The 69,605-nt window shown below is 47.3% G+C and overlaps 5 protein-coding genes, 1 long non-coding RNA gene and 1 pseudogene across 9 annotated transcripts in view; 3 read left to right on the top strand and 4 right to left on the bottom strand.

The window, feature by feature from the left end:
• LOC100822273 (protein WVD2-like 1) overlaps positions 1 to 3,606 on the top strand; it is a 5,127-nt gene extending 1,521 nt beyond the window's left edge. Inside the window, exons 2-8 of one of the 2 annotated variants that reach the window (XM_010239284.3) lie at positions 333 to 595; positions 733 to 1,034; positions 1,294 to 1,382; positions 1,464 to 1,545; positions 1,636 to 1,707; positions 2,603 to 2,713; positions 2,841 to 3,606. In XM_010239284.3, coding sequence (XP_010237586.1) covers positions 340 to 595; positions 733 to 1,034; positions 1,294 to 1,382; positions 1,464 to 1,545; positions 1,636 to 1,707; positions 2,603 to 2,713; positions 2,841 to 3,119 — 1,191 coding nt within the window. In that variant the 5' untranslated portion in view covers positions 333 to 339 and the 3' untranslated portion in view covers positions 3,120 to 3,606. The remainder of the gene's footprint in view (positions 1 to 332; positions 596 to 732; positions 1,035 to 1,293; positions 1,383 to 1,463; positions 1,546 to 1,635; positions 1,708 to 2,602; positions 2,714 to 2,840) is intronic. The other variant, XM_003577354.4, reaches the window with a different exon arrangement.
• Positions 3,607 to 21,074: 17,468 nt separating this feature from the next.
• Positions 21,075 to 27,067, top strand: LOC100827192 (GTPase HflX). 2 transcript variants are annotated; one of them, XM_024463623.1, is made up of 13 exons: positions 21,075 to 21,555; positions 21,802 to 21,944; positions 22,975 to 23,118; positions 23,363 to 23,477; positions 23,884 to 24,021; positions 24,617 to 24,712; positions 24,798 to 24,911; positions 25,214 to 25,282; positions 25,401 to 25,471; positions 25,565 to 25,658; positions 25,865 to 25,990; positions 26,072 to 26,161; positions 26,733 to 27,067. In XM_024463623.1, exons 1-13 carry the CDS (start codon positions 21,145 to 21,147, stop codon positions 26,829 to 26,831), a joined length of 1,710 nt encoding a protein of 569 aa, XP_024319391.1. In that variant the 5' UTR covers positions 21,075 to 21,144; the 3' UTR covers positions 26,832 to 27,067. The 2 variants fall into 2 exon arrangements, with proteins under 2 accessions (XP_024319391.1, XP_003575913.2); XM_003575865.3 differs by having other exon boundaries at positions 21,076 to 21,555; positions 23,002 to 23,118.
• A 12,227-nt stretch (positions 27,068 to 39,294) lies between these two features.
• On the bottom strand, positions 39,295 to 42,908 carry LOC100821965 (CDK5RAP1-like protein). The gene is made up of 3 exons (XM_003577353.4): positions 42,639 to 42,908; positions 41,073 to 42,127; positions 39,295 to 40,193 (listed from the first exon to the last, which is right to left on the bottom strand). The coding sequence occupies exons 1-3, from the start codon at positions 42,869 to 42,871 to the stop codon at positions 39,691 to 39,693; spliced, it is 1,791 nt and encodes a 596-aa protein (XP_003577401.1). The 5' UTR covers positions 42,872 to 42,908; the 3' UTR covers positions 39,295 to 39,690.
• Positions 42,909 to 43,394: 486 nt separating this feature from the next.
• LOC100821647 lies at positions 43,395 to 46,263 on the bottom strand. Its single transcript, XM_003577352.4, has 2 exons — positions 45,704 to 46,263; positions 43,395 to 43,831 (listed from the first exon to the last, which is right to left on the bottom strand). The coding sequence occupies exons 1-2, from the start codon at positions 46,157 to 46,159 to the stop codon at positions 43,664 to 43,666; spliced, it is 624 nt and encodes a 207-aa protein (XP_003577400.1). The 5' UTR covers positions 46,160 to 46,263; the 3' UTR covers positions 43,395 to 43,663.
• A 4,110-nt stretch (positions 46,264 to 50,373) lies between these two features.
• Positions 50,374 to 56,388, bottom strand: LOC100826892 (FK506-binding protein 5). 2 transcript variants are annotated; one of them, XM_014902149.2, is made up of 5 exons: positions 56,064 to 56,388; positions 55,742 to 55,906; positions 55,147 to 55,200; positions 53,998 to 54,356; positions 50,374 to 50,734 (listed from the first exon to the last, which is right to left on the bottom strand). In XM_014902149.2, the coding sequence occupies exons 1-4, from the start codon at positions 56,172 to 56,174 to the stop codon at positions 54,015 to 54,017; spliced, it is 672 nt and encodes a 223-aa protein (XP_014757635.1). In that variant the 5' UTR covers positions 56,175 to 56,388; the 3' UTR covers positions 50,374 to 50,734; positions 53,998 to 54,014. The 2 variants fall into 2 exon arrangements, with proteins under 2 accessions (XP_014757635.1, XP_014757636.1); XM_014902150.2 differs by having other exon boundaries at positions 55,147 to 55,188; positions 56,064 to 56,386.
• Positions 56,389 to 57,283: 895 nt separating this feature from the next.
• Positions 57,284 to 60,463, bottom strand: LOC100826579 (annotated as a pseudogene).
• Positions 60,464 to 69,056: 8,593 nt separating this feature from the next.
• LOC112272528 overlaps positions 69,057 to 69,605 on the top strand; it is a 2,831-nt gene continuing 2,282 nt past the window's right edge. Inside the window, exon 1 of the long non-coding RNA XR_002966516.1 lies at positions 69,057 to 69,605. This exon is cut by the window's right edge and continues 912 nt beyond it. This is a non-coding gene — a long non-coding RNA (uncharacterized LOC112272528).

The raw sequence follows: 69,605 nt of genomic DNA, 5'->3' as shown, positions 1-69,605 counted from the left end.
GGATCTGCAATTAGAATAATAGCTTTGATCGCTGTCAGTTATCTTATCAGATAGGTTGTCAAACTCCATACATCAATTTTTTCCAACCTTGCATGTCATTTTCCTGGAAGGTAGTAAGGAACTTTAGTGTCCACAGGAAGAATAGAAGCTTTGTTGCCTTGTCAATTTCAGTCATCTGAAAGAGTGGAAACTCTTATTTTCTTTTTTGGTTGCCCTTTTGCCTTATTCCTTGTTGTTTGACGAGAAAGGTCGAGTTGTCTTAGCTTAGAGGATTGTTATTTTGAGTTATCGATAAAAGTAAGTACTTACTGAAGATACTTTCTCTTGTGAAGCAGTACTATGGGTATTGAGGTTGTACTCCAATCCTCCAAAGAAGAGCTGGATTCTGCCGTTAACTCTCCATCTAGTGATAACATGGGAATGTCTGATGATAAGTGTGACCATCCAGAACTTTCTGGCACTGTCAATGCCGAAAATTCCTCCGGCGTGCAATCTGAGAATGGTATCTCAGAACAATTAGAATCTGCTTATGTCAATGGAGATACTGAACATGATGGTTCCCCAGACACCTGCCATGCTGAGCGGACTGATGAAGGTAAGCTTGTGCTGGTTTATGGTTCCATTTAACTCGATGAATCTTATGGTCTTGATCAACTTAATGTAGCAATTTGACTGCTTCCTCTGGTACTAAATTTTTGGAGCAGTCTAATGATAATGGTTTTATAAATTCAGAGCCTGCTTCAGATGAAGCCTCTCCTGTTAATGTTGAGAAAGAAGATGTGACACCACAATATGTTGAAAGTAGTTCTGATGAACAGGAGAATAAAAAAACATCGATGGAAGGAACAGCGGTAAGTGATAGTACATCAGTCACATCTACAGAAGATGTTTTAGAACCAAAGAAAGGTGCTCAGTCCGAGCCAGGAGATATTAGTGGGTACCCTCCTGATCTGTCCAATGCCAAGGCTTCCGGTAATGGAAATGTGTACCAAAATGCGAAGTGCGTATTGACAACCTCGAAAAAGAAGATCAAGGTTTCCATTTCTTTAGCCTGTTGTTTTACATGCATCTTTAGTTCTGTTCTCACTATCTTTACGACACCAATTGTAGGCCTTTTACCATGATTTTTACATGCATAGTTTTATCCATTCCATCCTTTTTAAATGTGCAATGAGAACATTCTAGCATTTAAGTTATGGACATCATGTTTGCATTGTTATCTACTCCTTCCTTTGTAGCCAAATTGTGTGTGGTCATGCATATAATCTTGTACTTTCTGTATATTTATTCCAGAGAAGCGCGTCTGCGACTACAAGGAAACCACTGCAAGCTACTAACAGAAATACTCTGGACGACTGGAATGCTTCTACTCTCACTAACTCGTATGCTTCACAACTTGAGCACATGACCTTATACGGTATATCAGCTCAACAATGCTTAGTTTGATAAGCTTTGTCATGTAGGAAATCGCCAAATGGAAAGACTACTACTGTCCCATCAGGCCCAGTCTTCAGATGTACCGAACGTGCCGAGAAGCGCAGAGAAGTACGTATATATTGTTTTATAACATAAAAAAACAGAACATATTGCAGGGAGTGGAAAGGTTCTCATCCTTTTCTTCATGTTTCATTCCAGTTTTATTCAAAGTTGGAGGAGAAAAATCAAGCTATGGAGGAACAGAAAGTTCAGTTGGAAGCTAGGTTGAAGGTAATTTGTCTTGTTTCAAGCATTTTCCATGAAGATGCATCCTCTTTTTTGTCTACGTATTCCTTTCAGTTTCAGATAGTTAACCTGACTTTTGCGCCTGTTTAGGCATAACTGATGATGTACTGTCGGTAGTATGATCATGGTTCAGTTATGCATTTGTAGCTGCGTCAGTGAGTGAAGTGCTACAAAAAGTTTGTTTTATAAAATTGTGTTCTGAACTTGTTTCTTTATACATTTAGCTGTTCTGTTTATACATTTACTATGATGCATAGATGGAACTGCTTTGTATGACTCTGTCTCCAACATGCTTCCACCTCAAAGAAATAAATTGCTATCCATGAACTCCTCATTTTGTACTCCCTCCATTCCATAATTCTTGTCGAAATCTTACATGTATCTAGACGCTTTTTAGAAACAGATACATCCAGTTTTGGGCAAATTTGAGACAAGAATTATGAAACGGAGGGAGTATAAATAAAGAAAAGCCACACTAATTCCATTTCTAAATAGATGATGTTTTAGAAAATGTGCAGTCAAAGTTCTCTATCTTTGGTCAGTGATTAATACAAAACTAGTTAGATGGTAGAAATTTGTCATGAACCTAATTTCACAATGTAGCTTTTCTAATCATCTATTTGTTGCCTTATAAAAAATGTTCTACTTAGATATTCATAGTTTCATACGGAAAGTACAGTCAAAGTTGCATACTGGACACTGTGGAAAGTGAAAAAACCCTATCAATTTGGAACAGAGGGATTAGTTAGTCTCACATCTGTACATTGATAACGCATTAACGCTTAGCGAGTAAACATCATAAAATGTTGTTCTGTTGGAATACATGATAATCAAAATGCAAGTAAATCCTGACTGGTTTTCTTACATTTTAAATGTGCAGAGAGAACAAGAGGAGGCTCTCAGGCTACTCAGGAAAAGCCTGACATTCAAAGCTACACCCATGCCAAGCTTCTACCATGAGGGACCTTCTCCCAAGGCTGAATTTAAGAAGGTAAACACTACAGTAAATCAATTTTCTCTGTAATTTCCTAGCCCATGAGCCTCAGTCAGAAAAGAAAACCTTTGTTATTAATGATGCAAGTCTAATTCCTCTGTGTTAATGTACTTCTTGCTTGAAGCTGCCCACAACCCGTCCCAAGTCACCGAAGCTGGGGAGGAAGAAGGCCTCCATGGACACATCCCACTCATCGGAGGAGAGCGAGAGTGTGAGGCCCTGCTGCCGTGCGAGCCGTGACAGCCTCGACAACCACTGCAAATGCAGCAGCAACAGCAAGCCGCAACAGCAGCGGCAGCCTGCAGCAAATGCTAGGCATGCTGCTGCCGCGTCCAAGAAGCAGGCCAAGAACCATGCCCACAAGCTATCCAACGAGAGCTCCATGAACATTGCAGTGTGCTAAACTGCTGCAGCAGCTGGTGCTTCTGCTTCTTCTTCTTCCTCCAGCTGTTCTTGCTTCACTGCTAGATTCTTTTGGCTCCATGGATCATGGTGAAATCTGAGTTCAGAAGGAGAAGAAGAAATGGAGGTGCTATTTTTTCCCCTTAAGTTATGAGAGTTACTTCTGCTTCGATCACGGCTTGTGGTGGTTTTGGTGTAGATAATAAGTTATGGTGATGAAGGTGGTGATGCACAAGGGGTGTGCATGTGCCACGAGTGAAGTCAGTTGGTCAGACACAAGTCTTGCTATTTATGCTAATCTTTCTCTCCCACTTTTTTTATTTGTTGTGAGATGTGAGGGTGGGCTGTGCTCTGTCTCTGTACAAATGCTGTTTGTTCCTTAATTTATGGGGTTGTGGTATTTGTTAATGTAAGTTATTGAACACACATGCAAACAGATGGTTTGTTGGTATGGTTGATGAATGACATGGAACTATTTTATGTTCACCGATCTTCAGCTTGAGTCTTTTTCTGGTTGCACGAATAATCCCCTGTTGAAATGTAGTTACATGCTTCTTGTTCTTTGATGCTGGGTAAACAGACCCGTGGGTCTTGCGTATCCGAGCTGGTCGCTTTACTGGTAAAAAAACCCGAACATGGGTTCTGGTAAAGGTTGGAATGGAAAGAGGGACCAAATCCATCTCTTTTATCCAATTGAGAAGCTACATGTATATGAATTCGAGTTCAAGAAACATTTCTAAACTACTGTGCCAATTGAGAAATTTTGTGGGACACCATCCTAGTTAAACAACATCCATGGCTAAGAGTTACACCAGGTTTAAATATACTCACACTCCACAAGCCAACACAGTATATATGAGGCTTGGAACCAAAATGCATTCCCCTAAAAAATAAAGCTACTTCTGACTCTTTCAGTTTTGCATCTCCAAAAGACCATCCTTGCCCAGCTGCCCCAGCAATGCCACTTTGGTATAGTTCATTTTTCTGCAAAAAGAGACCAATATTTAGATTATGACCAACCATAAAGAACAAATGGATCAGTAGCATGGTTCCTGGCCTACCATATAGACCAGAAAAAAAATTAAGGCACATTGTATTATCCCCTATGCAAATTGGCCAGAGGACAACCGAGGAAGATCTGCTCAATTGTCTCGTCCTGCCCAAGAAATTGACACTCGTTTTCTCCCTTCCATAATCTTTTCTAAAGATGATCCTCCCATCAAAATTCTCTTTTGGGCTACGACCCAAACAAAAAATTGATTTTTCAATGTTGGTTTAAAATTCCACTAAAATGTGTGAAAAAAAACAGCATTCATCTTTAAAGCTTTACAAACGAACTAACAGACAATATGACAATTGAAATCAATGTCCATTCGACTAAAATCTCTATGGTCCTCATCCAAAATAAATTCAGAGCAATAAGTCTTAATATGTCCCCACATGTGCAAAAGTTCTCACCATAAGTTTCTTAATTTGTGAGCTCAACTAAATCCCATCCATCTCTCAAAACCTCAACCACGGTGTGACAACGCATATAAAGTATTGACAGATGCCCTAGAAAAGAACATAGTATTGTACGTGTAAATTACTTCAAGTGCAGCTACCACGTGTGCACGTAGAGAACAGAGAGAGTGAGGAGCCTCAGGTGCGGTGCAGAAGATCAAACTCATGTGCAGTCATAGGCTTCGATATGACCGTCCCCAATTCAAAATCAAAAAGAAAATTGTAAATAATGTAAGATAAAGTAAGCAGAAGTTCTTTAGTTACAAAGATAGCCCTACTAAACAAATAATGTAAAAGGACTAATTAGAAGAATTGTTCTAAGGTTTAATATTATTTGCATGCATTGAGTATCAGTAATACAGGAAACACAATTTGAACTAAAATGTGAGCACACATGCATCAACATTTGTACCATGCAATGAATTGTAACATAAAAGCAGAGAAAAACAAAGAACATCCTAAGTCCAATGCAAAGCTTCCAACACTGAATATTTTGAAGGCACTCACAGTAGATAAGCAAAAAAAAAGGAGGTATATGAACTTTTTTTAGGGGAGAGGTATATGAACTCACATAAGCATGCAGATGCAGCAACGACAGACGCTCCCCGACGCTCCCTACAGCCCTTGGAAGAAGCGGCGCACCCTCACACGGCCGCGCTCTATCTTCTCGAAGAAGTCATGCCTAACAAGGCTGAAATACACTCCAATAACCCTCGAAATGATTACCGGCCACTGGTACTTGTCCACCAATTTCCCCTTGCTGTCGCAGTGAAACAGGGGCCAAGGATTGGGCTAATGGCTCGTACCGAGCTCACGAATGATTTTAAACACAAAAGCAACCACGTGAACGAAGCTTTGCTCATACAGACCGTGCGGACTGCAGCAATTCGCCAGGACCGAACCGGAGGGCGTAACTGCAAAATGTGCGAAACTGGCAGGTGGGGCCGGCTCTAAGCGTCCTTCTCTTAGCTTAAGACCAGATAACACCGCTGGGACCCACAGAGAAGCAAATCAGACCGCGTGGGTCCCACGAAATTGCCACGTCGGATCATCCTTATCTCACGAGCCCGACCAGGACACCGGGTCATCCTTATCATCCTTATCTTGCGGGCCCGACACACACTGAAGAAGCTCGCTGCCGCCGCCGCTCACCACGGTCGTCGGCGCCGCTGCTTCCCATCTTCTCGTCGACACGCCCGATCGAACCGCGTTGGCCGCTTCCCATCCGCACGCCGGTGCAACCGAACCAGGGTCGCCGCCGCCGCTCCGCACGGTGGCCGCCGCAGCTCTCCGCTGTCGCCGCACTCGAGGTAGGCATGTCTAGCCCCTGCCAGCCGCGCATTGGCCCCTGAAATTAGGCATTTAGGATTCCAATTTCCCCCAAATTTATGATTTGGCAGGAACCCTAGGTCGGTCCGAAACCAAAATTGAGCTCGAGTGCCTTGCAGAAAGATGGGACGAAGCGGATTTACGGACGACGGTGGCGCCTCTATGATGTCCTGGCTCCTGGATCCTGCTGGGAGCAGCTCAAATGGCAGTGTGGACAAGGTGAATCGATTCAATTTGCAATAATTTATCGATTTGATTTTGTTTTGTCGTTTTGTTTATGTCCGTGAGCTCATGTAGTAGTATTGGAATTGTATGTAGCACAATTTGGGCTACTTCGACCCAGACTACCTCGTGGAGCATGAGTTTGATGATGAAGAGGAGCGAGCCCCTCTTCGGCATGGACAGAATGTGGAAGAAGAGGGCCAGAATGTTGTATTGATGAAGGAGATTCGCTTGCTGAAATCAATGGTGACAGAAGAAGAGAGGAAGAGTAAAAAGTTTTATGAAGCGATGATAAATCATGAATTTGAGTTAACTTTTCGGGACGAATTGGTAGAGGAGTTAGAAAGCAAGATTGTTGAAGGGAAAAAGGAGAATGAAGCCTTGATGCGTGAGGTGCTAGAAGGCAAGAAGAAGATGGAAGATGTGAAAGTGTTTGCCGTGGCATGCTTCAGTGTTGCAATAACTCTATGTGCTGTGTTGTTTTGCCTCTTCAAGAATATGTAGCTTATTGTAGTGAGTGATCCCTGTCACAGGGCGCTTTAACTTTGTTTGCACCTGATCTACATGGCCATATGCATGAGACTGTTTCGTTCGTTCGTTGTAGGGCGCCCTTCGTTGTATGCATGAGAGTGTAATGTTTGTTGTTTGTATGCATGAAACATTTGAAATGGCATACAGGGGAGCAAACAGGGTTAACATAGCGTAGCATTGTACCATGCATTTGGAGTTTTTTAGTCTGAGTACAAACCAAAATATACAGGGGCTACCGAATATATAGGGGTTAAGAGCTACTACACTGAACAAGTTGCTAATTAAAGATAAGACGTTCGTCGACGCTTGTACCCCGCCCCTGTCTCCATCTTCCTCCCTAGTTGCTGCCGCTATACCAGGTGATGCCCCCTCCTAGTACCACGAATACCGCCGCACCAGCAACAACTCATGCAAGATAGATCGTTGGTGATGTCGATGGGACGACCAATGTAGGCCAGACGGAAACGGCGTCCGTTGACATTAGCGTACAAGGCGATGCGCTTGTCGGTAGTGAGACAAGCGGCTCGCGAAATCGCAAAACCTGAAAAATCCACCTGCAAGTACAAATTGCCGCCTAGAGAGACGCCCGCGCGCAAGCTTGTTGGGGCACACCGAATTGCATTGTAGCTTAGCACCACAGACAGTGCCGCAGCGGCGATGGTGACAACCAAAGGGGAGCTAGGGGTTTCCACCCGGACAGGGGAACCCCCGATGTTGAGCACGTCAGCTAAGCAGTGCTTTGGCGTTGAGGTACCTAATAGGGGCTTGGTGTTGGTGGCTAGCTCGATGACGGCGTTGGCGTGCTCGATGATGGCGGCAGCTTCGTCGATGGCGGCGGCGGCGTGCTCAATGACGGCGGCCGCATGCTTGAGGACGGCGGCGGTGTGGTTGAGGTAGAACCGTCGGCCTTGCTGAGCTGCGTGGAGTTCGACTGTCGCAAGGGGCCCACGCACTAGAGTAGCCGAGTCGCGGCCACGGAGCTCTGATTCCGCCGGAATGGGGCGCGAAAGAGGCGGCGCAAGGGACGGCAATGCGAGGGTACGAACGGAGTGCGTGTTGGGCGCGACAACGAGAAGGCGGAGCCAAGGCATGGACGGGAGCGGCATGGCTTTCGGGGGCTTTCGGTCGGTGGTTGGCAAGCTCAACGGAGAAGGAAGCTAGGGTTTAGAATGGGGAATTTTGGGGGATGAGGGTGAGGTCGGAGAAGGGGGCGCAGGGGAGAAGGTGGCGGGCCCGAGAAGGAGAGGTTGACTTCTTTGTCCGAAGCTTGTTAAAAAAGACTAAGGAAAGGAAAAAAAAGGAAAAAAAATGCCCCTGGACCAGCGCGCGAATGGAGAGGCGCCTGGCCCAATTTTTAATCGCGGGCGGGGATCAAACTCAGGTCGCACGGGATAGAGAGAGGGTCCTGACCAGTGGGGTACTTGTGGTATGATGTCAAGAATAGGGACGGCTTGTTTTTATCCGTGTAGGGTGGGAAAAAGCACAACCGCCAGTTGTGTTGGGTCATCAGTGTCGGTGAACCTGGTGACCGCCACTGATAGACACGTGAAAATGTTGACTCAAATTTGATGTATTTCGGCAAAAAAGATACCAATTTGATGTTTTCAAGATATGTAAATTTTTGTGTGGTCTCCATCTTCGTTAATAGTTGTTGTCAAAAAAATTCATATTTTTTGGAGCAAACTTACTATATTTCGTACTTATTTTGCATTTTCACCAATTTTCGGCAGTAAATGAAAAAAAAAATCCATTTTTCAATACTTTTACCATCAGAAGGGAAAGTAAGACCGGTCCATTGAACTCATTTTAACCTGATAAAGTTGAAAGACATTGGTTTCCAATGAAAATTCAATGATCTATACCTTGAATAGTGTAATTTATAGTTAAGCCGAAATTAAAATAATGTTAAAAATATGATATACTTGTTAGAAAATTCTGATTTTTTGCATGTGCCAATATTTGGTGATGTATTCATCACATAAAAAAAATCAGGACAATATCTAAATGTGACCATGTACTTCATGTACAAACTACCACAAGCCCCTAAGGTGTTTCTGAAACACCTCAGAGAGATGTCGGAGAAGCGAACACTTTTTGAGATTTTGATTTCATAACTTTCTCCAAATCTTGTGAAATTTGGTGTACTAGACCCATTTGGTATGTGATGCATGTATGCAATAGCATTTTCAATTTGGAGGTGTTTTCATATTTTTTGAATTTCAAATTCATTTAAATTTGATGTGATGGGTCTAAAATGATACCAAATATTGATTTTCAAGTGTGGAAACAGCTATCTAAAGTATGTACACACGGTTACTACTCAACTCATGCAAGAAAAAGTGAAATAAACATTAGGCTTTTCAAGATATGAAAAGATTTGAATGGATTTAAATCATGGTCAACAAAAGTCAACTGTCTTGTCTTAGATGGATTTGAAATTCCAGGGGTGCTCTTAACTTTTCATGTCCATTCTGTTTATGCAATCATAAATTGATTTGGGACAGGTTAGTTTTCGAAGGTTCCTCCAAAATGACCCATTTTGGAGTGCTTAAGGCTCAAAATGTACCAAGTTTCAGGAGGTCAACGAAAGTCAACCTTCTTCGATGGATTTGAAATTTCAGGGGTGCTCCCAACTTGTCATTGACATTCCATTTGTGCAATCAGAAAGAGATTTGGAATAAAGTTGAATATGGAGAAATAGAAGTAAGCCTCAAATATCACTAAGTGCCCGAAACATCAAATAATGTCATGGTACAACTCATTACAACAAATCTTAAATAATGCCATGGTACAACTTAGTACAACAAATCTCAAATAATGTCTTGGTACAACTCAAAATCAAGCCTTCTTGTACAACGTATCAATGGTGGCGGTCCGCTTCCTTTTCTTCGAGGTGGTGCTGGCTGCCTTCCTGGAGATGGTGGATCTCTTCTTCCCCGTGGTGGTGACGGTGATTTTCTGAGCGTTTCTGATGGTCGTAGGCTTTGGGACAGAGGTGGTGACACTCATCAAAGCATGACGGGACAAGTCGAAGTCATCATCTTCACTGGCTTCAGTTTTGACAGTGGGGGCAGTTGCTTCAGTTTCGACAGTAGGGGCACGTGCTTCAGTTTTGACAGTAGGGGCAGTTTGGACGGTACCTTCAGTTTATTCAGCCGGGGCTCCCCAATCATCGACAGCTTGGAGGGGCTCTTCATCTGAAAAACTTTCATCATCCGTAGTAGAATCTTCTTCTGAAGTTCCTGCTTCTTCCCAGCTAGGATCTTCTGAAGTTGAATCTTCCAATTTGAGCTCTTCTGGATTTCTGGCATCTTTGGCTATTCTTGCCTCTTCTTCCATTCTGGCTTGTTCTTCTTCAGTCTTCTTCTTACCACGAGGCATGTCATCAACATGAGAAATATGTGGTGCTATTATGTAAAATGCAATTATGTAAAAATTGGGAAAACAATGTATAATAGCTAACCTTGGAGGTCATGGAGGGCTGTAAGCACACTTCGAGGAGCCAGCACGATAGCCCAATATTCTACATCTCCTGCACCTCTGTCGTTTTTTTGGAGGTTTCAATTTCCCATCTACTTCAGCTTCAGCTGCTTTGCTCCCCTTCTTTTGCCCTTTAGTTCCTTTCTTTCCATTTCACTCCAAAAAACTTTTGAAGCGCACATGTTTTGGCCTGCCAGGCTTTCTAGCTATATTGGGGGCAGCAAGATCGTATCCAATGTTCACTTCAGGCCATTGAGATTGGTCAGTAAGTGCCGGGATCTCTCCTGCATATGCTGCCTTGAATCGGTCAATAGAGTAATAGGGATGCAAATATTGACCCATCATCAAGTCAGGTTTCGCTGCCAGTACCACAATAGCATGCGGACAAGGTTTTCCAGTTGCTTGCCACTCAAGACAGGTGCAGTCATGTAGGTCAATTTTCACTACATGTCTCCTCTTCTTATCAGTGTCTAAAACTTCTACAGTGTAGGGGGAGGCATTGACAACATGAAGGTGCCCAAGCCCTCTGCTCTTGCATACCACCTGCTGGACAACTGATGGTAGCTTATCACCATGCAACATACTAGCAAGATTTTTTCTCTTATTCCAGAGATTCATTAAACGAATCCTCAGAGCGTCCATCAGCTCATGCACAGGAAGATCTTTGATATCTTTTATCCAGGCGTTAAAACTTTCACACAAATGGTTATTGATGTGATCAACCTTTATATCAGTGTTGTAGGCACTCCTGTACCACAACAATGAATGGTAATTCTTCAGATAAACACCAAATTTAGGGCTCGCTGCCAAGATCTTGTCCATATGATACTGGAAATTGTGTGGGTTGTAAGCTCTTGCCGCTGGCCACATCCTTTCAAATACATCTCCTTGAAATTTCTTGATCAAACTAAGCCACAGATGGCCGAAGCACTCCCTCTGCTCTGCATGTGGAAAATTTCTTCATTGCAATAAAGAACCTACCAAAGGAAATCTTGCCATCTTTTTCATAAGTATGAATCTCTACCACACTTCCAGGACTCCTCTTTTCCATCTCTGTTTTGAAGTTGAACAACATTCTAAAGGTGTTGCCCCAATCACCATAGAGTTCCTTCATAGCTCTTTGCTTCCCTTTCCAGACAGTACTGTAACTTAGTGTGCATTTGTAATCCTTCTCCAACTCAGACTTAAGCCATTTGGCAGTTGAGTTTGGTTTTGTACTCAAAATCTTCATGACCTTCTCTGCAACCCATGCTTGAGAAGTCATCCTTGTCACTCTCCTAGCAGTTGTCATCCATGTATGATCATGTGGCATCTGATTAACCCTAATCATAGTTTGATCAGGCATCCTTCTTGCTGACATGTACCAAGGACATGGCTTCTGTTCCCCATCCACCCCCTTGCATTTCACACAGTACCTGCTTTTTGATATCCAAGCAGTATATGTGCAAACTCCTTATTGACAGCATATGTCTTGAATGACATCTTCAGTTCCTTCATTGTTGGCCACATCTTGCCCACTGCGAACTCATGATGCTCTTTGTCATACACGCACTGCAGCTCCACTTCATGGTCATCATCCACCTCAGTACCGGCCTCCTTGAATAGCCTCTTGCAGGCAGCTTCGTCAGCAGCACAACTTGCAGAAGGTACATTAATTGACGGCCTAGGCGGGGATGGCGATGCTTCTGCCCCTTCTTCCTCATTCTTGTCCACTGGAATTCCATAAAGAGTGAAAAACTTAGCCTCCGAAATTGATTCAGGAGCAAAGTCTGTGGACTCCTCTAAGATAATTTTGCTCCAATCAACATTTGGATCTTCTCCCCCAGGTCTCAAATCAGCAGGCACATGTTTCGGGGCCCAATTCTCCGGATCCCTCACTAGAGAACTCCTAGCTAGGAATGTGTAACATCCCAAAAAAAATCAAACCTTTCCATGTGCATTGCACTCATGAGTATCATGCCACATTTGCATTTTTGAATCAAAAATTTGAATTACAAAAAGGCTTTGAAAATGTTTTATTTCATTTTAAACCTTAGGTTTTTCACCCATTTGAGTTTTGGACTTTAAACCATTAGGGTTTATAAGAAAAAGGGGTTTATTGAGCTATCCCATAATTTTTAATATTTATTTGCAGTTGAGAAACTATTTTATTTAAATAGTTATATAGCCCTAAAGGCATTTATAGGGAAAATGTATTTTTATATATTTTATTTGGAAGGGAATTTTGTCGTAAAAGTTGAATCATGATAAAACATGATTTTACAAATTTTCTGGAATTTATTTGGATCAATTTGGAGTTCAAAATCAAAAGATATCAAAGAAAACAGGAAAAAGGAAAAAGGAAAGAAAAAAAATGGGAATCGGACCGACCCAACTGGGCCGGCCACTTACCTGCCGCGCGCCGCAGCCCAGCAGCAGCCCGCAGCCGCGCGCGCGAGCCACAGCCGCTGACAGGGGGGCCCCACCTGTCAGTTGCGTCTTCCTCGCAAGGGAAGCACTGGTCGTCACGGCGTGATGCCCGCGCGCGCCTGTCTCGCCACCATCGCCGGGATTCCGTCACTCCCGTGCTCCCCGCGACTTGCCGCCCGCGTCACTTTATAGCTTGAGCCCTCCTCTCTCATTTCCCCCTTTCCTCTTCGTCGATTACGCGCCCACGCTGCCAAGATTTGTCACCGGAGCAAGCCCTTCGCCGCCGCCATTTCTTGGTCACCGCCGACGAACGGGTACGACATCGTCCTCCCCACCTCCTATCTTTCACCCGCCTCGTCGTCCCGCTTCTCCTGACGTGCTTGGTTTCTCTTTCCATGCGCCGTAGACACGAGGACCCCGACGACCGAAGCTCCGCCACCGCCGCCGCGTCTCCGCCGTCCTGGGCGTCAACCCCGGCCACCCCGAAGCGAGCCACCGCCGCCAGCATCTCCGTCTCATCGCGCCGCTTCTCCTCCATGCTTTCTCGAGCCGAAAGCCTCGCCGGAACCGCCCGCCGCCGGAGTTTTTCGGAACCCTAGCGCCGCCACGGTGAGCCCATGCTCCATCTCGACCGTCCGATCTTCATCAACGGTCGAGATTAGATCCCGTTAATTCCTTTAAGTGAACTGGTACCGACCAATCACGGCTTGACACGTGGCGCCGAATTATAAAACAAAAATGTAATTTTTATTTCCCTGATGGAATTAAATGGCACTTTTGCAGAAAAGCCCCCGAAATTTCAAACGATCATACTTTTAAACTACTGGGCCAAATTTGATAAATTTTACCTTTCTGGAAAGCTCTTGACCTGTAGAATCTTTTAGCATAGTTTAAATTTAAATTTGAATAACTTAATCACAGTCAATTTACAGAAAAGCCTTTTATGCCATTTAATTCATAACTAATTAATTAGAGATCCTTTTTAATTGAAACCAGTGCCCAAATTTTCTTTTTATTATCCTCTGTCCATTGGGACAGAGAAATAAATATTTTGAATTAAATTATTTGGCTGATGCCAATAAAACCTTGTATTAGTGTTTTAATCCCTAGTTTTTTCATTATGTTTTTAAACCTAATGCATTAATTTTAATTGCTATGCTTTGGACCAGTTGATCACCCAAATAAAATAAACCAAGTCATGTCACATGTTGCATTGCATCATAGCATATCTTATTTTGTCGTGATGCGAATTGTGTGTTTATGTATGTGTATGTTTGTTTGTTTCGTATAGTTTTCTCGGAGAGCGAACCTTGTGATTGTGACGAGTGTTTGAAGACCAACTGCTACCAAGCCAAGTTCATTTTGATCATTCACCTATTATTTTACTATGCACTAGATGTTTAATTAGTTGCATGGATAGGACTATTATTGTATTTATGCTAGCTATGAATTCCTAGTAGTATAGATTGCCCCTGCCATTACATTTCCACCAATTGCCATTGCAAGTAGTTGAATTGCTATGCTATGTTAGTATACGTGGGAGGAAATCTCAATTACCATGAATCAAATGATGTGGAGCATTTTAGAAACTTGGCAAAACAACCCCAACGAATCATCCTGGGTGGACGGCTTTGAGCCTTTGAGATGTTATGCGACGTCAGGTCCATTTCTATGGGTCCCTCTGAGTCGAGTCTGCATGGATTCGGAGATGGATTGTCCATGCATGTCTCTCCCGTTGATTCGGGGAGCGCTTGCGTCGCAAATGTGGAATGCCACCTGGGGTATCAGAGACTGGACTAGTTTTCCTGTTTAGTAGCTTTCAGTACAACCACATGGTAATATGGGCTCTGCCAGGATGGATGTAAGACATATGATCCTGGATCCGAGGGATTGTGCAGATGTAGCCGTGTAGGTGGGAACGTAGGTCCCTCAGGTGGTCTGGGTGATTATGGTCTGAAAATTCCTGTAATCGATGCCGTTGCTACCCTACCATGAGGACAGCAAGGGATTAACACGTCGATTTCTTGTGGGGAATGTGTACAACCTCTCGAGAGTGTCAAACTAAGTACTTAGCCGTGTCCCCGGTTACGGACAATTATGAGCAACTAGATTTGGGGGCTGTAAGGAAGGTCTCACTGATTCCAATTTCTTAAATAAAATGAATGGTTTGAACAGGGTAGGAGAAATTGATGTATCTACTCAATGTGCTCTAGGATAATAGGAGCATGGGTGTTTCTACCCCATGTCCAATGGTGATAAAACTATTTGTTGAAAATGATAGGATGAAATATTGATGCTTTTATGCAAATAGCCAAAACCCCTGTCTTGCCAAATAATGCATATACTTGTTAGGTCTGCTATAACCCTTTGGTGAACTTGCCAATATATTCAATGTATTGACTTCCCAGTGGCTGCAACGTTTAAATGTTGCAGGCGAACCAGGTGAAGAGTGAAGTACGAAATGTTAGGGTTGCGAGTTTACATTCCAACATGTTTCGACTGTGGAGTTATTATGGGACTCCTGTATCTTCTGCCTTCCGCTACAAGATTTTCTTTTCTTTTGAGCTAACCCATGAGGTTATGCAATATGTAAGGTATTATTAAAATTCTGAATCAATGCGATGTAATATATTCTTGACCTTTGTATCTTGATATTACATCTTGAAACTGTGTATGCTAGCGAGTCGATCCAAGGACTAACACTGTAAGCACAGAGATCGAACCCTGTACGGGGGCGGTCGCTTCAAAATGCTTCATCATTGCCGCCTCTGCTGCCTTAGATTCAACATATCCTACAACCGACTCTGCAGAGGCTCTAATTAGCTCCGCATAAATCCTAACATTTGGAGCCTCCTTATCTTTTGTCCGCCCCGATTTGATTGCCGCAACCAGCTGAGGGGTAGTGGTTATTCTCACAAGCTTCTGCCGCTTCCCATATGAACACAACTCAACCTCCTGCCCTTTACCCCAAGAAACAATTTTCCCAATTTCCTCTATGAATCTCCTGACTGTGATGTCCCCCACTTTAACTTTCAAATTGACCATATAATTGCATCCAATTACATCCTCGCTAGCGTCATCAAGCTTCGCAATGCATCGGCGGAACTTCACAGGCACGATCTCAGTACCATCGTCCTCATCAGTCCTAGAACGAACACAAAATTAATCTACCAATGCGCGCTCTACTACAGCTAAATTGAACCGAACTAAAGCAAATCCCCATGGAAGAAACAAAATTTAAGGTCCATAGAGAAGAAATTACCTGCTTCCAGCTTCAGGCGGTCGATCCATCCTTCCAGTCCACGACCTGGCCGGCGGCGGCCGAATGCGTGGTTAGCAGGGGAAGGCTAGGCGTCGGCTGGGGGGGGGGGGTCTGGCGGCTGGCGGCTGCGCGGGTGCGTGCCGGCGACGCAGCTCCGTGCGAGGGGCGCAGGTGCGTGGCAGCGACGAAGCTCCGTGGCGGCGGTGCCGGCTAGGGCACACGATGGGGAAATTTTGTACGGGTAGAATGTTCGGGCAGGGCCGCCCAGGTTGAAGGATGAACCGACGTGGCAATTTTGTGGGACCCACGCAGTCTGATTTGCTTCTCCGTGGGTCCCAGCAGTGTTATCTGGTCTTAAGCTAAGAGAAGGACGCTTAGAGCCGGCCCCATCTGCCAGTTTCACACATTTGCAGTTACACCCCTCCGGTTCGGTCCTGGCGAATTGCTCCAGTCCGCACGGTATGTATGAGCAAAGCTTCGTTCACGTGGTCGCTTTTTGTTTGAAATCGTTCGTGAGCTCGGTATGAGCCATTAGCCCCCAAGGATTGCGGAAAGTAGTCAGCAACACGTCTCCATCCCCAGACACAATCTGTGGGAACAAACTCCCAAATCCACTCTCCAAAGCATGCTTCCGCAGCTCCCCCACTGGCAGCTCAATCCGGCGCTGCAACACCCATGCCTCCTCCTTCCTGTATCCCTCCAGCGCCCAAATATCCGCGATCACCGTATTTGTCCCGTCGCCATATATAAACCCCATGCCGAGCTTACCGCCATCCATGTCAAGCAGATATTCGCGGTGCCTGCCGATCTTGGGAGGAGCTTGGATCAACCGGAATGTTTCGAGCACCGTGTTGAAGACGAGTATGTCTCCGACGAACATGTCCTTCCCGAAATGCCAATGGAGGCAGCCGTGGAGGAAGAAGGGCGGGTGGTCACAGCCGGGAATAATGGACCAGTGGTCTGGGAATGGCGATGACGATGACGATGGGAGCTCTGCTGGCAGATGCCCGATGCATCTCTGCTGATGCTGGGGGAAGGAGATAGTGAGGACATTGCACTTGTAGGGGGCGCAGCTCATGTAGAAATCTTGGAAGAGGGTGCGGTACTCGTTTGAGGGCCTGTGGAGGTAGAGCGCGTGAGGGAAGGTTGGCGTTGGTGGTGGGCTTGGAGGAACGCGTTGGTGGAGGTTTCGCGGCGCCACGAGCGGCACACGGCACGGCAGTGGAGGAGATCTTTTGCCGGGAGGCGGGGGAGGATTTCACATAGTATGATGTCCTCCGGGAGGGACGGGCTGGCGGTGGCACGGGCTGTGCGGCTGCGCTTGCTCCGCGGTACGGTGTTCACCATGGAATCGGACTCCATGGCCTCGCTAACTAGCGCCGCCACTCGCTCTAGTTGGAGAAGGATGGCTGGCTGCGCTGTTGTTTTTTGTTTCGTTTTTTACAATCGAGCTTGCAGGAATGTTTTGGACCGCTGGATCTGTTTAGATGGTGCACTGTTGCAGGATCGATGCGGAAAGTCACGTGCGCAGCTGATGACGTGGTGCGACCAATAGGCGGGCGACATGTGTGACACAGTTGTGGTTAGCCCAATAAGCGGGGGCCATGTGTACGCGGTAGGCATTTCCGCATTAATGGACCTGAAGTCGTGTGTAGGAATACATGAGTGCATGCAGTGACGTGGTTGAACCAATAAACATACGACGCGTGTGACATAGTCGCGGCTAACCCAATAGGCAGGGGCCATGTGTACACCCGTAGACGTTTTTGCATTAATGGACGTGAATTCATGTATAGGAGTACACGTGTGCATACAGTGACGTGGTCGAACCAATAAGCATAGGACGCGTGCAACGTAGACTTGGTCAGCCCAATAGTCCGGGGCCATGTGGACATTTCCGTACTAATGGACATGAGATGGTGTGTACACCATTGATGTGCTCCCCCTAGCTGCCTCCCGCGGTCGCTAACCGCCACTCCATCAATCTATCTATGTTCACGTTTATTTACCCGTTGTTTAATTTGCATGAGTAGAAAAAATGACGGCAGTTTCATTTGGGATGATAGATTGGATGCGCAAAGATCGGCAACACTAACCTTTAACCTCTAATTTGCAGGCGTAAAATTTTACTGTACTATTGGTTACCCCATCCACCCTGTGCACGCACCAAAGTCTGGTGTTGGGTTCGACCCCAGTATCATCCCTTTTTTGCTTCGGACTTAAAAAAGGGAAACTCTATGACTAACTTGCTTTCCTTCTCCTATCACTATTCTACTACTATGGCCCATCCACCCGGCGCCCGCATGAAACTATGAGGTGTCGGGTTCGATTCCTAATACCATCTTTTTTTTCTATAGACTTATGAAAAACTGACCTCCATAACTAGCTCACTTTTATTTTTCTATCACTACTCTACTACTATCCTACTAGCTAGCCCATCCACCTCGTGCCCGCACCAAACCTAGGGTGTTGGATTCGATCCCTAGTACCGCCCTTTTTGTTACTTTTTTCTCTCACCCAAGAAAGGGCATCCAATTCCAAATGCATCCAAACAACAAAATTCACTCCCACTAAATTCAATTTCCAATTCCTTGCTCCAATCACTGCTATAAAACTCATCATTCTTTCAAATTCACCACTAATGCAGCTCGGCAAAGCGTCAGACAAGAGAACCATAACTGACGCTTCTTATATTGGGGAGTCAGAGAGCGCTTGCACGATGCATGCAGAAAAAACACCTGTGACGCTTGGTCGTACAGCGCATTCGAGAAGTGTGTACTCCTCTGACGCTTCTCTATCTAATAAACATCAGAGGTAGGTACTAACAAGTCCTCCAACATTTCTGCTTTCTTAGTGGACATAAAAAATGCGGACAATACAATCTCTGACGCTCGCGAAACAGCAAGGAGTCAGAGTTGATCTACCACTGTTTTCACGTTGTCCCATTAACGTCAGAGGTGTCTCTATGTAACTGCTGGTGCTTTTTTTTTTTGCCTTAGTACATACTTAAACTCTCGGAATTTAATCTTTATAGTTTTGCCTCTTGTTGTGGTTTCATATATTCGTTGCAGTATGTATATTTAACATTCGCAATGAGGCTGGAACAATGTGATTGATGTACATGAATCAAAATTAATTTAAAAAATGCGAATCGAAATAAATATGTAGATCATCTGCATCGATATAGTCCTTTATATAATAATATACATATATCGAAATGCTCTATGAAATAGATATGCGTACATATATTGAAAATAAAAATAAATAAATAAATAAATCATTCTTTCGGTGCGTTATTGGATTCCAACTCCTTGGTCATCTCCTTTAAGGACTCCGTACATTTTTAATGTACCGATCAAGGCTCAGAGAGATTCCACCGTGACTTCATGCGGATTCACCGCGTTGTCAGAGGAGTGGAACATGTGTTGGAAACTGAATTCCGGCGGCAGGGCGTCCACAATCGGTAGTGGTGGTGAAATTGGAGTTCGATGCACCACGCTTCACACAAGGCCGACTTCGGGTCGTCCTCCTCCGGCACAAACAAATTCATCTTCCGATGATGTGCATCTCATTCTCCTTCTCTTAGAAATAGGGCTTTCTCCATCGAGCTCCCTCTCCTCCTCCTCAATGGAGGTGTTCTGGCAGGAGACACCAGACCACGTCATCATATCTTTGTTACAGGATGCATGACTTATCACATGGAATATATAGGCACAGAGTTGCGTGTGATAAGAAACAATATGGAAGCCCAAAAGGCGCACAGGAGGACATATTCAAACTCAAGACCGTGTACGTCTGGGTTGCTGAGTACTAGCAATCCATTTTGACGATCCCTTCGACGGTTCTATATTTTGACACATATGACTACTTTTTACCTTCACAGTGTATATTAATATTTCACCAAATAGGCAAGTACACATATTTTATATGATATGTATGTCAATCTTACTAAGATCTGCAAATATTTAGGTTGACCAAGCTTCATTTTTCGGTTTTCCCAAAGTTGTTAAAATTCATGTACTTCAAAATTACTCATATTGTTTTGCTGCATATGTGTTATGAATGATAAAGTCGACGTGTCTTACAATATTCATATTTTTTTTGCATTGAATCATATTATTATCATTTGTTCCTAACATTATATCCAAATGTGCATATAGAATTTTTCCACGATAACGCGCGGGGAATCACCTAGTTCTTTAAATGGCTTATCACAAAAGCGGTGTTTTATCTAGCATAACATTTGTGATGCCTGCAAAAACTTTACCAGTTCTAATCAAATAATATAAACATCTACATACGAAATCTTCAAAACAGTTTCAGATACTTTCCAATGGTAGAAGTGCTTTTGCCGAAACCATAAAAACACTTCTCTACATGTATTTGTTCATGTAAATTGTTCAAGATGAAGGTTGACAACATGGTTTTCTTTAGAAGCTCCGTTGTTCATAATGGTTTAATGGAAAGATACCACTAAACTTGGTGATCAGGGTCAAGGCTAGGGAAACCCCTCAAGAAAAGACAACTATTCACTTACAACATGAATACCTACTAATTCACCGGTCTCTGTCAGCTTAAAAAACTGAAACTCCTCGTGAATTACAATGGTAGAGGGAAGCAACGGTTCTATTCCTTTCAAACATCCGCGAATCACACCTAGCAAGCAGATCGAAGCCATCCCATACTCTCCCTTTGCGTCCAATTGTAGAGATATCTTCCCACGATTGAGGCAGCTGCAGCTAGACCCCATCGATGATCTCTATGAGGGCGACGAAATCGGTGAGCTGCTCAACACCGGACACTTTTTAAAGAGTGCCTGTTTGGTTGAACCTTCAAAGTACCTGTTTGATTAACTTGATGAAAATGGTTAAGTGCCTGTTTGGTTGAACCTTCAAAGTACCTGTTTGATTAACTTGACGAAAATGTGCCAGAAATTGGACCCATGACATAATTTTGGTAAGTGATATTTATCACCTTGCCTCCGTAATAATAAGAAAATTTTCGCATGTATTTTGTGGCATGGTTAGCTTGGTCAAACTTGGCGGGAAAAAGTTTAATTTTACGAGTAGATTAATTTTATAATTCTCAGCGCACGTCAAGATTCGCGTGCACTAGCAGTCCAACAGCTCCCCCTCCTCCCGAAGCATCCAACGGTCCAGAGAGATCCACGTCATCACCCTGACCTGACAAGCTCCACGTCTCCCACCCAATCCACGCGGGCTCCCCCTTTCCACTGAGCCGTTGGAACCAACGACCGTCGGTTCGTCACGTCACTCCTCGCCGCACCGCCATGAGAGCCGCCTGCTACTCCTCCTTCGTCGCCGCCGCCTCCCTCCCGCTCACCTCTACCTCGTCCGCGGCCTCCGACCCGCGCCGCCTTAGCCTTAGCCGCTCGTCCCTCCGCTGCTCCCCGCTACGCCGCGGCGGCGGCGGCGTGGCCCGGGCCCTCGATGAGCGGCTGCTCGAGGCGGCAGCGGCAGCGCCCGCACCGGCGGAGGTCGAGGTCGAGGATGAGAGTGGTGTCACGGAGGTAGAAGACGGTGGGCAATGGGAGGGGGAGGGGGCGGAAGAGGGCGTGGGCTCGTCGGAGGCCGAGGGGGAGCAAGGGCAGCGGAAGAGCAAGCGGCAGCAGCAGCAGCAGCAGCAGGAAGAGGCCGCCGCGGCAGAGCGGGACCGGTTCAAGCTCATCAATGGCAAAGAGGTAGTCCGATTGGTAGAATTTAGCTGCTCTAGAAACTATCACTGTTTGAACTTTGAACCAATCACTGGAGGGAGGCTAATCGTGTAATAATTAATAAGATGCAGCTATCGAATTCACGGGAGATCGATAGGCGCTTTTTTTGTTCAATTTAATGTCTCTTCCATTCAAGAAAGTGATTTTATTTTATTTGTTGAAATCTACTGCGGTGGTGATTTCACCGTGACTGGGACTGGACACTTCCTGCAGATATTTCAAGAGAAGACGTACCTAGTTGGAGTTGAGTGCAAGAGGGCTGGGGGATATGACTTCAGCATAGAGGAATCGCTTAAGGAGCTCGAGCAGTTAGCTGATACTGCTGGACTCATGGTTGTTGGATCGACCTATCAAAAGTGAGCTTTGGACCCCCATTCCAAGTCCTCGTTTGTTGAGGTGCAGCATGCCAGTAGTTGATTCACAACGTAGCTATTTTACACCAAAAAAGTCCTGTTTATTCCCTCCTACTAAAAGATATCATTATGCCATCCTAATGTAGGAGCAGTGCTTTGTCTTGTCTACATTGTGTTTGGGGATAGTACTACTAGCTTTCTTGCCAGGATTTCCCCACCCTAAAGATATGATGTACACACACATACACACCTTTATCTTCTTGCTCTCTCTTTGATTTGTATCTCTCGCACACGCATACACACAAAATACAGGAAGCTATATTGATTCTTCAAACCATTACAAGCTTACCATACAAACCATGAGTACATGTCCTTTTATAGGACTTACTCATGAACCGACTATGCTACTACTCATGTGAACTGCTTTTAAGTTACTGGCATACTTGCATCTTCTACAAGTTGAATGCCAACATGTATAACTAGCACACTCTTACTTGGTTGGTAAGGCTGTGCATAATATCTTCATCTCATCCTTGTACAGTTGCAATTTGCTTCTTAACAGTGACGAGTTTGGATGCATTTATGGCTTGCTACTTTTCTTAGCCGACATGCATCAGCAACTCATTTGGTCATCTGCAAACCTAAAACTGATGAATGATTAGTATAGTGATAGTAAAAGAAGTTCCAAATCTGGTAAGCTGGTCCCATAATCATATTGGTCAAACAAAATCACAGGATGGATTCCTCTAACAACTTTGAGATGCTCAATTTCATGCAGCATGCTCATATACCTGATCTCGGGGACTTTATAAATCACAATATTTCCAGGATTTGCATTAATCCCGCCCAAGTTAATATTTCAGCATTTTGTGTGAGCTTAGACATGCAAATATACCAGAGAGAATAATCTTTGCTATCAAATTCAGTAGACATTTTTTTGCCAAAATAAACAACTGAGATACTCTTTTTTGGTACATTTCCCTTATCCCTGCGGTGCGTTATGTTATGCATGTATTGTTTTTGTTTCAGCTAGGCCCTCATGCTTTCTGGTTTTCATCAGGCTTTCGAACCCAAACCCAAGGACTTATATTGGTTCAGGTAAGGTGGGTGAAATCAGGACTGCAATTCAAGCCCTTGATGTTGAGACTGTAATTTTCGATGACGAGTTGTCTGCTGGGTGAGATGCTCACTTATTACTTCTGTCAGACTCGATATATATTTATTTTATGAACTGAGTTATTTTAATCGGAGAACTGCTATGTGTCGGACCTAGCAAAATGTTATTGTACGCTGTGTTCGATTTTGCCTTTGAAGTTCCTCATTTTCTCTCCAGTTCCTCATTCAAGGTTAAAATAAAGGATAAGTCTAGTTATGTTGTCCAGAGATTTAATCATTGATCATTTGCTCAATTCTATATCCAGGCAGTTGCGTAACTTGGAGAAGTCCTTTGGTGGAAGTGTTCGAGTCTGTGACAGGACTGCTCTTATTCTGGATATATTTAATCAAAGAGCAGCAACACACGAAGCTGATCTACAGGTAAACCCAACACATCAGGAATTTATTTTGGGGCTCTGACATCTTACTCATCAAACTTGGTCACGTGAAACATGATCCATTTAATACAATACTATTGTAGTAGCATCTATGAGTGCTAACTGCTAACTGCTAAGTGGGTATGCTGCGGTGCTGCGCTTGTAGGCTGCCATGCCATTAAGGGTAAAACGGTTAGCTTGTATACTATCACGGTCTTCATGACATATTGTTTCAGAATTGTATTGCTTCTCATGAACAGTTGAAGTGCTGTACCTAAACTTCGTAAAATCTAAAGATCAAAATTTCCACATAGATGTTTAACTGCATGGACTTGATTGAGATTTCTTTAAATTAGAAAGTAACTTCATTTGGTTTGGAATTGATGTGCATATGCTATGTTCTTTTCTAGGTCACTTTGGCACAGATGGAATATCAACTTCCTAGGTTGACAAAGATGTGGACTCACCTTGAAAGGCAGTCAGGAGGCCAAGTCAAGGGTATGGGTGAGAAACAAATTGAAGTTGACAAACGCATCTTGAGAACACAAGTAATATTCCTTTTCTTACAGTTAAATAACTTAAATATGCTCCCATGCTTCAAGGATATTTAGCTTTTTAGTAAAAGGATTAAATGTACATAATCATGCTTGTAAATAGCATTCCTTACTATCAATACAACGAGGCAAGCTTATTGTGTTTTCTCGAAGAAGAAAACGTATACAATAGTATGTATTCATTCTTGTGCTATGTGATATCGTCATATCATATTTGATACTTTTGATCTTCTCAACTGAATAAATCGAACATTATTTCTAGGTACATATACAGCTAACAATGTCAGTAGAATATGGTCAGAGATGTTTCCTTTCTTGTTTATTTGTAGATCCAGCAATTATAAACATGCATGACTTCATCATTTGGTACCTGACTTCTTACTGGTCATTGACATGTCACTTTGAACGTTCACATGTAAGAAAACAAATGATGATTAGTAGCCACTTCCTAGTTAAGGACAAATTTGTTCTGATAACGATCTGGGGAACTTGTATATTTTGGTCATCTACTGTGTTATGTACTAATTTTCTAGTGATATTTCCTCTCTTTTTGGAACTGATGATTCTCAAACCCAAGTATATTTTTTAGATAAGCACTTTGAGGAAAGAATTGGAGTCTGTCCGAAAACACCGAAAGCTTTATCGCAATCGTCGCCAATCGGTGCCTATTCCTGTTGTTTCTCTGGTATAAGCATGGAATTCTTGTCGATACTACTAGGAGTTTCCTTCTCATTTTAGGTTTCTTAATAGATTCAGCTGACACATTTCAGGTGGGATACACAAATGCTGGAAAAAGTACACTCTTGAACCGCTTAACTGGAGCTGATGTGCTCGCGGAGGATAAATTATTTGCCACATTAGATCCAACAACACGGAGGGTTTTGGTATGTCTAATATTTTAGTAATCTTACTATGTAGGGAAATTTGGATATATGCCACTCGATGTGTCTGTTTTTAAGCTGGTGAGAAAGAACATCTATCCTATTGTCACTTATATTCTTTGGCAAGTTCTATTTAACACACATTCATGTACAACAAAGATGCTCTTTCCGTAAGGATGATCCACCGAGAATAGCTCTATGAACCAAATTAAACTTGAGAAATTATGGCATTCTGTGTTTGTTCCCTTTGTTGTTCTTCTTCTTCTTTTCCTCCTCTGGGTGCTTCAAATTTCTCCACTTTGCAGATGAAGAGCGGTACTGAATTCCTTCTAACAGATACTGTAGGATTCATTCAGAAGCTGCCCACTATGCTGGTATGATAATGCAAAGCATAGTACCTCTTGTTTGGATATTATGTTCTAGAAAAATGCTTATTGTGCTCTTTCCCTTATGATCCCGGATCACTCAAACTAACTATTGGTAGTTTTCCAGGTGGCAGCGTTCAGAGCAACACTGGAGGAGATATCAGAATCATCAATTATAGTTCATCTTGTAGATATCAGGTGTGAAACTGACGTACACAATATTTTAGTTATGTAATTCAGTTTAATGCATCTATGCATATTATCAAAATGTCTGTCTAATTTATGTTCCAGCCATCCACTAGCTCAACAACAGATAGATGCTGTTGACAAAGTATTGAAGGAGTTAGATATTGAGTCAATTCCGAAGTTGGTTGTGTGGAATAAGGTTTGTTGCTAAGGTTGACCTAGTAGTACTGGCAACAATTTCAATGTTTTCAGCTAATTACAAGTGTTATAGAGGCAGGGTTATGATGACAGAGATGCCCTATGTTTCATTTTCTATATTAGTAATACTCAAATTTAAGTTTCCTGCTTAATGCAAATTTGTCCTTTTCCTATAAAATTAGTTATTGAGCTATGTATTGCATACAGATTGACAATACCGATGACCCGTTGAGAGTGAAAGAGGAAGCTGAGAAACAAGGGACAATATGCATATCAGCTATGAATGGTGATGGTTTGGAAGAATTCTGCTATGCAATCCAAACAAAGTTGAAAGTATGAGTTGTTTTGGCTTTCAAGCTATCTTGTTTTTCTTTAATTGATCTGAAATGAATCACACCTAGCTGTCTTCTACAGGACTCAATGGTGCCAATAGAAGCTTTTGTTCCATATGACAAAGGAGAGCTACTTAATGACATACATAAGGTTGGAATGGTTGAGAAAATGGTGAGTATCATGTTTGATCTTTAACATAAGCAAGTCACTTAGGGTGCGTTTGGTTGTGCTTTGCTTTTAGAGAAAGCTGCTTTTTTTGTTTTTGCTTTGGAAAAGTTGCTTTGCTTTTTTTGCTCTACAGAATCACAGAGCTTGTTTGGTAGTATTGCTTTGCTTTTCTGTGACTCCTCTTTCCCCGTCGTCTTCCCCATCATGTCTCGGCTTCCTCCGCTGAATCCGACGGGGAGCGAGGGTCTCCCACCACACCGTCGCAGCAGAAGCAAGAAGCAGAGAGAACCAAACGCACCCTTAGTATGCTGTAGATGAAATACCTAGTCATCAGTTACAACTTACAACAGCATGTACATCAAGTGATGCTGGCTAGCTTCAAATTTCTACTTGCCCATTGCACAACTCAGAGTTCCATGGTTGTATTTCTATTTCCGCCAACAGAGATTTATTTACTTGGATGTTTATTCAAACATAACCTGGAAATTTCTTAAGATCGATCATGAAAGATATCTAAACTCCCACATTCCAATGTCGACCTAACAACAGCATTTGTGCACCATCTTTTTCACAGGAGTACATGGAGAACGGTACCTTTGTGAAAGCACATGTGCCTCTACCCCTTGCAAGGCTTCTCACGCCGCTGCGCCAGCAAGTGGCGGCTGCTCTATGATGTGGACGTCCTTTCGTTCCCAGACCAGCAGCAATTAACATTCATACAGTTTGCCAGTGATGTACAAAGTTTAGTAACAGATGACGATCTTCCTCTTCGTTTGATCTCTGTAGGGCACCGGCATATGCAGCTGTACATGGGTTAGACAGTGTTGTATAACACGAACTGATAGATCTCTGTAAATATTTTTGGCAGGATTGTTTGACATGAACATGCTAGGAGTAGTGTGAATTTCACTCTGCAGCCCTATAAAACTTACTACTCCCTCCGTTCCGAATTATCTGACGTGGGTTTGTATAGATTCTTATACAAAACTTCAGTTAATTCGGAACGGAGGAAGTATATCAACTCTATAAGATGCATTGACATCACATCTTAATGATCCCACAGAATATTGGTAGTTGAAACATAAAGATGACGTGAGCAAGATCAGAAGCACAATGGCTGTATTAGTGATGAACTACCTTGAAGATGGATGAGCTAGAGAAGGAGCACACCGTCCTTGTTTAAGTCCAAGTTTAACATATGGTTTCATGCATAAAAAGTAGTATTGTCGCACCAGTGGCACCCGGAGTACCACCGCTGCATGATGCGTGGGCCACCTCGCCTGCCCCCCGGAAGTATTGCACCCCGGGCGGCACCGCACAAGCTGCCTGGCAAGTCACTAGCCCGGCAGGGCTAGCCGAGCTGTGGGGGTTGCCCTGGAGGGCAGCAAGAGAATTCCCGCCTGGACGCTTCCCGGGGAGGTCACTTGCCGAGAGGGGCGTTCTCGGGCGCAGGCACCCGTTACAGGAGCGGGACCAACCGGGCAGGACAACGAAGCCACGTGGCCGCTCGGCGGGCTCCCTGTGCGCCAGGCTCGTCAGGGCGAGGAGTGAAGCACAAGCAAACATTAAATGCTCCGACAGAAAGTGGATTCCCCGTCCAGTCAGCCTACAGTGACTGGCCCGGTGTGGATTTTAGGCACGTAGGACCCTAGTTGCAGGGCTACCCATCGTGCATGCAAGCCAGCACACCGAGGGCAAGCTGCCCTAGTTCTCTGCTCGCCACTTGTCACCCATGCACCGTGGCACCTGTGGTATCCCCTTGGGTATAAAAGGAGAACCCCCGCCAACGGTCAAAGGGTTGGTTCGTTCGGATCCATTCTAGCTCGAGCCAAGAATAGCAAGTAGCACTTAGATAAAAAGAGAGAGCACCCGGGGACTCCCTCCGGCAACTTGTAAACCCTTGTTCACTGGTTAATAGCAAACACAAAAGCAGAACGTAGGGTTTTACACCTCAGGGTGGCCCGAACCTGGGTAAACAATCTCGTGTTCATTGCGCTCCAACGCTTGACATTGGCCTCGCCGGCGATCGCCGGAGCAATCCCCGTCGCCCGCTGCCGAACCTAAAAAGGGGTGCTCACGCATTCCCGGTGTCAAAGCCCCGTGCTACGACATCTGGTGCGTCAGGTAGGGGTCGCGTGAGGAGAGCTCACCGGTGACCGCCGGAGCCATCGCCTGCAGCAGCATCGGCCTCGTCTTCTCCGACAACAGAGCTAGTCGCCATGCCCCCCAAGCGGGCTGGTGACTCTCAGATCGACCCGCGTGGCGCGTCGCAGGCTCAGGAGAACCCTGAGCCCTCTCGGGTGCAGGAGTCGCCGCTGCCACCCCCACCTCCTCGGCCGTCGGCGGACAACCGGCTGAGGGGGCCGGCGGCTCCCAGTGTCGGAGCCAGTCGCGCGAGTGGCCACGACTCCGCCCTCGCCGGCCACCGAGTTCACTCGCGGGCCGAAGACGCGCAGAGCTGCAGCATGAACACACCGCGTCGCGAGCGACGTCGTCGGGATCGCACCCTACCCACCCGGGTGCGTTGGGGGGTAGGGTGGAGGGCAGCCAGTCGGAGAATCGACTACCTCCAGCCCAAACCCCGGCAGAAGCCATCATCGCCTCGCGAGTCATGGTGCGGTACGAGCCGCAGCAAGGCACACCGGCGCACGAGGCGTGGAGTGCAGAGCTGGACGCGCTCGCTGCCCCGCAGCCGCAAGGCGAGGGCGCCTGGCTGGCTCAGGCCGCTGGCAGAACCCGGGACGCGGAGACGCGCCCCGCGCCTCGGGGAAGGGAGAAAACCCTTCCCCGCAAGGAGGGCAAGGAGGCGGGGATCCTGAGGGGTCCTCGAATTCGTCACCGACCGTCACGCGGGGTGACGCGCGGGGCGTCTTGAACGCCCGCCAGCAGGAAGTCTCCGCCAGCGCTTGGAGCGCCGGCGCCGGGGCAAAGAAGAGCGCCAACGCCCAGAGGAGCAGGAGGATGCTCCCATGGGCGCCGAGCACGGCTGCACCGCGTTCACCCGCGAGCTGCGCCGGGTGACATGGCCCCGCAAGTTCCGAGCGCCGACGCTCGGGACATACGACGGGTCCGTGAACCCCAAGGATTTTCTCATGACCTACGTTGGGGATGCACGCCATCGCGCATCGACGACAAGGTCAGGGCTAACTGGTTCCCGATGGTCCTCAAGGGATCAGCGAGAACTTGGCTGCTCAACCTGCCTGCCGGGTCCATAGCCACTTGGGCGGACCTGCGCGAGCAGTTCGTGAGCGCGTTTTAGGACGGCTACAAGCGCCCAGGAACCATGGCGGAGCTGCACACCGTGGTGTAGAAGCCAGGAGAGACGCTGCGGAGCTTCGTCAACTGCTTCTCCAGTCTCTCCTACTCCATCCCAGAGGCGGAGGCTGCCGCCATCATCAACACCTTTGTCATCAACGTCCGCGACCCCAAGATGCGGGAGAAGCTGAGCACGCATCGGATCCGGACGACACAGGAGCTCTACACCTTGGCGCACAAGTGCGCCATGGCCGAGGAGGGGCGCTTAGCGCCCGAACTTGCAGCTAAGGCTGCCGCGAGCCCCGCCGAGGGCTCGCAGAAGAAGAGCTCCCACAACCGCAACGGGAAGCAAGTCCTCGCCGCGGAGTCGGGGGCTGCCTCGAGGCCTGCGAAGAAGGCCTCGCCCGTTGGCGGGTCTGGCGGCAAGCTGGGCGACGCGTCCCACTGCCCCATCCATGCCAACACTACCCAAGACGCGCAGGATTGTCGCATCCTGTAGGGTATCAAGCAGAGGTGCGAGCAGCGCCACGAAGAGCGCCGAGCGGCTGGCGCCTGCTTCAACTGTGGCGATATCGGACATCTATCCCGGGATTGCCCGAACGACCCCAGAGCGGGGCCGAAGCCTGCCGATGGGGGCACCGGCAGGGAGGAAGCCCAGGGGGGACGCGGCCAGGCCTGTGCCGGCAGGGAGCGCCCTCCCTGGGGACGAGACAAGGCTCGCGCTGAGGAGCAGCATGAGTCCGACTGCATCGGGGGCGACGAGCCCGGCTTCGAGGAGCCCTGTGGCGTCTCCTGCATCCATGGGGGAACTTATGCTCTCTCATCCCATGCCGCGGTGAAGCGCCTCACCCAGGAGGTGTATGCGCTGCTGCCGGACATGGAGGCACAGCAGCCGCTGAAGTGGTCGCACGTGCCGATCACCTTCAGCGCCGACGATCACCCAGCCCGGCAGCTGGGTTCAGGGGTTTTACCCTTCATGGTCTCACCGATCATCAACAATGTGACAATGACCAAGGTGCTGGTGAACAACGGAGCGGGGTTGAACCTCTTGTCCGCCAAGTTGGTGGAGAAACTTCAGCTGCCGCTAGAGCAATTGAAACCCACCGACCCGTTCCGGGGAGTGAACCTCGGGATCGTGCGCCCTCTAGGGCGCATCACGCTACCGGTTACCTTCGGGTCCCGAGAAGCGCTCAGGACCGAGCACCTTGTGTTCGACGTGGCGCACACCCCGTTGTCGTACAACGGGATCCTTGGTCGGCCGGCGCTGATCAAGTTCATGGTGGCGACTCATTGCGCCTATGGCGTGATGAAGATGCCGTCCATGTATGGAGTCCTCTCCATCAGGTGCGGTCTCAAGGACGCAGCCTGGTGTGTTGGCGAGGTCGTTAGGGCCGCCGCCGCAATCGATTCCGGTGACGAAGACGTCACCGGAAGCGAAGGAGCGTTGCCGGGCGATTGCCCCGCAGCGAAGAAGGCCCGCTCTACCCCACAAGAGCTTGCTGGGGGAGGCGCAGGCTCGAGTTCGTGCCCCGGCAAGGGCCAGAAGGTCAAGGAGGAGGCCGCCAAGGTGAAGAAGCTGCCCCTCCAAGCTGGCAACGAGGAGCGCATCGTCATCGTCGGTGCGAACCTCAATGCCAAATAGGAAAGCGCCCTCATCACTTTCCTCCGGGAGAACGCCGACGTGTTCGCTTGGGAACCGTCAGACCTTCCCGGAGTCCCTAGGGAGGTGATCGAGCATCGACTCGCGGCGCGTCCAGACGCCCGCCCCGTCAAGCAGAAGATCCGTCAGCAAGCACAGGAGCACAAAGATTTCATCAAGTAAGAAATGGACAAGCTCAAAGCTGCGGGGGCTATCATGGAATTACTGTACCCCATTTGGTTAGCTAACCCTGTAGTAGTACCCAAGGGGGAGAATAAACTTTGCATGTGTGTAGATTTTACTGATCTTAACCGTGCGTGTCCTAAAGATCCTTTCTCTGTACCTCGCATTGATCAAATAGTAGATTCCACTGTCGGCTGTGATTTGTTGTGTTTTTTGAATGCTTTTTCCGGCTACTATCAAATTAAGATGGCAGTCGAAGACGAAGAAAAAAACGGCGTTCATCACCTCGGTTGGCTGTTACTGCTACACGTGCATGCCATTCGGGTTGAAGAACGCGGGCTCAACATTCCAGCGTGCTTTACGCGACTGTTTGGGATCCCAGCTAGGCCAAAACGTTGAGGCCTACATGGACGATGTCGTCATCAAGTCAAAGCGCGGGGACTCGCTGATTGATGACCTGCGAGAAACATTTGATAACCTCCGCAGTATCAAGCTCAAGTTGAACCCTGAGAAATGCACCTTTGGTGTAGACTCGGGGCAGCTTCTGGGCTTCTTGGTGTCACACAAGGGGATTCAAGCCAACCCAAAGAAGATAGAAGCCATCGAGAAAATGGAGGCTCCCCGCAGGGTGAAGGACGTGCAGCGCCTCAACGGCTGCGTAGAGGCGCTGGGGCGTTTCATCTCAAGGCTGGGCGAACGCCCTGCCTTTCTTAAAGGTGATGAAGAAGAAGGGTCCAATCGCTTGGACCCCCGAGGCTGAGGCGGCATTCCAGGATCTCAAGCAGTACCTGAAGTCGCGCCGATCCTCGTCGCGCCGATCCTCGTCGCCCCCAAGCCGGGCGAGCCGCTACTACTCTTCCTAGCCCGTGCTGTGGTCGATCAGGACCACACCTAGCCGGGCAACGGGTGAAACTCCTTTCGCCCTTGTCTATGGGGCAGAAGCGGTGCTGCCCCTTGAGCTCAAGCATGGATCCCCTCGGGTACGCGCGTACGGAAACCATAGCCAACACGAGCAGAGGGTTGACGATCTAAACTTCATCGAAGAACTTCAATGGCGGGCTGTTGTGCGAGCTGCACGCTACCAGCAGCGACTCCGCTGTTACCATGACAGGCGGGTCCACCCCGGGAGCTCGAGATCGGAGACCTTGTCCTGCGCCGGATACAAGGAACAAAGGCCGGGAACAAGTTGGCTCCGAAATGGGAGGGCCCCTTCCGGGTAGTGCAGGTAACCAGGCCGGGGGCTGTCCAGCTGGAAACTGAAGAAGGCTTGCCGGTGCAAAACAGTTGGAACCTTGAGCACTTGCGCAAGTTCTACCCGTGAAGCGGCGGAGCCCGACCCACAGGTGATGCTCCGGTAGCATGCTTCTCGAACTAGTGTAGCCGCGCAATCCCCGATTGTAAACCGCTAGTTTCTATGAATAAAGATAAGTGCTTTCCTCTGAGTTTCAAGTTATCTCGATTATTTGCATGTTTTTTCTTCTATCTCCTGCTTTCGGTGCACAGAAGTCTCTATCCATTCTTGGTTGTGAGCAGGGGGCTGCCGGAGCCTCGAAAACAATAACCCGTTGCCGGATCACTCCGGCACGGGGCCATGCCGTTGCCGGGTTCCCCGCAACGCGCATCACGCAGAAGCTGCGTCCTGGAATGGAAGAGTGCTCACACCCAAGTTTGGCATAGACCCTTCTGTGTCCGAGGGCCGGGAGGCAGGAGGGTTACCTATGCTCTATCTATATTGCGTCTTTTTTCGTGCATTTCGAAAAAAAATTGCAGCATCTTGGGCTCGGTAAGAATCTGACATGCAGGACAAGGGCGGAATTGCGCGCACTGTGATGCTTGTGGGGCGCTCACGGGCCGTGTCATTTAGCGGTAGCCAATGGTGCATGGCGACCGCTTCGAGGTTCTTACCGCACTTCAAGGTTCTTGACGCAGGAGGGTGTCGTCACGTGTGCCGCGGTGACTCGGCGCGCATGGTGGCAAGGCTCTTACCGCACTTCAAGGATCTTAACGCAGGAGGGCGTAATCACGTGTGCCGCGGTGACCCGGCGCGCATGGTGGCGAGGTTCTCCACCGCGCCTATAAAAGGGCGTGGTGGTCATGGAGCAACTCAGAGCGAAGCCAAGAAGATAGCTGCGAAGGCGAGGGAGGCCGCGGAGGCACTGTGGTGGTGCATGCCATCAGCGCTCAACGCTGATGGGTGCACTACCGCCGTGCCCTTGCCGTGCCCCTCGAACAGGCGGTTCCAAGGCGAGGGTTGCCGCAGAGACGCTGTGGTGGTGCATTCCATCGGTGCTCAGCGCCGATGGGTGCACTGCCACAGCGCCCCTACCGCATCCCTTCAGCAGGCGTTTCCAAGGCGAGGGTTGCCGCGGAGACGCTGTGGTGGTGCTGCCATCAGTGCTTGGCGCCGACGGCGGCCCCACCACAGTGTTCTGCCGCATCCCTCCAGCAAGCGTTCCAAGTGCGAGAACAGACAGCTAAGTGCATGATCCTAGCCACCTAGCTTTCTGACACTTAGCATTGGCTCGTTGGTGTGGCTCGAGTCCTGCGTGTGGCTGGGGTGTTAGAAGGACGCTTGTCGGGGGAGTGTACTCCTCATGCGGCTTGTGGGTCTGCCCCGTGGGCGCGTGCTTGGGAGTAACTATCCCGCAAGCGGAGTGGCTCGCCGCTGCTGCTTGACCCCAGGTCAGCACTACGGATCCGTCCCGGGTCCCTGGTCCGGTTAAGTGTGTGGCGCGCGAGTCCCGGGCAACACAAGGCGTAACACACGAAGGCCAGAAGATCCACCCCGCGAGTCAATCTCGGGAACAAGAAACGAGTACCAAGTAGAACCAGAAAACGAAATTCATAAAAGCAGTGAATGGTTACATAGACTAATAAAATGTTAATTGTTCAACGGCGCCAAGCGCGGTACTTGCAGGAATAAAGAACAAAGACACAAAGATAAAACGAGGACCAGCAGGAGGCCGCGGCGACTAGTTGCCAGGGTCTTCAGCTGGGGGCTCCTCCTCTAGCTCTGGCTCCGGCTCCGGCTTCCTTTGCATCGGTCCACCACCTCCTCGACGAACCTGCTCACTGCCTTGCAGTGAGTAGGGCTGTCCTCGCTGTCCGACCAGGCGTCCAGCAACGTCTCGAAGGGGAAGTCCGGGTGGCGGAGGTGCACCCGGGGAAGGATCATCTTAGCGATCTCCTTGGCGCACGAGGCTATCTCCCTGTCGCAGAACTCAGAGATCCACACGTCGAGCGCCCCGAGCTTCCCCACCATGTCGGAGAAGAAGGGGATCAGGGTGCTGACGTCCGTGCCGTCCACCTTCGCGGCCTGCGGCTCAAACCCCGGCAGCAGGTCGTGCACGGCCTGGGCGATCTCGCGGAGCTTCTCAGTCTCCCTCTGCCGCTGCTCCGCCAACTTGTCGTGGTTGCCGCGCGCCAGCACCACCGCTCTCTTGGCCTGGTGGAGGAGTTCTGCTTGCCGCGAGATCTCCGTGGCCTTGGCCATGTTGTCCTCACCCATCTTGACGAGCTCCCCCCGGGCAGTGGCCAATTCGGACTCGAGTTGGGCACTCTTTTCCTAGGCGGAATTGAGCTCCTTCTCTCGCCGTGCCAACACCACTGCCGCTTCCTCCGCGGCCTTGGTCTGCTCCTCCAGCTTGGTGCGCAGCACCTGGAGCGGGGAGAGGTAGCTGCAAACCAGCTCGCTCTTCTCGTTGAGGCGAGCTTGGGCTGTAGCGAGCACCTCGTCGTGCTCCTTGTTGGCCTTCTCCCGTGCCGCGGCCAGCGCGTCCAGGGCTTGTTGGTGCTCGCCGCACTGGGCCTCCAGGTGCCGATGTAGCTCCTCCTCGGGGATGACCGGCACTGCGGCTTCATCCCTGGCCTGCCGGGCCAGGCGCGTCTCCTTCCGTAGCCGGGAGAGTCCTTGCCGTTCCCTCTCGACAGCCTGCCGCACTTCGCCGAGCTGGCCCTTCGTGAATTCATGGCGCTCCTTCACCTGGTTGAATGAGGTGACGAACGCCAGCTACTGCTCCCTGATGGCGTCAAAGAACTTGTGCCCCCGATCGTAGATGCTTGGGTCCCAAGTGATGCTTGGGTTCCAAGTGATTGGGTCCCAAGTCGCCCCGGCAAGGATGCCGAGGTCTGGGCCGGAGGTAGCGGCAGATGACGACGAGGCCCCCGCCACCACTGTTTGGCCGGGGAGAGCGTCATCCACTTGCAGCGAGCCGCCGGTTGCTCCCCTACCGCAGCCTCCTCCGCACCCGCGCCCATAGGTTGCGGGGCCGGTGGAGTTGCCGCGCCCCCGGCAGGAGACGCCTCTTTCTGGGTGGCCGCAGGATCCGCGCCTCCGGCCCGCGTGGCCAGGGACGCGCCGCAGCCCCGCCTCGGTCGCGACGGTGGGCGCCGCCATCGTTGTGTCCGGCGCGGTGGAGCTTGGCGCGGGAGCCGCCTCCGGCTCCTCTCTCATCTCCGCGTCCTCGATGTCGGAGCTGAGATCGACCACCGCATTGCCCGTTCTCACCGCAGGCACGGTGGGGGCTGCGACAAGAAAAAATTGGAACTTAGAGCTAAAGGGAGGTACCCGGCGATGAACGCAAGGGGGCTCTGAGCGAGTACCTTGCGGGGCCGCCGTGCTTGCGGGAGGAGCCGCCTCCTCCTCCTCTGTCCCGGCTTCTGCTGCCGGGCCGCCCGCCGCGGGCTGGATTTCGCCTGCGAATCAAGGAAGCAGTACAGTCGCGGGTCAATGGGCCGAGGAAGCGTAAACACTGGAACCGGGGGAAGGATCAGTACCTGTTGCTGGCTCCTCCTCCACTGGGATTGGGTCGGCGGCAGGCGCGGTGGCGGCGCCACCGGCCCCCGCGCCGGCTGAGTCGGCTCTGGCACTGGCCCGAGTGCGCGCCTTCTTGCTCGGTGTGGCGGCTGGCGAGTCGACCCTCCCCCTCTTGCCGGCTCCCGTAGGGGTGCCGTCCTTTGGAGGGTTGAGCTTGAACTCGTAGCCCCGGAAGAACCCCCGCTTGGGAGGGGCCGTGGGTGCCCGTGGGGTTGCCGCACCTTCGGTCGCCGCGAAAGCCGCCACGGCGCTTGCGGTCACTGCGGAGGTGGCCGCCGCTGCGGGCGCCCTTGATCTTCGCAGGATCAGGGGTGCGTCGTCCTCCTCCTCCTCCTCCTCCACCGCGGGGAGGACCGCTTGGGTCCCGGCAACCTGGCCCGCCTCGTCGCCTGAAGACTCGAGGTCAGGCCAGCTGAGCTCCGACTCCCCCCCACTCTCCTCAACCACGGGTTGCGGGTGGAGGGGGTCGCGGGATCCGAGCGGGGGATTCCGACATCAGCCCCCACTCATTGTAGGGCGGGTAGCTGCTGATGATGTGGTGCAGCCCTTGGACGCCGGCGTGGAGGGAGGGAGCTCCCGGAGGCAGCTCCGTGAAGGGGGCGTCCTCGCCGGTGATCCCCTTCACCCACGCCCGGATCTCTTCCGGGGCCACGCCCCCGTTCTACAGGCAGGTGGTGTCCCCGGACCCCGTGTACATCCACGCGGGTTGGGAGCGCAGCTGCAGCGGCGCGATGCGCCGGCTGATGTAGGTGCGCGCCACGTAGAGGTCGATGAGACCCACTACCGCAGGGCCTTGATCCTCTCGACGATGGGGAGGAGCTCGGCGTCGCGGCTGTAACGGTCCCGCCAGCTGCCGTTGGTCACCGGCAGCTCGGTGGGCGCGTCGATGAACTCCTCGGGTTCCTCCACGCGAACCCAGCACCAGTCCGCGTGCCATTCCTTCTCGATCTTCTTCTCCGACCAAACGATGAACTCTGATTTCATCCGGTCGCGGGCGCGGAACACCACCCCCGACGACATCGCCTCCGCCTGCTCAACGCGCGGGTAGAAGTAGTGCCGGAATAATGCCACCGACGGCATCACTCCGACGAACCCCTCGTAGAGGAACTGGAAGACGGAGAGGAGGAAGAGGGAGGTGGGGTGGAGCTGCGCCACCCGAAGCTGGTACGCCTCCATGAGCGCGTGGAGGAACAAGGAGAATGGAGACACCAACCCGGCGAGGATGAAGCGCGCGAACACCCAGAAGTTGTTCTCCTGGTGCTCGGCGGGGAAGATGAGAGTCTCCCCGTACTCGTTGAATCGCGAGGCGACGGCGTGCCGGACCTTGTCAAGCCCCTCGCCATTGTAGCCGGGCCGGAAGAAGGTGTGCGTGGCCCTCAACGCCCACTTCTTTAGGTCCTTCTCCGAGATGGACTTCTTCGGAGCCTTCTCGCTCTTGCCGGCCGCAGAACTCTTGGAGCTTTTCCCTTTCTTGGGAGTGGTGGGCGCCATGAGGAACGTGGGCGGAAGCTAGCAGGATTTAGGTGCGCAAGGAAGCTTGGGGATGAGGAAGGAAGGCTGGGGGGCTAAGTGTTTGTTCCTCAGTGTAGCGGTGGGGTCTTATAACGCCCCGGCGCTAAGCAACGGTCACATCTGCACCCTACGGGTGCGCTGGGGATAACTACGCTTTAAGAGGGTAGTGCAGGGCGTGGCCTTAACCACCCGTGTTTAAGGGGGAGGTTAGGGCGGAAATCTCGCGCCCACTACTCTGCCGTAACGGCAGAGCCCCTGGAGCAACGCATAGACAGGGACCCAAAACGGCATGGGACCCACGCGTCGGTTAAGGGCATAGCCCGGCAACCGATCAGGGAAAATTTCAACCGGGAACAGGCGTTGCCGGCCCACGCCCTGGGGCTACTGTCGCACCAGTGGCACCCGGGGTACCACCACTGCATGACGCGTGGGCCAGCTCGCTTGCCCCCCGGAAGTATTGCACCTCGGGCAGCACCGCACAAGCTACCCGGCAAGTCACCAGCCCGGCAGAGCTAGCCGGGCTGCGGGGGTTGCCCTGGAGGGCAGCAATAGAATTCCCGCCTGGGCGTTTCCCGGAGAGGTCACTTGCCGAGAGGGGTGTTCCCGGGCGCAGGCACCCCTTACAGGAGCAGGACCAAGCGGGCAAGACAACGACGCCACGTGGCCGCTCGGCGGGCTCCCTGTGCACCAGGCTCGTCAGGGCGAGGAGTGAAGCACATGCAAACTTTAAATTCTCCGACAGAAAGGGGATTTCTCGTCCAGTCAGCCTACAGTGACTGGCCCGGTGTGGATTTTAGGCACGTAGGACCCTAGTTGCAGGGCTACCCATCGTGCATGCAAGCCAGCACACCGAGGGCAAGCTGCCCTAGTTCTTTGCTCGCCAGTTGTCACCCATGCACCGTGGCACCTGTGGTATCCCCTTGAGTATAAAAGGAGAACCCCCGCCAACGGTCAAAGGGTTGGTTCGTTCGGATCCATTCTAGCTCGAGCCAAGAATAGCAAGTAGCACTTAGATAAAAAGAGAGAGCACCCGGGGACTCCCTCCGGCAACTTGTAAACCCTTGTTCACTGGTTAATAGCAAACACAAAAGCAGAACGTAGGGTTTTACACCTCAGGGTGGCCCGAACCTGGGTAAACAATCTCGTGTTCATTGCGCTCCAACGCTTGACATTGGCCTTGCCGGCGATCGCCGAAGCAATCCCCGTCGCCCGCTGCCGAACCTAAAAGGGGTGCTCACGCATCCTTGGTGTCAAAGCCTCGTGCTACGACAAGTACATTGAAAATCCATCATGTTGGTGGGTCTAGAAGTTCTGGTATCTGAAAAACCAATGAAAGAATGTCTAAAAGGAATTCTCCAAACAAACACGCAAAACAAGATACCTGATTTGTTAGCTGGTTTTTTAACTTCTCTTGAGATTTGAAAATTGTGAAAAATTGCATGCTGCTATCCAGTTATTGGTCATATGTTTCCTTTCACATGTTGGTTAAAGAACGGCGTAAGTTCATGTTTTCTACTCCCTTCGTCCCATATCAAATGACTTCTATTTCATGTATTTACGTATTTAGACGCTTTTTAGTCATAGATACATTCAGATTTGGGCAAATTTGGGACGGATGGAGTATTAATTTTTCAAAGCTTCAAGATACCTCGGCACCCCTGGGTATGACGTGCACCCGTGTACGTGGATTTCTAAATACCATACACCCTGATAAATCAAACAGAGACTGTCTATGCTCGTGTGGTCATCTTTCACAAACATGCAGATATAATCAGCGTATTATTATTGTACAAGGTTATCGTTCTCTCATGGAAAGTAATTCCAGAGCTCAAGCTGGAGAATTGCAGTAAACAAAAAAAGAATCATGAACTCTACAACAATGCATTCAGCACTCTCTCATGTACTTCAGCATACGATTAGCCCGCATAATGTGGAAGATTGTTTTGATTTCAGCTCCTCGAAGCGCTGCATGCCATCTTCCCACCCAAAACTACACAACTGATAGTTCCTCATGAAGGATGTCCATACTCGGTCAAATTGCACAAAATGATCCCAATTGCAGTCATTTTGTGAAACATCGCTCTCTGATTCAGTTCATATGTGGGCTGCCATGAACTCAGGTACTCATTATGCAGCAACAGCATGTGCATCAGATGCATGATTCTTGCAGTACATGCTCAAGCTCGTGCGCGCAATTGGTTCCCCAGATAACGATGCTGTCGATGACCTGAGAATTTTTACCTCAACAAAGTCACCAACCACTGGTTTACGAGATCCATCACATTCAAATGTATGTGGTACAGGGATGCTCGTGAATGAAACCTTGTGCCCCCTGTCGGTTTTTCCAAACAGCTCTGTTTCAGGGGCTCTCTTGTTGGGTCCCTCAACTAGAACTAGTTGTGTGGTACCAACCTGAGAGTCATAGATCTTTCTTGTGGTTTCACGGAAGGTGTTAATCAGTTCTGTAAGTCTTCTCTGCTTCACATCATTGGGGACATCATCCTCATAATTCCGGTGAGCATGGGTCTTTTCTCTCATGCTATATGCAAACATGTAAGCCATATCATATCCAACAGCCCTTACAAGGCTAAGAGTGTCGGCATGGTCGTCTTCTGTTTCTCCACAAAAGCCTGTTGTAGATCAAAACATTCTTGTCAAATATGAGAATAAACAACATAATAGCATGCTGAATTGAAGACAAACAAATTGGCCCTTCAGTAGAAGTTGCACAAATCTTGAAAGGATGACATTCGCTATTGATTTGTACTCTAAATTTCATAAATCTCTCCAGAAAAGAGATCATACATCACCATGAAGGATGCAAGTAACCAGGTATGTTTTGCAGTGCAGATGCAACAAATGATGCAATACATGGTAGTGCTACTGCTATGACTAAAAGATATTTTTTATAGCGGTAAGAAGTCAAAATCTCTCAACATCATGAATCCTAACAGCTTTGTATTATCATGTGATACTTTGCAGCATTTTTGCCTTCCCTAATATGTACAGGTAAGGAAACTGAGAATAGATCTTGTTCATGTTTAACTTCTTTTAATGAAAAGGACCAGATGGAAATAAATGGAGGCTGTATTTTGATTAATTGAAAAATGGGGTACTGTCTGAAAGGAACCTAGTTCTAAGCTATAACTAGAGGATATCTTGTTATATGCAACAAGACATATTTGTAAACATGGAAAAGAAATTTCTCAAACAATAAGACCTTAACATAAAATCAAGATATAGCAAATTGTGCTAATTTATTAAGGTGGTGTTCTGATGGTGATTAGTAATTACTATAGGTACCTAATTTAAGTTGATCTGTCCTAGATTGCTAGCTCCTAAGTTCTAACCACAGTTCAGTATCTCACTTTTTCCAAAGTAGCCATAAGAAGTATAAATCCACACTGGAAGCACTTCGCTTACAAAATTGTGGTTGTGAAAAAGCAAGAAAGAGATAGAGGTTAATCAACAAGGTCAGATAGTTATGATTGTTTTAAGAAGTGCCTTACCACTTATATAATCACTGCTTAGGCCAACATCTGGAATGACATTACGAATTTTCTGCACAAGCTCCAGATATGCTTCTCGAGTATAACCCCGTCGCATTCGTTCCAAAACCTCTGTGCTGCCTGATTGTGCTGGCAGGTGGATAAGTTTGCAAATATTGTGCCTATCGCGCATCAGATATAACAGCTCGTCAGGGAAATCCTTTGGATGTGGAGAGGTAAACCTGAACCGCATCTCAGGGTATTCCAGGGACAAATGATCCAGGAGATCAGCAAAACGCAACCCCATATTCTTTACTTTGCACCTGCTGGAAAATCCTTCGCTGAGCTGCCAGTTTTTACCAGGCTCCAAATCCTCAACTTCAGAAGTATCATTATAACTGTTTACATTCTGACCAAGAAGCATTACTTCTTTGACGCCTGCATCCCAGAGCTCACCAACTTCTCGGACAATAGAAGACACTGGGCGTGACCTCTCCCTGCCTCTAGTAAATGGAACAATGCAAAATGAGCACATATTATTACAACCCCTCATAATAGACACGAAGGCCGTAACTGAATTGTCAGAGATCCTAACTGGGGTGATGTCAGCATAAGTCTCCTCAAGTGAGAGAAGCGTGTTAATACCCTTCTGTCCGTAATCAACTTCCTGCAGCAACCTAGGCAAGTCCCTATATGCATCCGGTCCACAGACGACATCAACCATCTTATCAGAGTCAAGTATTTTCTCCTTCAGTCGCTCGGCCATGCACCCAAGCACTGCAATCTTGGGAGGACGCAGAGATTTTGATCTCCCTCCAGCAACATTAGATTTCCATTGCCTTTTCAGGAACCAAAAGTAGTTGAGTCGCTGCCAAACTTTCTGCTCCGCATTGTCACGGATTGCACAGGTGTTGATAAATATTATCTCTGCACTCTCAGGGTCTGGAACAATTTCATTATACCCTTCCTTTTTCATGATAGACAGCACAATCTCCATATCGTTTACATTCATTTGGCACCCATATGTCTCGTGGTAGATGCGCCCCTTTTTTGCTGTTGCTGGACCAGACTCTAACCTAGACAAAGCACACACAAATCATGGTTATATTTCAGAATTCAGGAAGATATCATTATGAGATGTAATGATTTAAGCGTGTCGCTCGATGGAACGACAATACATATTTTACTGCTAAGAAAGAGAATAAGCCATCACAAGAAAATCAATATCTAATTATATGGAAATGATGCATGGTTCCAGTAAATTGTCCATATAGAACATTGCTATTAAGCACTAAAGGCAAGCACTGAGGGAGGCAAGGGCTGAGCCAAATAATAAGGTTGCAGCCATACATTAGTTTTTAGCACCCACTGAACCATGAATCAACTAAGCAAGGTAATCTTCTAGTTTGCACACAAACAGAAATAATCTTTCTAAATGAAGCGGAAAAGGTTCTAAACAGTAAGCCAATGCCAGTTTTCATCTATGTTTCACAGTTTTCCACTGACGCTCCAACAACTACAGCGGTGCAGCATCATGTGCTAAAAGCATCAGGGAACGAGGGGACTGAAAAAGAAGCAGCAGATTACTCTGTCTGGGGCTCGGAGACAGCCGTGGCAGCGGCGGAGGCAGCGAGCGGGCGGACGGAGCGGGTGAGGTGGCGAGGGGCCGGGGGCGGGAGCCGGTGCCGCGGGGAGGGGACGGAAAGCGGGGAGGGTGGAGCGCCGTAGTGCCGGAGGGAGGCGAGGAGGAGCACGCGGTGGCGCAGGCCGAGGCCACGGCCGAGGCGGGCGGCGGCGAGGGGGGCGAGCGGCGCCGCCATCGCGGTTTGGATGGAAGAGGGGGGAAGTGGTGGAGAGGTGACGAGAGCAGCGAAGGGGGCTAACTCGGATAACCCGTTTGGGGTCACCCCGTCCGTTCGATCGATGATCAGTGGCTACGATAATTGCAACCAGCCAACCAATTTCTCTTCGAACTCCATATTTTTCTGCTCTATATACTGTTCTTAATTCTTCCGTGTTCCAATGCACCTTCACGCCTAATGCGAAATGTAGTACTCTGTTCCTGCAAATTCCCTGTAGAAAAAGTGTAATTCTAACATGAGACTCATAGCTAGAGGTGGTGGTGTTCTATAATTGGTGAAATTTCAAGGTCCAATTCGATCACATTCATAAGGTAACGGACTATGAACTTAGCAAGCAACAAAATTAGTACTTCCTCCGATCCTAAATTGTTGTCGAAATATTACATGTATCTAGATGCTGTTTAAAAGTAGATACATTCATATTTGGGCAAAATTGAGACAATGATTTAGGATCGGAGGAATACTAGACATGAACAGTAAATAAAGCACAAATGATGATGGGTTATGTTCTACACAGGAATTAGGCAGTGTCATACACCACAATCTCTCCAACCACATTGCGTTTAGAAGTATATTCTAGCAAAAGAGGTGCTTGTACAAAGAAAATATAGCTACAAATGATGATCATATACGAATTGACCAAAGAATATAAGTCCAACCATTGTCGCTGAAATGCTTGGTAAACAAACAAAATGGGTCATCTGACATTATTCTAGATTACAGATCATGCTCAAGAAATTGTCATCATGATCAACTCTTCTTTCCTTCCTGCCTAGATGGTTGCTTCATGTTAAGAAGGTGATGAAGACCCGCGATAACATGCTGCCTGCTAGTTGGAACTCCGGTCTTCGCTAGAGCTCTACCATTCTTGTCCAAGAGCACAAAGCAAGGAACATACCTGACATCATAATGCAGAAGCTGCAAACATACACATTAATTTTGATGTTAGATGTCGGAATGGAAACAGAATGTATATGTGAAGATAGCACAAATACAGATATGCAAGCAAGCATAGAGCTCGGGTAGTGATGTTAGCATCTTTATTTAGTCTGCTTGTTTCACAAATTGGGGTTGTCACCAGAGCAGTAACATGCATGATGACAAGTTTGCAAAGGTTGAAACTAAACCCAATCGCTCCCCTTCTGGTGAATGGTGAGAAGAATGTTAATTCTTCAATTTCCCCTAGCATCAGAAGGCACTTAGGGCAGATCATCCCAAGGAACCCTGAGTAGGTGGGTTATGGGTTTATGGTGCCCTGGACAATTGTTAGTTCAGTTCCTATCAACTGACCAACTCTTCCGCAATTCCTCCAAATGGCAAGACTGAGATTGACTTCTTGCAAGTGTTTCTATAGAAACGGACAGCAGACTGCAACTTGCTGCCCCAATTACAACCCAACCCATGTTTCAAATGATTAGCAGGTCAGAATTATCAAATAATTCTACAAACAAAATAACATCCCCAAGCATGTTTTTCCTTGCAACCCTAAAGTAACTTATCCTAAGTTGTAATCTGCTTGTCCCACTGCAAGTATTTATTTCCAAGCACCGGAACTTGTTTTTATGGTGTTACCATGTGTTTGAAAACTTATGTTGACCTATTTACAAAGATACCACTAGTACTGTTCTAAAAAATGGGAGAAACGTACCACTAGTACTAAGTACTCCCTCCGATCCATAATAAGTGTCAGGGGTTTAGTACAAAGTTATAAATAGCAAATTCCAAATGCATACCTGATATCTTAGCACAGTTTTTTTAAGACACCATATGTACTGTAATAGCTACTTAAAGTACTTAATTTATAATAATTACATAGGGCTGCTTGATCCATCCTGAAGTTGACGAAGAACAAGCATGTAAGAAAAAAATGAGGATGTTGTGGATAAAGGGGACAGGCAATAAGAACATTGTGGCAGCAGCAACAAGTCAGCTACAATACATGTGACAATGATGGCCAGGAAGTCCAGCAGCAGCAAGACACCCTATATCTCACATCTGAAATAATCAGTGATTTGTGCATTGCAGGGCGTTTGTTATCTAAAAGGTCTATTTCTCCCTACTCTAGTATCTCAAATTCCTCAAGACATGAGGTCCTATCCCCCTCTGTATCGTAATCATAAGTCATTATTTATGTATGCTCTATTTCTTCCTACTGATATTTGCTCATTCCCAGACACAAAGGTTCATGACACAGGATAGCACATTTTAGCTATCAGCCCATCATAAAAGTCTTCATGAGCAGACACTAAGGACTGAAACCAATATCCACCCAGTGCTGCCATTGTAAAAACCCATTTCACTGATCTCAAACATTGACTGGGTTTTTGGAACAGGGGTTGACATTGCAATGCCTGAAGGAAGAAGCTCCTTCTCAATTTGCAAGGTTCCCTTTCAAAGAAGAATGCAGGGTTCATTGACACACGTCATGCATGGTCAATAAACTGACTGGAAGCACATGATAGTTCTTGGGTTCAATGATATAGTAACCGAATTAATTCTTCAACCATCACAGTGTGTGCTAATTCTAACCACAGGAAGGATTCATTTTCTAGTTCTTTCTCAAGGTCAGAATTGTCCCATAGAACCAAGTAATTTTCTACATATCAGTACATCACTACCAATTGCAGCAAGGCAGCCCAAAATTAACTAGTACAACACAACGAGGCGAGATTAATCTCAAATCTGACTAATCTACCTTCATGTTATCGTTTACTAATCCATCGTTGCAAAAGCACTGTATGCGACAACTTAACACCCAAACCCAGGCCATAAAAGAGCGAAGCGCCTCACCTCGGGGAGCCAGCGGTCGTCCTCGGCGTCGGCGAGCACGAAGCTCGCGCACCCACCGGCGCCGTCCTCGAGCTCACGCACGAGGCCCTGCAGCGACGCACAGAGGCGGCACCGCGTCGAGTAGAACTCCAGCACCGTGGCCGCCCTCCCGCTCACCAGCGCCGCCGCCAGCGCCCGCTGCTCCGCGTCCCCGCGGTCCGCCTCCACCACCACCTGGCCCGGATTACGCTTCCGCCGCCTCGACCCGTCGCCGCCGCTGGGGGAAGGGAGGTCGCCCGCGATGAGGAGGCCCTGCGCCACGGTGCGGATGGACTTGAAGAGCCAGGGGAGCTCGAGGTCGCCGCAGGGGCTTGGGCTCGGGCTCGGGCTGAGGCTGGGGTTAGGGCTCGCGTTGAGGCTGGGGCCCCACGGCCACTTGAAGCAGACGAAGGGAGCGGGCTTTGCGGCGGCTCCCATCTCCGGCGGCCGGTGGGTCGCCGCCGCTGCTGTCGAGAGGGGAAATAATTTTGCCGGAGTTTTAAAGTACGACAAAGTACGATCATTCCGGATATGAGGGCAACTTCAATCGGCTTATGCTAACGTTGGTAATATAAATCTATAACAATATATTAAATTGTAGTTGGCGGTCGCGCGGTGGTACGTCGCTTCACCGAAATTACGAATCTGTCACCGATGTCTTCTCAAGCACAGAAAAAACACGTACCGTCAAAAAAAAACCAACAGAGCTCTCCTCGCTCCTCCTCTTCTCCTACAAATCTCACCCCCGCCTTCTGCCCGATCCGGATCTTGCCCACGCCTGCCGCCGCTCTTGTCACCTACACCAGCTCGTGCGCGTCGGCGGCGTCCGTGTGTGGAAGGCGGCTGCGGACCCGCGGCTCCTTCGCGCGCTCCGACCGCCGCCTCCACCGGCTCGTGCGCGCCAATGGCTCCCCGTGGGACTTGAACGGCGATGGGATGAGCCTCAGGTCGGGATGGCGGTGGCCTCGCGCAAGGCAGCAGGGACCGCGTCGGCGCGAGCCATCGGTGGCCCTCCGGACGGGCAGTGGCACGCGGAGATCAGTGTCCGGACGCGATGTGGGGGCGGCACACAAGCGTACCTAGCGGCAAGTGGGAGCAGACGGCGCGCGGGAGTGGACAGGCGGCGGGAATCTACAAGCGGGCGGCCGCACATGGCGGCATGATGTTCGGCGGCGAGATGAAGCGGGACGGGGAGAGGAGGAGTTTGCACTTAGGGTGGATGGAGAGGATAGTCAGAGTGAGAGCGAGAAATTGGGAGAAGAGATTTGAGAAATAATGTACGGAGTAAGAGTAATAGAAGAACAAGGCAAGAAGAAATATATAAATAAGACATCTGAAAAAAAGAAAGAGACCAGAGTATAGCCCGCGAAAATAAACATATCATAAACACATCAACATTTAATTTGACGTTTTGATATAATTTATCGTTGTTCCGTAGCAACGCACGGGTTCTTTTGCTAGTAAAAAATAATATACTAGTAACGATTGCTCAATGGGATTTTCTTTTCTCTGTTACTAAGATCTGCAAGACTATTTAATTATTGTCCTGTGTGATTATTTTGGCTAATTCACTGTGCATTATAACTTTGTGGCCTAGATATACATTCATCTAGAAACTAGTTAAATCGTTGAAAGAACGGAGCAGATGCACAAACGCAAATATTTTCCAGTAGTGCAAAATCGATCAACTTTTAACCACCCAAGATTAGTTGGTGAGGAGAGATGTATATTGAATAGAGAAACCACATAAAAAAAATCTCCGAACAATGAAAAGAGGAGCACGCTACTAGCAGACAGTGCATGTGGAGCCATGGGATTGCAGCAGCCCACGAAAGAAATTTTTAATTTTATCGGAACTTCGGAGGTAGCTGTGCGGGAAGGCAAGCCTCCGGCGTTGCTCGATGCAACTGATCCTGTACTTTTCGATGGGTCCTACTACATGCACGGCTGCAGGTATTAGTACTGCTCCAACGGCGTTTTCGCCGTTACTTTCGTCTTGGTACAAGAGATTGTATCGTTTCTCCTCCGAGTAACCGTTTCATCTTCTCACACCTAAAGTTTGCTTCCACGTCATCTTTCACTGATGTGGCATCCCACTGGCACCTGCTTAGTACCTACTTCGCTGGACCATTGGAGATGCCCTGAGGCGCTTTGCCTTTGCGGCGAATCTTTGTGGGCATTTTGCTTTTTCGAATTTTCAACAGTTAGATTTGCAAGTCTTTGAAGATGGTGCAAGTTCAAAATCCTTACATGGACCGGGCCGCGATCCTACGTGACATCGACCAAGTCAACAAATCCCAAAGACCGGTCAAATTGCCGACAAGGCATAGCCATGCCAACTAAGCATCGGTCAAAGGAGTCAAAGGGTCAAACCCCCCACGCCATGGTCAAAGGAGCTAGAGTAGGGAGCAAGAAAACTCTAGGAGTGGATTTACCGCTTTACCCTCACTTTCCTCCTCCCTCAAGGATAGCGATGGTCTTTTGTCATGGACCCCTAGGCTATAAATACCGCCCCATGGGGGCATGTATCATTCGCTCTCCATTGAAATAAGATCAAAGGGGAGAGGGCTAGAGCAACTCAAGGAGCCCGCTCTCGAGTGCTTGGGTCGAGCCTAGTCTCGACTCGACCTCGAGGACGCAACTTGGGAAGCCTAGTTTCGAGGTTCCGGGCCGTCTAGTACGACCTCAACTCGAAGTAGAGGATCGGGTTAGAGTCTCGAGGGTATCCCAACCTCGCTACTTGGGAAGACAAGTTCGGCCCAAGTCTGAGGCGGCCCCTAGAGATCTCTCGCTATAGGCGATTTGGGAAGACGAGTTCGGCTCAAGCGCTTGGCTAACGACCCCCTCGAAGCCTCCCCTAACATAGGACTAAGTCGTACCCGCAGGATCGACCGAACCTATTCAAAAAATATCGACGTGTCAACTTGTCCCAAGTGTACGGCGACCTTTGCTATAAGGCCGGCGTACACCCTCTACACCTTATTCTCGCATTTGTGCCATCATGCATTGACACCCCGTACTCCTGTTGTTTTCTAGAAGAACAACAACTGATAAAATGTTAGTGCAAACTTTAGTGCTATCTAAGTTTATAGTGATTTGGAGACGATGATGGTCAGTGTTGACTGATCCCGAAAACTAGGAAATGTTTATATTTTAAAAAAATCCAGGCAATTGGTGAACTGACAACACCTAATGGAAGAGATTAGTTTAATTACCTCATGGAAGAGATTAGCATGAGCTAAATTTCATGAAAGCAAATCTTTCTCTTTTTGTTCTTCCTTTCCTTCATGAAAACAAATATTTCTTATTGAATTCATGTTGGTGTACGTTGACAAAGAAAGCCCCACTAATCGTTCCAGCTAATGTTATGTTTGGTTCATAAACCACAAGTTTCTATTTAGGTAAAGAGCAGACCCGACGAGATTAGATAAACCTTGCGAAAATAATAAGGACCGGACGTCCGCTCCCTAGCCTCTTGGAGCGAATGCCCGACTAATCGTCCAACATGGAAGATGTGGTTGCAATCGCTTCATGTTCCGCAGACAACTTTAGTGGAGCCGTAATGGCAACTTGTCCCGCACAAGTGGCAGTTAAGTGGAGGTGGTAACATTAGTCTCGATGCGGTGGCAAATTTATTTATGTGGAGGTGACAACTTTATCCCGTCGCGGTTTAAGGCCTTGTTTGTTTGGGTTTCTACTTCATCCAAAAGCTGAAGCAGAAGTCCAAACAAACAGGACCTGAGGAGCGAACATTCGCTCCTCGTGCATTATAGTATATCAATTTTATAAAAAAACAAATTGTTGAAGTCATAGTCTAAATTAAGCTGGTCCCATCGGAGGCTTATGTTGGCTTCATCCTTGCATGCTATCAAATTTACCACAAACTTTTGTTGCTAACTGTGCACCATATATAATGTGGAGCCGTGCATACAAGTGTGGTAAGCTCTCTCACTAGATATCCCGTAAAAAGAGAAAGTCTCACTAGATATCTCTCAAAACCTCTCGCTTACATGCTGCTTCGTAGTATCAAATTCGCCTCGATCCTAACTCTTGTTGTTACTTCCGCTGCTCAGCTCCGTGCCCCTATGCATGGTTCATGGACCGCGCTACACTCAACAATCCCTTGGCGTACAGACCGAATTCACCAACATTCGCTTCGCCGTCGCATTCTGCAAGTTTGCCGACGCGGAGACTCGGAGTGGACGCAAATCGGCTGCATGTGCCGTGGCTCACACCGCCACCGTGTCCAGGAAATTCTTGGCGTTGTCCTCAAGTTTCGTTTCGGTTGAATTTGACCCTTTTGGTTTATCCGCAAGGACCTTCGCACCAGCCACTGCCAGGTTCGGCTCCAATGTGACAGCATCACCAATTCCCAGTAATTCTGGCCGGGCTTCAGCATTATCTCGCCATCCTCTCAATCCTCTAGCTCCACAGACCACAGCCGCTAATACGTGACCATGGACCAAACATGCTAGATTTTTCCATCCTGCCAAACTCGAGGCTTTGTCTGGATACCACATGTCATCTTGACAAGGATTTGGAGTCATCATGGTCTTTTTCTTACGCTATTTTAAGACCAGGACAAAACACAAGCAACAGGCATGTTTATGGACACAGCAGCTGCAGGCAAGTTACGTAACATGCATGCATGATTAAAAATACATAAAGCCACATGATCTCTTAGATAGCTCTGCTAACAACAGATCAGCCAGAACCCAAATGCGTTCAAGACATCCAGCCAAGCCAAACTAACGCAGGGGTCATGATCCAGACAAACATTAGAGTCAAATTACCTAATTAACCAACAACAGCCATGCCGATCTTACATTCTTCACGCAGAATATACTACTAGGGTCACATTACCACTGCAAACCCATTTCTCCAGATTACTACACATATATGTATATACTAGCATAGCATTACAGTACGGCTGCAAATTCAGTTAGTTCTTCAGACCACATCAACTAGCCACTGCCACCACTCTTTGCTGTGAACTTGCATCAGCCTCATCTCCTGTCATAACAAAAGAGCGCCGGTTAGGGTTTCAAACAAGGCAACAAGTTTTTCAAAGCTCCGTTTAGACTTCCTAGCATGGAGATTAACAACTCAATGGATATCAACCTCCATTAGCATGATTGTATTGGCATCTATTATATATATTAAAAGTACATGCCAGAACAACCAGAAAAAAGATAGACCTAGAAAATCTCATAAAAAAGCAAAATATCTGGCCGTCAATTTGATGGGTTACAAAATTGCAACCGTTAGATCTAAGACAATACTATCCGCCTTCAGAACTGAAAAAACATTACCCACCGATGCCACATAAGGCACTCGTCTCTAACCCTTGATCTAATTTTGGATTGCCATTGCCGTGGACTCCATCACGGCGCGCTGGGTACCGTCTCTGACTCTGCGAACATTTCCTCTGGTGCCCACGGCTGTATGCTTGCGCGCTCGCTGGCCATCGTATCCATGCGCAAAACGCACACATACTTGATGCTCAACATGCATGGTCAGTGGGCGATCGATGTGTCCACCAGGACCATCCACTTTGTGCCCAGCTAGACTCCATCCTGAAGCCTCGAGGTATGTTGCATGCTTGTGATTGGGGATCTTATAGGATGCAGCAGTGTATGACGGGTGTCAGATGGGTATTAGCTACATCTCCATCGTGAAGCCTCGAGGTATCTTGCACATGCTTTTGATTTGGGGTTTGATAGGATGCCGCGAATTTGTTGGACAAGATGATTCGTATGAAAAAATATTCCATGTTAATTTGGTGATTTCAAGATGAGACTGTAAAGTATTATGTGGTTTTTGTATTATCATGGTCATATGGAATAATCGCATCATGTAACTCTGGACACTAACTAGATGTGCCTGATCCAGGTGACGTACATATTCTGGTATTTGGCATCATATTGCTTGAGTTAACTTGAAGATTCTTTTTTGCAAAATTTACAAAAAAAAAAAACATGACATCCACAATGGTAGAGTCTGTTCACTCTCCATGTCACCTGTTGTCAACAGTAAAGTAACACATATAATTGATTGAGTCATTAAACTAACTCTAGATGATTTGTTAGGATTATATGTGACGGTGTATAATAGTAAAAATGATGAATCTTAGTTAACTCTTGGTTAAGAGTCAGACCCTTGAAGAAAAAGTCAGTTCTCTTCTCTCACTAACTACACGTGCCCAGGTTTCATACACATTCCGGCATGTGTTGTGATACAGCTTGTGTTAACTTGAAAAAAAAACATGCAAAAGTTACTTAAAAAAACTCTAGCTATTAATGTGGCAAATCCTCTTTCTGTTAGGACATCCATTGGTAGAGTCAGTGTCACTCTCCATGTCACCTATTGTCGATAGTAAAATAACACACATATTTGGTTGGATCTTTAAACTGACACTAGATGATTTTGTTAGGATTAATTGTGATGATGTACAATACTAAAAATGTCGATTCTTAGTTGTCTCTTTGCTAAGAGTCAGACCCTTCACCAAGGAGTAGGTTCTTTTCTCTCTCTTATTCTTCTTTTCTCCACATGCATCATCAAATTTCTAGAGCCAATTAAGAGCCAATCTTTGCAGATGACCTTAGTACATAAAATAATGAGATCTTGGTGACTGTATCCACGATTTGGCGTGGACCCGTGTTACCAATTCAACACAGCAGCAAAATCGATAAGTCTCGCATGTTAATCAAACTCGGCCACATCACATCTAAACCAACTCGAATGTTTTTACTGTCTCTTATGTACCTTATTGTTTCTCTTCTTTTATATCTCTCATAGGCACATGCAAGGATATATGACTTTACTTTTCTTTAATGTTAACCAAACTGAATCTTTTGTCACATGTTTTTTAACCAACTCTAATATTCTTTCATGTATTTCTTAATCTTGATTGACTACATGCCAAGTAGAATCCTCCTCAATAGAGTCATACAAGATACTTTATGAAGCAAGCTGCATGTTAGAAATATAAATATAATCCATGTGCACATGTACAGAAGGAAACTACGTTGTAACCATCAACAAAAATATATATTGTACAAAAATATTACGGTCAAAGCCTATACTCTATATTTACACAGGAGTATTAAGAATGATGCATTAGGTTGCTATTTGAGTAAATAATGTAGCCATCAAGATTTTTGTTTTTCAGGAAGAAAACCACCAGTTTTTTTTTTCTTTGAATTGTTGTCGGATTCATCATTCTTGCTCTCTTCAGTTTCATAAAATTTGTAATATTAAGTTTGCTTGGCAACATGTTTTGGAATATGTAGCCCCTCTGCTTGACTTTTTCTTTTTGCATGTATCTCTTTTCGTTTCCCTGGAGAACCACATGTACATGCACCATATGTACTTACCTAATCACATTACTATTTTTAACTGGCAATTATTGGACCTTTTGCATTGGTGGAAGAATTTATAACATGTTTGTTTGACCCTGCTATGACACCTCTGATTGTATACATCATTTATTAATTGTGCTAAAACATATGCTTTTGCCACGCTCTTCATGTTATAGGGAAAAATTGTGCTTGGTTCGAGTACTTGGTATTATGATGGTATTGCCTTGGTTTTTAGAACAATTTCGATTTAGATGTATTAGGCTACTTTAGACAAGCATTCAAATGAAACTCCAAGCGACAAAAGTGTAGGATATATATTAAGTGTCCATCTTTCCTGTGTACAAGGTGAGAGAAAAGCTTAGATAATTATTTGTAATAAAAATATCAATAATATAAAGCCATAAATTCATACCTATGAACCCAAAAATGTTTTTATCTGTCCTTTTAATATGATTTCTAACACTTCTACATGATGCCCTCGCAAATCTAGTGGAGATTAACAAAGCCAGGTTGGTATAGACCTTTCTATTTCCATACAACAGAAAGATCGAATACAACAAAAAACTGTCCAGCTCCGTTACTATTATTAGCACCATGATGAATTATGTTGTGAGCCAATCTCATCATTCTGACCAACCCATCTCGAATGATGTATGCCTCATTCTTTGTTGGCCACACATATATACCGTCCAAGTTTTTACATACTCAATGTCATACACATTTACCGTTCAGTTTTATCTAAATGATACTTTTCTGGTAGTAACTAAGGAAAACATAATCAAGTATTTTGCCTAATCAAAAGTATAAGGATAATAATAATAATAGATACGAAATAACTGACTACTCATAGTAATTTGGCTACTAATACCAACTTACTGATAACAAAGTAAGATCGGATATTAAAAACATTACCTGTTAAGTGCTGCACTTCACTTCACATCCCATCTACTTGGCCGCTTCTTCTTGCAAAGCCGGTCTCCTCCTGGAGTTGGGACAGGCGCCTCATGTTGCCGATTACCAAAATGTTCTTCATAGTCTGAATCACTCTCAGACTCACTGATCCATCCATAGCAGGGACGCCTTGTAAGACCAACAACCGCAGGTAGAGGATGTTGCAGCGTAGCTCTGTGAGAAGGTGCATCGATGGTCATCGGGACAACTTCCTCTTTTTCCTCAACTGCTGACACAGCCTCAGATGGTAAGCCAGTGTGCACCCTCACAATTGTCATGTTGTTTTCTAATGGTGCCTCCTGCATTGCTGCTTCTTGTTGCTGCATTACACATGAAGCCCATGAAAGAATTACACAAAATGCACATGCTTTGTTGACTGAACGGAATAAGAAACTCAAACAAAAAATTAATAGCTCAGGGTCTTGGTTTAGAGCTAAACATCAATTTTTTCACAACTAAGAACAATTTTTGCATGCTTTTTTAATTACAGAAGTACTGATATCCAGCCAACATGATGCAGTTGTATTATACTACATATAGTGCAATGCTAAAACTGTACAATTCCAAATCATCAGTCAATTATGTCAGCCCAGAGGCAACATAAAAGACATAAGTCAATTCACTTCTTTCTGCAGCCAAGCAGCAACAAGTAAATCTCCCCAAAACAAAGAAATTAGGAGAGAATGGCACAAACTGTGCAAATACACAATCACTTGTTAGATCTAGGGGACAGAATTTTAAGGTATTTTGTTTGATAATAGTTTGGGTCAAAGATATAGGATGCTAGCATTGAAGATGAAATTTATAAGGAAATGCTCAACTGTTCTTCCCATATTGTTTGGTGAAGGATATAGAGAACGGGTCTGTCGTTATGGAATTCCACATGACTACAATATCAACAGAAAATGAAGACTAAGTTGCTGCTACAAAAATCAATGATAACATCAGATGGACCAACCATCCAAGAACTGAGGTTATCACTTAGATAAAGCACGCCCACGGTAGCATTGCATATATTAATTAGCTGGCAGGAGTAGCAATGGCAAACACTCATACTCTTTCATCAAAGCAGGACATCGAATCAAGAAAGTAAATGGGGAGGGAGCTCACCAGAGCCTCGTCATCCTCCTCCACCTCCTCATGCTGCTCCTCCTGCAAAAGGTGCTTTATAAATAACAAAAATAAAAGGTTGGTATCCACTTCAATTTTTGTAAATGCATACTAAAGCATGAAAAGACTAAGCTAGTAAGCTACCATGGACAGGCTTGCTCTAAGGGAAACCTCAATAATAGGATGGTTGGTCTCATGATGTGATCCAGCAAAAAAAAAAATAGAAACAATTTATTCCTCATTTTCTATTGATATTTTCATTCGTGTGGAATGGTATAAGATGAACCAGTTCACTTTACTCGTAGCCAAAGAAGATGAAGAATTGATTATAACAGTTAAAAAAACCTCATAAAGATTATCATCTTATACTATCCACTAAAATACCAAATGAACAAGTGTCATTGAGCAGGATCTTTTGATCTTTGCATGGTAGTTGGGATAGTAGCATTATTGTCAACTAAGAAACAACACAGCGTTGCACATATTGGTCTGCAGGGAAGCAGACAGGCAAATTGATGGCAATGGGAAACACTGCCAGGCCAAACACATGGACATGTGAGATAAAAAGAAGAAAGGGAATAGAGAATTAGCTCACCTGAGCTCCACCCTCCTCCTCCGACTGCTTCTCCTGCTCCTGAAGCAGCTGCAGCTGCAGCTTCTCCTCCTCCTCCTGCTTCTCGAAGAGCACGTCCTGCACCACCTGGTAGCAGTTGTCCTCCAGAAGCGCCCATGGTTGCTTCCCATCTTCCGTCCCATACACCTAAACAGACCAGCCGAAATCACGATCGTAAGAATTGGCACCAGCCCCGAGGAAACGTCGACCCTTGAGAGATAATTCCGCGGGGCTCTCGAACCCAAAACAAAACCCTCGCATCTCAGCGTAGAAGCAGAAAAGGGAGCTAAGGGAGTGGGGGAACCTTGAGGAGGGTGTTGACCACGCTGCGGACTTGGGCCTTGTTGTACCCCATCGGAGTGAAATGGTCTATGGCGGCATCCATCCGCCCAGCCGACGACCGCCGCCTCGGCATTGCCGGACCTCGAGGGAAATGGATGGAAGCCGGGCGTCGCGCGCGTGGGGGAGGGGAGTGGAGAGAGATGGAGCGTGAGCTGCTCGTGGGCGCCGGAGCCGGGGAAGGGAGGCGGCGTCCGGAGGCCGGAGCTGCGAGCTAGGGCTTGATCGGGGCGCAGAGGAGTGTGTGTGTGAGGACCGAGGAGAGTGAGGAGCTGATTGGCTTGTTGTGTGGTTGGGTACTTCGGGTCGGGTCGCGAGGGCGACACGCGTTGGCAAAGCGACCGAGTCAGTTGTGCTGGTCCAGCCCGGACGATCGAGCCAATCCATCCATGCACCGCATCCACGGAGGCAGCGAACGGGCGGGCGGAGCGGGTGAGGTGGCGAGGGGGCGGGGGCAGGAGCCGGCGCCGCAGGGTGGGGGCCGAAAGCGGGGCAGGTGGAGCGCCGTAGTGCCGGAGGGAAGCGAGGAGGAAGCACGCGGTGGCGCAAGCCGAGGCAGGCGGCGGTTAGGGGGGCGAGCGGCGCCGCCATAGTGGTTTGGAGAGGTGACGAGAGCAGCGGAGGGGCCAACTCGCATAACCGTTTGGGGTCACCCTGTCCGTCCGATCGATGATCTGTGGCTATTATAATTGTAACCAAATTTCTCTTCGAAATCCATATTTTTCTTCTCTATACCGTTCTTAATTCTTCCGTGTTTTTCTTAGAGAATAATTCTTCCGTGTTGCGAGGCACCTTAATTAAGCACTCTCCGTGTTGCGAGGCACCTTAATTAAGCACTCTGTTCCAGCAAATTCCCTGTAGAACAATTGTACTCCCTCCGTCCAACAAAAGATTTCTCAAGTTTGTTAAAATTTGGATATATCTAGACATGACTTAATGTATAGATGCATTCAAATTTAGTCAAAATTGAGACATCTTTTGTTGGACCGAGGGAGTAGTGTAATTCTGAAAAATATCATAGACTCATAGTTAGAGGTGATATTCTAATCAGTGAAATTTCCGGATCAAATTCAACCACATATATATCGTCACACAAAAAGACAATATTCGACCACATCTATAAGACGAGGAGGGACTATGAACTTGCCATGCAACACAATTAGAGTACTAGCGATGAACAGTAAATAGAGCACAAGTGATGATGGATTATGTTTTCATAGGAATTAGGCAGTGTCATCGTGTCAACAGTACACCACAATCTCTCAGTGTCATCGTGTCAAACAGTACATCACAATCTCTCACACTGATTTCTCGAACCACATCAGCGTTTAGAAGTATATTCAAGCAAAAGAAGTGCTTGTGCAAGAAAAACAAAAAAAATATAGCTACAAAAGCTAATCATGTACAAATTGACCAAAGAATATAAGTCCAACCATTGTCGCCGAAGTGCTTGGTAAAACAAACAAAATGTGTCATCTGACATTATTCATGATTACAGATCATGCTCAATAAATTCTCATCATAATCAAGTCTTCTTTCCTTCCTTCCTAGATGGTTGCTTCATGTCAAGAAGGTGATGAAGGCCTGCGATAACATGTTGCCTGCTAGTTGGAACTCCAGTCTTCGCTACAGCTCTACCATTCTTGTCCAGGAGGACAAAGCAAGGAACATACCTGACATCATAATGCAGAAGCTGCAAAGATAACATATAATTTTGATGTTAGATGTTGGGAACATCCTATCTCTTTCTCAGAATTGAAATAGAATGTATATGTGAAGATAATACAAATACTAAGATGCAAGCAAGCATGGAGCACTGGTAATGAGGTTAGCATCTTTAGTCTGCTTATTTTCGCAAATTGGAGTCGTCATCATACCAATCGCATGCATGATGACTTGTTTTCAAAGGTGGAAACTAAACGTCTAAACCCAATCCCTCCCATTCTGCTGAGTGGTGAGAAGGGATTTTAATTCTTCGATTTCCCTTAGCATCAGAAGGCACTGAGGGGAGGGCAGACCATCCAAACGAACCTTGAGTACGTAGGTTATGGGTTTAGGGTGTGCTGGACAATTTTTAGTTCAGTTTCAATGAACACAAATTCTAGCAACCGACAAACTCTTCTGCAATTTCCTCCAAATGGCAAACTGAGAATGACTTCTTAGCAGTGTATCTATAGAAATGGACAGCACAGTGAAACTTGCTGCCACAATTACAACCCAAAGTTGGCAACAGCCCAGGTTTCAAATGATTAGCAGGTCAGAATTATCAAACAATTCTAAAAACAAAAAAAACATCCCCAAGCAGGTTTTTCCTTACAACCCTCAAGTAACTTATCCTGAGTTGTTATGTGCTTGTCCTTGAAACTTACTTCACCATCTTCCCAATGCAAGTATTTATTTTCAAGCACTGGAACTTGTTTCTATGGTGTTGCCATGTGTTTGAAAACTTATGTGTGATTGACAAAGATACCACTAGTACTGTCCTAAAATAAAAGAGAGAAACATACCACTAGTGCTAAGAAGTAAGAACTAAATAGCACATTCCAAATGCATATCTTAGCACAATTTTTTTTAAGACACCATATGTCTGTAGTAGCTACTTAAAGTAACTAGTAATTCATAATACATCAGGACCGCTTGATCCATGCTAAAGTAGACGAAGAACAAGCATGTATGAGAAAAAAAGAGAGGATGTTATGGATAAAGGGCCAGGCAATATGAGCATCGTGGCAGCAACAGCAAGTCAGCTACAATATGTACGGCAATGATGGCCAGGTAGGCCAGAAGTCAGAAACATGTCGAATCCATAATTAATGACTAATATGTTAGAAAGAGTTAATAGATGTATAGTTTGTTAGAACTAAGACTCTGTATCGTAGTTGAGTTATTCAGTAATTGGATCAGACACCCTATATCCAACTAAAACAATCAGTGATTTTTGCATTGCAGCGCTTTTGTTATCTAAGGTCCATTTCTCCCTACTCTAGTAGTATCTCATTCTTCAAGACATGAAGTCCTAGTCCCTTCTATATCATTATCATCAGTCCTCTGTTATCTATGCTGTATTTCTCCGTACTCCAGAGTCTCAAATTCTTCAAGGCATGGATGGGGCTAGGGCCCCCTTCTGCATGATATTTACTCCATGAACAAAGGCTCATGGGACAGGATAGCATATTTAAATGATTGCTTGTAACCTGACACTCTAAAGTCATGTTTTGAGTTCATCAAATCATTGCTTCTACCGATCTACATTTCAGCTATCATAAAATTCTTCATCAAGAGACACTAATGACTGAAACCAATATCCACCCGGTGCTGCCATTGTAAGAACCCATTTCACTGATCTCAAACACTGACTGGGTTTGTGGAACAGGGGTTGACATTGCAATGCCTAAAGCAAGAAGATCCTTCTCAACTTGCAGGGTCCCCTTTCAAAGAAGAATGCAGGGTTCAACAAATTATTGACGCACGTCATGCATGGTTCAATAAACTGAATGCAAGCACATGATAGTTCTTGGGTTCGATGATATAGTAACCGAATTGATTCTTCAACCATCCAGTGTGTGCTAATTCTAACCACACGAAGGATTCATTCTCTAGTTCTTTCTCAAGGTCAGAATTGTCCCATAGAACCAAGTAATTTTCTAGTACATCGATCACTACCAATTGTAGCAAGTCAGTCCAAAATTAACTAGTACAGCGAGGCGAGATTAATCTCAAATCTGACTAATCTACCTTCATGTTATTGTTTACTAATCCATCGTTGCAAAAGCACTGTATGCGACAACTTAACACCCAAACCCAGGCCATAAAGAGCGAAGCGCCTCACCTCGGGGAGCCAGCGGTCGTCCTCGGCGTCGGCGAGCACGAAGCTCACGCACCGACCGGCGCCGTCCTCGAGCTCACGCACGAGGCCCTGAAGCGACGCGCAGAGGCGGCACCGCGTCGAGTAGAACTCCAGCACCGTGGCCGGCCTCCCGCTCACGAGCGCCGCCGCGAGCGCCCGCTGCTCCGCGTCCCCGCGGTCCGCCGCCACAGCCACCTGGCCCGGGTTACGCTTCCGCCAACTCGATCCATCGCCGTCGCTGGAGGAAGGGAGGTCGCCCGCGATGAGGAAGCCCTGTGCCACGGTGCGGATGGACTTGAAGAGCCAGGGGAGCTCGAGGTCGCCGGCAGGGGCTTGGGCTTGGGCGGGCTGAGGCTGGGGCTTGGGCTCGCGTTGAGGCTGGGGTCCCACGGCCACTTGAAGCAGACGAAGGGAGCGGGCTTCTCGGCGGCTCCGATCTCCGGCGGCCGGTGGGCTGCCGCCGCTGCGGTCGAGAGGGGAAATAATTTTGCCGGAGCTTTGTAGTACGACAAAGTAGATCATTCCGGATTGGAGGCGCTTTCCGGCGAATCTTTGTGAGACTTGAACAAATGAATAAAGATTTGTTTTTCCTAATTTTCAACAGCTAGATTTACCAGTCTTTGAAGGCGTGCAAGTTCACTAATGAATGTTAGTGCAAACTTTAGTGCTATCTAAGTTTATAGAGTGATTTGGAGAAGTGTTGACTGATCCCAAAAACTAGGAAATGTTTACTCTTTCTTTCGCATCATATTTTGTTTCGTTAAGATAAATTTTTGACAAAAATTATTCTATTAAGATGTAAGTTATATGATATGGAACCATAATCATTACCAGAACTTTTAAAGACAAATTCATTAATATAAATTTCATGTATGAAAAAACACATATTTATGGAGTTTTCATCGATCAAAACATTGTCTTAACCAAACAAAATACGTTATCTTTGTGAAATGGAAGGAGTATAATTTAAAAAAATCTAGGCAATTGGTCAACTGACTTATATAAGAAATCACAAGAATTCTAATTCTATAAAGTTTATATGAAATTTTTTGAATCAAAGAGGCCCGTTAAGTTTACGCATTATGCTTTGATGGTGTTTCTTTCTTTGCATGATAGGAGTAATACATGCTCACAGCCCTTGCTAATATTGAGAATTTTGTTTTCTATATTTGCATCATGCACATCCTCTGACTCAACGTGACTGCACAAATAACCTGCTATATCGTGTTTAACTTCAATTGTCTGTTTATGCTTCCATAGCATGCATGTTACGATTCCTTAGATCGATCCTTCAAGATCTTACTAGGACATTCAACTATGCATTCTCTAACTTCTTGCACGTACGAAATGTTCCATTTTTCGATCGAGGAACGGTGCACAACTTTTATTTTCAGATTTCTGCTGAAAGGTGCACATTTGGACCAAGGAACAAATAATGGCTCATTTTGCACCAGCTGATATGGTACATACTATTCCCTCCATCCCGAAATAAGTGACGATATACAAATCCACGTCACTTGTTTCGGGACGGAGGGAGTATGCCCACGCCAGCGCCGTCTACGAGAGATGTCAACTAATATAGATATTTGGTGAGTTGAAAGAGAAGGAGGGAAGAAAGAAAAAGAAATTATTGCTGATTTGGTAAACGGTCGATACGCGTCAAGTTCGCTGCCTAGCGATTCCTTTTCTCCCGATGGTGTCGGTACATATGGACCCGAAAGAAATTCGGTGCTCCAATCTTCTTCTTTCGGACGTCGCCTCCTGAATCCATCCATGTGGCGTCCTTCTCTCAGCCCTCCCTGGTGACGCTCTTCCTGCGAATCCACAATGACACTAGTAGCCGCTTTGAAATCTATCCTTGGAGGAGGAAGAAAGGAGGTCTTCAATTCTTCATCCTTTGTACGCCATGCATTCTTGCTTGTATACCGACAAGGATAGAGTTGCGAACTACGAGTACGAAGGTGCCAAAAAGAAGCATAGACGGGTTTGCTGCATGCATGCATTGATTTGAGAATTCCATTGTTTGACGAAAACAAAACAAATAAATGACAAACACACACTGTATATACGGAACCTGGATCTTTATTGATCATTGTATTGAATACAAAGTACATGGTACATACTTCCGTAGGAGTTTGCCTATTTTGTTTTCTGAGACTATGCTTAAAGAGTATCTGACTAGAATATTGCGTGTGGTCCATTGATTCCCGACGCGTTTGCAAGCGACTGGTTAATTACATCTGCAGGGTCAAGCCTGCAGAATACCTCCGATTAAGCTGCGCTGATGGTCGTCGTTGAATTTTGGATTGCTCATCTAGATGCATATGATTTTTATAAATATGGTGTGGGTGTCCGGCTTTGTTTTGCCGATACCCGGTCACGTGTATATATTGGCATGTTGGTATTGCCAATAGGATTTGTCGTCGATGAAGGGGATGACTTTCGCCTCGTCAGTGCCTAGTCATGTATCCACCTTGACTTCATCGAGTCCGAACATGTGTATGTTGCTTTTGCCTCGTCGGTGCCCAGCAACGGAGTGTCCGATCATATGGATTTATGACATGTCGATATATTCGTGACCTGGCCGGCCTCGGCAGGTCATGATCTCATCCAGCCTCGTCGGTACTAAATGTGATCCATTATTTTGTAGCTTAGGCGCTTGATGAAGCATGCCTTCGATCCGGTCATAAATCATGCCCTCTGGGAGGAAACAAGATTATCCATGGCCAACATGATGAGACAATTGGGCCATGGTCGTATTAGCATGTAGCTGGTTTAATCTAGCACCCGATTTTGGATGATCTAGATTAACATCTTAATTTGCACGTTGTACTCTTTTCATAAATTCCGCATGGCCGATGTGATGAAGTGGTCGTGCCATGGTCATAGGTATTGAGATACTTTTAACGCTTGGTGTATTGTTTTTCATATACTCTGCACAGCCGACGTTGATGAGGCTGTCGCGCTGTGATCGTATAGATGCATAGCTGTCTCTGGCATCCATCTTGGATGATCTAAAGAAAAGCCATGTATGCTATTACTTTTCTCTTCCATCAGGTAAAACAATGATTTGGTGTGATTTATAATATCTTATCATGAACAGACACGAGCGGGAGCACCATCTTGACAGAACGTAGCCTTGTCGAAGATGTGTCGTCGTTGCCGCCACCGGCTCGCCGCTAGCTGATTTGGTTGGAAACCTTGGTGGATTTTTAATGGCTAGATGGAAGATGAATCTGAGGCAGGGCGTCAGTGCAGCGACCTTGACTTTATTTGTGGAGATGCACTGGTAGATTGATTTTGGTCTTACAGCTTCGTCTCCCGGCGAGCTTCCTGCCTGTTTTTACTCTTCCTCTCTAAGACCTGGCCCCCCTCAGCCGAGAGCTCCGTCTGGCCTTTTATAGGCGCGGGTCCGTGCTTATCACGTCCGCAGAAAACGCGTACGTTTAAAACTGAAACCGACTTGCTTGATTATCTCCTCGGCCAAAACGCGTGTGTTTCTACTAAACCGATTCTATCTCAAGTTCCCAACGGCCACGCATGTTAGCCCTGCCAGATTGGGGAAAATCTGAATCAATTAAACGATATGGGCCGTATCTTGGGCCTTTGAAATTTACACGTAAGAAATCTGAATCAAGCATGTTGACTTCTGCCATCGAATGCATGCAGCCAGGAACTTTGCTACTAGTTCTTTTATACACGCCCATGATTCAATCCTTGTGAAGATCATTTTCTTCAAAATAGGGCCTTTAAATTATAATCCGTTTGCTCCACTGGAATCCACGTGATAAACTCTACACAAGGAGTCCAATATAGAATATATATTTTCATTTCGAATAGTTAGTAATCAGCAGGACCCACATGTCATAGGGTAACACATCGCTAACTTTATTATATTTTGGTACAAAAAATCATCAAACATCCATATATACCATTCATAATTTTCCCAAATGCTCAGACCTCTTAGAATTTCCTATTTCCAAATATACCACTTAAATTTTGCAGCACATCAAATTAACCACTACCGTCAGTTACCTGTTAAGTGGCAACAATTGAACACTGTTTGAGTATATTATTTTTAACACTATTTTGGTTGTGAATTATTATGAATTTGATATATTATTTTGGTGGATTTTATTGTGAAAATAGTGATGTTAAGCTAAACAAGGGAATATGCTGCTAAAACTTTTTGTTATGTCAGGCCGAAATTGTTTTCTTTTTCTAAAACTTATTCCAAACTTGTTGCCTAACTCGTGGCGAAAATTATGTAGCAACATAATGGCCGACCATATTAAAGGTGTTAGGGGCAAATCGTCTTTTTACCAGCGACTTGACGGTCCACCCGGTAGTGGCTATTTTGAACGCGTTGCAAAATTTAAGTAGCATATTGGGAAAGAGAAAATTCTAAATGATATTTGAACATTTGAACAAATTTTGCATGTTATATATGGAATTCCCTTGTAATTTAATGAAGTGTCTGAAAGTGCAGTTATTATTAGTTTAGTTTCTACTGGTGTGCAGGCAACATGGCAATTAATAACTGCAAACAATATTAATTTTCGAGTTGTTTGTATTGAATTTTTTTCCTCCTTTTCTCGGCAATTAATAGCTGGCCTTGGGCCGCGCTAGGCGTCGGCCGGGCGGACGAAGCAAATAATCGGCCCCCCTAGCTGGCCGTTGGATCCATTAGAAAGCGCACTAATTACGGCATGCTGCCAGGGCTCAATACATGCTAGCAAGCATGACGCTGCATGCTGTCACGATGGTAGACTAAACTAATTAAAAAAGCCAACTAGTAAACCAAGCGCTGAAACGACGTTGCATGCTGTCGGCAGCAGCAGATTTATGCATGCAACAAGGAAAAATGCTCCAGTCAATGATCGAAATTGGGTAGTGTCGTAGGGCTTCTGAGAGCAGGTATGCTCATTACATTTCTCGAACTAAAAATAGATAAATTAGAAGTCAAACATAGAAGTGGCCGGCTGTGCTGCAAGCGGAATGTGGTGGTGCTGCGAGCGGAAGTGTGGCAGTGCTGCGAGTGGTGGCCGGCGGTGCTACGAGCGGGAGGCACGAGTGAGGTGGCACCGGAGCTATGTACGAGACAAGGACGGCGGTGTTGCATGAGGAGGGGGTGGTGCTGCGAGTGGTAGTCGTCGATGCTGCAAGCGGGAGGTGGCGATCTGCGAAGCAAGGGTGGTGGTGCTGCAAGGTGGAGGTGCTGCGAGCAGTAGCCGTCGATGCTGCAAGCGGGAGGTGGCAGTGTTGCGAGCAGAAGCCGTCGATGCTGCAAGAGGGAGGTGGCGGTGCTGCGAGGCAAGGGTGGCGGTGCTCCGAGCGGTTGCCGTCGATGTTGCAAGAGGGAGGTGGCGGTGCTGGGAGGCAAGGGTGGCCGTGCTACGAGCGGTAGCCCTCGATGCTGCAAGAGGGAGGTGGCGGTGCTGCAAGGCAAGGGTGGCGGTGCTATGAGCTGTAGTCGTCAATGGTGCGAGGCAAGGGTGGCAGTGCTACGAGCGGAAGCCGTCGATGCTGCAAGAGGGAGATGGTGTAGTGAGGCAAGGGAGGTGGTGGTGTTACGAGCGGTGGCCAACGGTGCGGCAAGCGGGCGGCGGGGTGCTGCAATGGGGAGGCAGTGGTGATGTGCGGTGAGGCCGTTGCTGCAAGGAGGCGCCGCATCCTACGGGCGCTGATGCACACGAACACGACAACTGAGCATTTTGTTTTGGTTTGGTTCCGTTGCATCAGATAGGGATGTTGTGATGGGAGAGTTGTTCTCGCAGCACGAGATTCACGTGTGTGATCGGACGGCATGCATGCGTTCATCAAATGGCTCTCGAGGCGGTGCAGTGGATTTTATCCCATAACGGACACCTACTATTTTCCATTTCTAAAAGTACAAACCATATATAATGGCCGATAATGGACTTATTATTTCTAATTAAAAATCAGACAACTTTTATATAGCGGAACAGAAAAACAAAACGTACTAACCTTTCATTGGGCACCGGTCTTCGGTGATTTAAGCTCGTCGGCGACGAATCTGACGACACCGCCTCCGACCGCGGCGGCGAGTAGGAGAGGAAAGGCAGGTGGTGGGGAATCGTAGGTGGTGGTGCGGCTCCCTCCCTGCCGAGGTAACTGCTCTCATGATTCCCGCATGAATCTTTGTGCTTTGGTTAGTTGGTAGTTAATGGCTGCAAGCAAACAAAGCACTCCTTCCATCCCATATTAAGTGACGAAATATAACATGTATATAGACGTTTTTTGGGTATAGATACATCCATATTTGGGCAAATTTGAGTCACTTAATATGGGACGGAGGGAGTATCTTATTACGTGGAAGAGAGATTTGCAAATGAGAGTGTTGTAACTTGTACTCCCTCTGTCCAACAAATGATGTCTTAACTTTGACTAAATTTGAATGCATCTATATATTAAGTCATGTGTAGATATATTCAAGTTTTGACAAACTTGAGACATCTTTTGTTGGACGGAGGGAGTAACAGATATCGTTGAGGAACCACATGTGAGAAAAAAAAAGATATGCAGCCTGCGGTGGGACAGATATACGTGATAGATGGTGAGAAGATAGACGGCAACAACAAACGGTAAACGGCAGCAACAGATACCCCGCATTCCGCGAAAACTTTTTCAGCACGCTCCACGCTTAGGGATGACCGAACCCGCCCCTGGCGCAGTCTCTCGAGCCACCATGCGGACGGTGGCGAAGGCGGCGGCGGTGCTCGACCATGACGAGGCGCTCGCACGCGTCGACGAGCTCACGGCCGGGCACGCGGGATCTTCCGTCGTGCTCTACGCCGTGGGCCTTGTCCACCGCAACAACGCTCGGTGCGCCATCGAGGCGGCCGATAAGGAGGCCGCGGCGCACCACCTCACCACCGCGGAGGTTTACCTCACCGAGGCCAAGCGGCTCGTTCCCAACTGCATAGAGATCTCTGCCCTCTTGGCCAGGGTACTGTTCGAGGCGTCGAAGCGCGAGGAGGGGGCTGCGGAGATCCTCCGAGCCATCGTCACCCCTCGCCGGTAGACCCTGCACGTACATTAGGTGGTAGTTCAAAAGTTCATCTAAAAAGAAAGAAAGAAAAAAAAAGCCAAAAACTACATCGGGAAAGGAAAGAGAAGTAGAAAAGAAAATGCGTAAGTGACTGACAAAAAGTAGAGCAGAGAGAAGAGAGAGAGAGAAAGAGTAGAGGGCAGAGAGAAGAAAAAGACAAAAAGGTGTCAGTGATCACATCACAAAAAGCGAGACTGTAGTATTCCTCCTCTGTTAATCACTTCTCCCTAATGTACAGGACATAGCAAACTACTAACTGGCACACATCTCAAAGCAGCATCCTACGGTTAGGACCATAGGGGTAGATCGCGTTATTGGCACCACTTACCTACTTCCATCGTGTTGAACTTTAGGAATTAGATCACTACCCGCTTGCATACTGCGTGACGACTTAGAGTTATTTACCTTTCCTTTCCCTGACCCCATCGCACTCTCTCCCACAATTTTCAAATCGTCTAAACTCTCCTGTATGTTGACACTGAAAGTTCTTCCCTGGTAGCAAGAATGCACCTATACCGTTTTGTTGATGGAGGCTGAATTAGTCCTACCATATCTATTCACCACATTTCAAAGGCCATGACATGTTCGTAGGATAGGAAGAGGCTTATCGGGCTGGTGTACGAAGTCCTCGTGTACTTCCTCCGTCTCATATTAACTGATTCAAATTTATTAAAATATAAATGTATCTATACCGAAAAAACGTCTAGATACACGTAATATTTCGTCATTTAATAAGTGATTCAAATTTGATCACCTTTTTGCAAATCTCATTGCATCTTCTTCAAACTTCCTCAGAATCCAACTTCCTATGCGTAGGCCAAATTTCAAAGGGCCATGACATAATTCGTAAGCCAATAAAACCCAAATCCCTAGCAAGTTAGCAACCGCCTCTCCCAGTCTGCTTTTCCGCATCTAATCTTCTTCTCGGTAATTAACAGCTGGCCCAAGCACCTTCCAGAAGCCCCCCAGCTTTATATACTTCTTCCTCGCTTGGTCTCCTCCGGTCTCCCCGAGTCACCATTCCAAACCAAAGCAAACCCCCGCGCCACCTCTCTCCTGCTGCCGTTGCGGCATTTCCCCGAACACTTCGCGCGCGCCCACCCTACCGTCGCTTCCTCCTCGTCGCCGGATTCCGCGAGAACATTCTCTGCACGCGCACGCTCCACGCTCCGCGATGGTCATACCCGCCGCCGCTGGGGCTGGGGATGGCGCTGGAGCCACCCTGCGCAAGGAGGCGGAGGCGGCGGTGATGCTCTTCCGCGACGGCCGCCACGAAGAGGCGCTCGCGCGCGTCGACGAGCTCGCGGCCGCGCACACGGGATCTTCCCTCGTGCTCTACACCGCGGGTCTCCTCCACCATGACCACGCTAGGCGCGCTAAGGGGGTGGCCGATAAGGAGATCGCGGCGCACCACTTCACCAACGCGGAGGTTTACCTCACCGAGGCCAGGCGGCTCGTCCCTAACTGCATCGATATCTCCGCCCTCCTGGCCAGGGTTCTGTTCGAGGCGTCGAAGCACGACGACGGGGAGGCCGAGATCCTCCGAGCCGTCGGAATCCCCTTCCCCGTCGACCCTGCTGAGAACAACGTCATGTACGACGAGGACGCGTGCGCGAACACCACCAAGGACCAGCGGGTGGAGAATTCAAGGCAAACGGCACGTACGGCCTTCCGTGCCATGCGGAAGTGGATATGCGATCGCCATGTCCCCCGCGTCGTTCGGAGTCGAGCTCGACGCCGACGATGACAAGGGGGCGGCAGGCGCTGGAGCCGCCCTGCGCAAGGAGGCGGAGGCGGCGGTGAAGCTCGACCGCGACGTCCGCCACGACGAGGCGCTCGCGCGCGTCGATGAGCTCGCGGCCAGGCACGCGGGATCTTCCGTCGTGCTCTACGCCGCGGCCCTCGTCCACCGCGACAACGGCCGGCGCGCCATCGAGGCTGGCGCCATGAAGGTCGCGGCGAAGCGCCTCAAGAGCGCGGAGCTTTACGTCACCGAGGCCAAGCGGCTCGTCCCCAACTGCATCGATATCGCCGCCCTCCTGGCCAGGGTGCTGTTCGAGGAGTCGAAGCACGATGAGGCGGACGCCGCGATCCAGCGAGCCATCGAAATCCCCTCGCCCATCGACCCGGCTGAGAACAACGTCATGATCGACGAGGACGCGTGCGCGAACACCACCAAGGACCAGAGGGTGGAGAATTCAAGGGAAATGGCTCGCCAGAGCTTCCGAGCGATGCGGCAATGGATGTGCGATCGCCATGTCCCGCTCGTCATCAACAAGGTACTCGAAGTCGAGCTCGACGCCGACGATCGCAAGGGGGCGGCACAGGCGCTCATGACGGCAAATGACCTCGCAAAGCGTTGCCATTACTCGGCGCGCGCGCAGTTGTTCCGCGCATACATGAAGCTCAATTTCGCGCGCGGCCTTGATGCGACCATGGACAGGAGGCCCTTTCTGGATCGCATCCGCGGCGAGGTGACCGAAGCGGTAAACCGCTTCAGTGCCTCGATCGTGCTCAGCATGTTCCGTGCCAAGCTCTGTTTCGTCCTGGGTTTCTATGAGGATGCGTACCTTGAGTTCCTTCGTGCG

The sequence above is a fragment of the Brachypodium distachyon genome, chromosome 4 (genome assembly GCF_000005505.3).
Source record: "Brachypodium distachyon strain Bd21 chromosome 4, Brachypodium_distachyon_v3.0, whole genome shotgun sequence".
Classification (NCBI taxonomy): Eukaryota; Viridiplantae; Streptophyta; class Magnoliopsida; order Poales; family Poaceae; genus Brachypodium; species Brachypodium distachyon.
Note: the sequence above shows the minus strand (reverse complement) of the source record. Positions and strands in the feature narration are given on the sequence as shown.

Coding starts and splice junctions, on each gene's coding strand:
- LOC100827192 (XM_024463623.1), top strand. CDS start 21,145: ATGAGAGCCGCCTGCTACTCCTCCTTCGTCGCCGCCGCCTCCCTCCCG. Junction 21,556..21,801: donor AGCTCATCAATGGCAAAGAG/GTAGTCCGATTG, acceptor CACTTCCTGCAG/ATATTTCAAGAGAAGACGTA. Junction 25,472..25,564: donor GTTCATCTTGTAGATATCAG/GTGTGAAACTGA, acceptor TTTATGTTCCAG/CCATCCACTAGCTCAACAAC.
- LOC100821965 (XM_003577353.4), bottom strand. CDS start 42,871: ATGGCGGCGCCGCTCGCCCCCCTCGCCGCCGCCCGCCTCGGCCGTGGC. Junction 42,128..42,638: donor GTCTCCGAGCCCCAGACAGA/GTAATCTGCTGC, acceptor TGCTTTGTCTAG/GTTAGAGTCTGGTCCAGCAA. Junction 40,194..41,072: donor AAGCAGTGATTATATAAGTG/GTAAGGCACTTC, acceptor GATCTACAACAG/GCTTTTGTGGAGAAACAGAA.
- LOC100821647 (XM_003577352.4), bottom strand. CDS start 46,159: ATGGGAGCCGCCGCAAAGCCCGCTCCCTTCGTCTGCTTCAAGTGGCCG. Junction 43,832..45,703: donor ACGACCGCTGGCTCCCCGAG/GTGAGGCGCTTC, acceptor GTATGTTTGCAG/CTTCTGCATTATGATGTCAG.
- LOC100826892 (XM_014902149.2), bottom strand. CDS start 56,174: ATGCCGAGGCGGCGGTCGTCGGCTGGGCGGATGGATGCCGCCATAGAC. Junction 55,907..56,063: donor TGGTCAACACCCTCCTCAAG/GTTCCCCCACTC, acceptor TGGTCTGTTTAG/GTGTATGGGACGGAAGATGG. Junction 55,201..55,741: donor AGGAGGAGGGTGGAGCTCAG/GTGAGCTAATTC, acceptor TTATTTATAAAG/CACCTTTTGCAGGAGGAGCA.